Source organism: Bos grunniens, chromosome 9 (assembly GCF_055505025.1).
Source record: "Bos grunniens cultivar Pamir isolate PY7600 chromosome 9, Bosgru_T2T1.0, whole genome shotgun sequence".
NCBI classification, from domain to species: domain Eukaryota; kingdom Metazoa; phylum Chordata; class Mammalia; order Artiodactyla; family Bovidae; genus Bos; species Bos grunniens.
In genome coordinates, this window is record NC_141173.1 from 45,106,746 (window position 1) to 45,178,834 (window position 72,089).

The window sequence follows — 72,089 nt, forward strand, 5'->3', positions numbered from 1 at the left end:
GGCCAGAGAGGTGGGCGGACAGTGACCCAGCCTAGTCCCTAAAGGAATGCCAGGGAAGCAGCTGGTCCTGCCCAAAGGGGAGCCCACGGCCTCTGATTGTGCTTAGTATGGAGTTAATTAGTTTCCACAGGAAGAAAAATAAGCAGTTCCTTTTCGGAAATGTTTTTGGTCTTGCAGCGTCAGAACGAACAAGAGAATGCATCAAGGGTTAACTGGTAAATTATGTAGCATGGATTATGCATGCATTCAATGGAAAAGTGAAGGAGGACGTCAGGATAGACTGGAATAGCTGGAGGAGTGAGAGCTGCCACTCGGCTCAGTACAATGGGTACAGTTTGGGAAGGTCCCATACGAGGATTTTGTAAAGTTCAATTTGTATAAGTGACTCTCTGTCAAACATTGCTTTAGCTAACAGGGGATATAAAAGAAAAAAACCAGAGTCCCTTGTCTTCACGCACTCCCTCTCTTTCCTGAGCAGTTATGCAAAGTAATTTACGGAACACACCACTCAACTTGGGAATAAAGTAAATGTAGTGTATTAATAATAAAACACTCCAAGTATCAGTGGAGGAAGAGACTGGTGGAAACTAAGATGAAGAAATTACCTTAGATAGAAGTAATCATGTGAGGATACATTTTTCTTTTTCTTTTTTTTGCAGTTAAAAAATGCTTTACAACAAGAATTGGTAAATAGGTGTTTATAAGTAAACTGGTATTTATAAGAAAAGCCTCAGAATGGCTTTTATATTTTTACATGGTTTTAAAACATCAAATGAACAATATTTTGTGAAAAATGGAAAAATTACATGAAATTCAAATGTCAGTGTCCGTAAAGTTATATTTGAACACAGCTGCAGCCATCTGTTTAAATATTATCTATGACTTCTTCTGTGCCAAGATGGCACAGCTCAGGAGTGTGGCCAAAGCTGTGTGTGGCACTCTCATTGCTTTGTGCCACCACGCCATGTGCTCTAAATCACAGAGGTGGTTATGAACCCAGCGGTATTTGGGTGCCATGTGGGTCACCTACATGCATGAAAAAACATTTTCAAAGATGAAGTGCATAAAATCTTATTGAGGATTAGCATTAATAAATGAACATTTGCAACTAATCTCAATGATAGGAAGCACTAACTTTAAACCCCATTTAAGGAAATGTCAGCCCCTCTTTCCAAAAGAATTTCATTTGTATTAGTGGGCCTGTGTTGCAAAAAAGTTGTACTCAATTATTCTTATACTTGAGTTTTGCCCCCCAATATTGTGAAAATTAGCTTTTTCCCTTGCTATAGAAGTATCTCTGTGAGATCCTTGTTTTGCCTCCTGGGCCACAAAGCCCAGAGTATTTACTATTTGGTCCGCAGAGAAAGTTTGTCAATGTCGGCTCTATGATAAGGATTTACTTGAGATATCCTTTAGGATTTATTGTGTTATTTTCTTTCCTAATATCTCACATGGCCATTACAGCTTTATGCCTCTGCTGCTGCTGCTAAGTCGCTTCTGTTGTGTCTGACTCTGTGTGACCCCATAGATGGCAGCCCACCAGGCTCCTCTGTCCCTGGGATTCTCCAGGCAAGAATACTGGAGTGGGTTGCCATTTCCTTCTCCAACAGCTTTATGAGGTGCTCATTTATTTTATGCAGGGATTTTTAAAAGTTGAGTGAAGTTAAGATGTCCTGTCACAGTCCTGTTAATTTTAGGAATGTACATTGAATCATCACAGCCATTGCTTGGGAGTAAAATAATGCAGTGTTTTGAAGATGATGGAGATGTCTGGTATAGTAAACCTGTCTTAGAGGAGGGGGTAGACTCATATACCTGGGAAGCAAAGGGACTTCTGTGAGAGGAAGAATCAGAAACACAACCCCTGCTTCTAGAGATTCAAGGTCTGGGACACCTGGTGTGGTGGGTCCGTACTGGTGTTGAAGTTCAGCATTTGGCTTGACTGAATATGGATGTTCATTTAACCCAGTGGTATTATGAGTTAAATTATATTCCCGCCAAAAGAATGCAAAAGTTGGGATGCTTGTTTGGAGCAGCCCTACAGAACTCATTTACCCCCAGCCTCCCTAACACAGAGGATATACTTTGGAGATAGTATCTGACAGTAAACTGAAGAGCTTAGCAGTGAAGACCTGAGTGAGTCCTGGCCCAGGGCTGGACATTCCTGACTCAGTGGACAAGAATGACCAGTCTCAGCATGTAGGACCAATGAGCAAAGTACCCAGAGCCTTTGTGTGACACTGAGGGGCAACCTTGGCCAGGACCTCATCAGACTCCAGGTTTCTGCACTAGTTTGGCCCTGAAGACGCCCCTGGACTTCTTGCTAATTTGCTGAGTACTGCTCAAGAGGGACTTACCAGATAGCTGGTTAGCAGAGCTGGTTAAATTTTAAAAGAAGTGATAAAAAAGAGATATTACCACCTTTGTATTTTAGTGTGGGAAATAGCTTATCCAGTTAAATTCATGAGAGGAGTCAGCCACACACAGGTTCTGAGACTGCAACTCACAGGCCACTGAGGAGTAGTAACAAACAACTAAACAAAAACATGTAGGTATCTGTCCTTTGATGCAGTCCAGATTTATCCCACCACAACATGGATTCGTTATGGGCTTTTAGTTAACTTATACAAAGGTGATCTTCAGCAAAAGATTTCATTTTAATGAGTTTTGCTAAGAAATGCAATATTATTAACAGAAATGTATTCACAAGGGAAAAGCGTTTCAAAGCCTATTCATAATTCATAACATTTATTTGCCAATTGAGTTTATTTTACTAGAGCTTATTAAATTTCTCCTGAGCACTGTTGGTATTGACAAGCAATAAATAAGGCTATTTAATATTTCTCAACATTTTACCCTCAAACTTGAGTTTCTCAGCATTGGATAAAGAAATATTTCTTGGTGGGTCTGCAGTAAATATGAACGTGGGGAGCTCCCTCCACTCTGTCTGCTCAGGAAGAGACTTTCAGGCTAGAAAAGAGTGGGCACCTCCATATCTGGAATGAATTTGAAGATCCCAGAATGCCTTTTCAATTAGCCATGATGTTACCTACATTATACTCATATTCACGAATAAATTTTCATTTGAGCTTCTCTTGAATGTCACTCTGGGTTGGACAATTCAACCATCCATCGATTTTCAAATTTCTTATGCATATTTGGACATATTCTGGGAAGCCTGCCTGTTTGAAGACCTAACATAGCAAGACATACTAGCAGCATCTTTGAAAGCACAAAGCCAGAGCCAGGATGAATGTGCCCCCAAATACGTTGCTGGCCACACAGGACCATCTATATTATATTTAGGAAAATAAGCAACCTTGGGGCCAGCACTAGCTCTGACTCCATCAGGCCTGCTGTCATCACGAAATAAAAGTGTTGAGCGCATACTTGCTTCTGCTGAGGCAAGATGGAGCCTCGAACTATCTGGTTTCAGGTAATGGTTTACCTGAGTACCTGAGTCTGTCACTAATAAATGTTTCCCTCTCTGGTTTTCCTTCCACTCCTCCTCCTGCCTTTTGCAGTATGACTAACTGAAGTGAAACCCAGGGGAAAGGGAACAGCCATGGAGAGGGCCCTGACTCAAGGTGATGCATAGCAGGAGCAACGGAAGTCTCATGACATCAGTCCTGTGCGATGCAGAGGTCAAGGTGTATGCCCTATGTGGGCTGGAAGTGAACAGCTTAAACGAATGAAACTAGACATTCTGGCTCATAGTGGGGAGGCGGGGCTACAGAGGGGGCAGGCCTCCTGGAGATGAAGATGGTCCATCTCTGGGTTTCGGCCTTGCTCAAGAAGCTGTTGAGTGTATCTCTTTACAACTCAGGCTTCTGTGTCTCGTCTGTAAATAGAAGGGTTTGTGCTCAGAGTTTTCCAGAGGGTCTTATGTGTGAGAATGTGAGTGTGTGAATGTAAGCATGTTTAAGAGGGTGTGTGTGTTGGGGAAGGAGGAGGAAGAGAATGGTATGAACAGAGCAGTAGGTTCAAGCTTATTTTTCTAAAAATCATAGTCAGCTTGTCTAGACTTCAGGCCATATGCTTGGTGTTGGCAAGTGATGTTACAGCTGGAGTCTGAGGGCCATCAGCAGGCTGAACTTCTTTCTCAGGGACCCAAGTCTTTCCATTAAGGTTTTCAGCTGATTCAATGAGGCTATTTAGTTGAGTCTATGCTGTAATCTCACAAAGTAAGTAGTATTAGCACCATTGTATAGATGAGGAAACCGAGGCTTAGAGAATGTATTAGGTTTTTCTGGAGCATGCGTGCGTGCGTGCTAAGTCTTTAGAGAAACAGAATAACAGGATGTGTTGGCGTGTGTGTGTATACAACTCTATCTTTCCCTATCTGTCTACCTATCAATCAAGACATGCATTTTAAAGAATTGGCTCACACAGTTGTGGGGACCGGCCAGTCCAAATTCTGCAGGGCAGACTGGCTAGCTGAGAAACAGGAGATTTGATGTTGCAGCTAGAGTCTGAGGGCCACCTGGAGGCCGAATTTTTTCTTTCTCAAGGAATCTGTCTTGTTCTTAAGGCTTTCAAGTGATTGGAGGAGGTCCTCTCACATTATGGAAGATAATCTTCTTTACTCAGTGTCTACTGATTCACATGTTAATCGGACCTAGAAAATACCTTCAGAGCAGCATTGAGACTGATGTTGACTAAATATCTGGGGACTGTGGCCTAGCCAAGTGGACCCGTAAAATTAGCCATCATAGAGAAGTGAAGCAAGCCCATGCCATCAGCTGTAAAAAGGGGCCGAGATTTGACTCCGAGTCTGTCCTCAGAGCCCATGGCTGTCACCTTTACCTTTCTCACCTATGCCAGTTGCCTGCTTGGCCGTGTGCAGACGGTCCACACTCTCTGCTCCTAGATGTCTCAGCAGTAAAATGACCACACAATTTCTGCTCTGCTCACTTCCTAAGAGAGCAGTGGCCACTGGGGGTAATGTGTCCCAAACCTCTCAGCATGATACGAGTAAATGTCAGTTTAGTGCCATATAGTAAATGGCACTAAAAATCTAGGATCTTTCTTCCCTGTGCTCCCCATTTAAAAGAATTTCTTTCGGAAAGTAAATCAGCATAACCCTTTTTGGAGACCAGTTTGAAATTTTCTCTCAATATAAAAATGTGAATCCTCTATAATCTTACAGTCCCACTTCTAGGAATCTTATTTTACAAATGACTAAAGACAAAGTTATAAAGATTCTATTATAACATTGCTTAAAAGGCAAAAAAAAAAAAAATGTGAAAACAATATGAACTGCTCTATCATAAGGGAATGCATAACAAAATGATAATAAATCCATCCTGTGAATAGCCATATGGTTATTGAAAAGAATAAGATTGCTATACAGGAGACCTTGGAAAGATGTCCAGGATATATTGTTAAGTGATGAGAACAATATGTCAAATAATATGCTGGATGGTCCTTTATTATAAGAAATAAAAACTATGTATGTGTATATGTTGATAAACATAGAAAATGCCAATATATACATGTGAAGTTGGCCCCCCTGAGGAGTGAGATTAGAGAGAGAGAAGAGAGAATTGTCTCTGTACATTCTGTGTGTATTTCTACATTCTCTGAATGTGTTGTGATTTTTTAATTTATTTAGGTATTTGTTACTAAATTTTTCAAGAAGTCATATGAAGATTTAAACATAAAATTTAACCTTAGTCTATTTTCTTTATTGTTAAGTTGACTGTTCCCTCCACCCTGTACTATGGGGCTACACTAATTTACATAGCTTTGCTAAAGCATTATTTAGGAAGGGAGTCACCAGATGAGACCACCTTGACATTATAGGGACATTGGGGAAGACATCTCCTAACCTGTTCTCTTGACCACCAGACATGATGATGCCCACAGGAAGTGTTTCTGACAAGTCTTGTCGTTACCATGTCTGACAATACCCAGACTGTTAGATGCTTGGAGACAGAGGTGTGAATGTCAATGACAGCTCACTGGGAATGAGCCAGATTTTCTCTGGCTTTCTGTATTTGAAGAGCAGTTTATGCAGACCTGGAGAGCAGTGATTTAGCTAGAAATGATGCGCTCTCAGGAGAAAAGATCTTTCAATTAAAAAAAAAGTAATAATTTATCTTCCCTTTGTAAAGGAGGGCTGCCGGGACGGTATTTTCATCTACTATTAATATATAAAGAGATAATGAATTCCAGGCAGATGCTGTTTCTCTGCTCCCACCTATTGCTCTGAAGAGCTTTTAGAACTTTCCACCCAACCAGAGTAGATCTTTGAGTTATTAATATCAAGGTGGCATTAGCTATCAATTTTAGGTTTTCTGAGGGCGGTGACTGAGGTATCTGATCTTTATCTCAGAATCCCTCAGCAGCACTTGGCATCTGTGTGGTGGGCACTCATGGGAGCAGAACTCACCCTCTGCAGTTTGCTCTCTCCAGAAAATAGTTGCAACTCCCATTTGACCCTGATGTTACCTTGCTGAAGTTCTTCAGTGCTTTCTTCTGGCTCTGAGCATCAGGTTCAGAGCTCACACCACGTCCTACCAGGCCTTTCGTGCTGGGCTGACGGTCAGCCAGTTGTACTGGTTCCACCACCCAGGTTGTTGACAGTCATCTTCCCTTCTGACCTGCCAGGCCTGTGCCTTTGCAAATTGCTAAATGTTTATAATACCCTGTCCCTGCCTACCTCTCTGCCTCATTGCCTGCTCCTCACCCCTGTAGTTACGTTCTGACTTTCTCTGGTTTCCTTGAATGTGTTGGTTCCAGGAAACCTCTGTCTCAACTCATTCTGTGTCTTCTGCTGGGGAATCTTTTCAGTGTCTTTGTCACTAATTCTTTTTCATTCTTCTGATCTCATATTGGAACGTCTAGTCTGTAGGGATCTTCCCTGAATCCTCACCCCCAGACAAAGTATACTCTCAGAGTGCTCTACAGTTTCCTTTAAGCATTAATCACAACTTTAATCAAATAATTATTTGGGTAATTGTTTGTGATAGACTCCATGAGGTCAGCAAACTCTTGTTCTCCCAGTACCAATGTTTGCCACACAGAAGATTCTTAATAAATATTTGGAGTGAAAGAATGGATGGAGTGAAAGAATAAATAAAAGTTTAGGTCAAAGAAATGTGAATCATCAGCATCTTTTTTCTAGAGCTATTCAGACTCTACAAATAAACCTTGTTGAATAAGAAGAGCTTTAATTTAAGTGCTTCCTGCATACTAATTTCATCCATGTTTGAAATGCAGTCTCTCAGTTTTCTTAGCTCTATTGCAGCTGGGCAGAGCTAATTGAACTACGTAGGGCCACTGGTTTAATTTTTCCCTTTTCTCTCTCCTTTTATTTATTTATTTGTTTTTAGTATTTCCTTTGCCACTACTTCCTAATTATATCTCTAATTTCCAGATCAGGGTTAAGTAATGTTAAATTTCATCTGCATATGAGAAGTCTATGAGAACTAACCTGGAAACAGAAATAAAAGGCAGAGCTTATGGAACTTAAGTTCTGTAGCCTGACTTATTTTAGACCCTAGCATTTGAGTATGTGCTAATTTGTCAGTTTTGTTTATCTAGATCAGTTATATTTTTCTTTCTTTATTTGCAGTAAAAAAATCTTTCCCACCTGAAGGAATCATTTTGAGTAACATGATTTTGAGTAAAAATCATTTTGAGTAATATTATAACAAATTGAAGTTGGCCACACACATCCTGAATGCCATTGCCAGGATTTCTTATTTTCTAAAAAAATTTGGTTTCAATTATGATAGTTGTGTGTGTCAGTGTATGTGTGTGTGTGTGTGTGCGTGTGCTCAGATGTGTCTGATTCTTTGTGACCCCATGGACTGTAGCCTGCCAGGCTCCTCTGTTCATGGAATTTTCCAAGCAAGAATACTGGAGCAGGTTGCCGTTTCCTGCTGAAGGGGATCTTCCCGACCCAAGAATTGAAACCATGTCTCCTACATTGGCAGGTGGATTCTTTACCACTGTGCCATCTGGGAAACATCAAATAGCCATTTTCATGAATGATCCCTATGCTGCATATCCCTACCAACCATCAGTCTTTTTATTCTACATGAATAGTCAAGAGAAATCTCTGCATTAAACCTTAAAATACCATTGCAAACACCCAACTAAAACTCCTAAACCAAACCAAACAACACATAGTAATTTTTTCTCAGAATGGAAAACACATTTTTCTCTAGGTATTATCAATACTCATTTTTAAATAATGTATTCATTTCCCAAGGTTCTTAAGCTGAAATGACTCTCCCCAATGCCTATAAACTTTTGAATGATTAGATAAAATCAAACTCCTAGGCAGATTATAATGTAAGCATATGAAGGAAAAAGAATAATGGTGAGCAAGAGAGAAGAACATTTTTGTTAGAATGACAAAAAAGGATGATATTAAAAAATATGAAAGATTAGAAAATCTCCCAAATGGTACAGTTTAGGCTCTGGTGAAAGCCAATTTGAGATTCCCAGAGCCCTGACAGGGGCAGATGATACAAGCCAGTTTAGTTAGAAGGAGATACTCTGGTTAATTCCAAAATAGACCTCAGTCCCTCCAGTCCCCTCTCCCTAGAGAGCACAGGTTTCCCCACCTGGGGTGCATTCCCATGGTTAGTTAATCATTAGACTCCAACTGTTCCCCAAGTCAACGTGTAGAAGGACAGGAAACCCAAAAGATGAGGTTCGGTAGCAGCGATTAATTCTTTGTTTTTCAAATTGGCCTATAGTTAATTTACAATGCTGTGTTATTTTCAGGTGTACATTAAAGTGAATCGGTTATATCCAACTCTTTAAGATTCTTTTCCCATATATGCCATTACAGAATATTGAGTAGAGTTCCCTGTGCTGTGCAGTAGGTCCTTATTAGTTATCTATTCTATGTGTAGTAGTGTGTATTTGTCAATCTCAATCTCCTGATTTATCCCTCCTCCCCTTCCCCTTCTGGTAACCACAAATTTGTTTTCCTCAAACATGACTCTACTTCTATATTGTAAATAAGTTCATTTGTGCTATTTTTTTAGATTCCACATATAAGTAATATCATATGATATTTGTCTTTCTCTGTTTGACTTACTTCACTCAGCATGACAATTTCTAGGTCCATTCATGTTTCTGCAAATGGCATTATTTTGTTATTTTTAATGGTTGAGTAATATTCCACTGTATATATGTACCACATCTTCTTTATCCATTCCTCTGTCAATGCACATTTAGGTTGCCTCCACATACTTGCTGTTGTTAATAGTAAGTAGCAGTTAATTCTGGAGAAGGCAATGGCACTCCACTCCCGTACTCTTGCCTGGAAAATCCCATGGACAGAGGAGCCTGGTGGGCTGCAGTCCGTGGGGTCGCTGAGAGTCGGACACGACTGAGCGACTTCACTTTGACTTTTCACTTTCATGCATTGGAGGAGGAAATGGCAACCCACTCCAGTGTTCTTGCCTAGAGAATCCCATGGACAGAGGAGCCTGGTAGGCTGCTGTCTATGGGGTCGCACAGAGTCGGACACGACTGAAGTGATTTAGCAGCAGCAGCAGCAGCAGCAACAGCAGCAGCAGTTAATTCTTGATGGCAATGCTTCACTTAATAGAGTCAGAAAATGTAATGGACTTTTTTTTTTAGTGCTCCTGGGACATTTTCCTATAGGAATCTGTATCCGGAAAGGCTTTAAGTGAGACACACCTGTGAAGCAGTTCTTTTTCATTCTTATTATTGAGGAGCAGGAGGGAAGAAGGTAACCTCTTCTTTGGTCCACATAGCCTCAGTTAGGAAGGAAGGAATCTCCTCAGGGCCTCAAGCCATGGAAGTCTCCCACTGTGCTCCCTCCCAAAATGGGCAGAAAGTCAATTATGGAACTTCTACCTTGTCAACTGAAGGAGCAGGCTGAGAACAAAAGACTTCAGCTCAAATTTTGCAAACTTTTTGTAAAAAAATTCTACAAAAACAGAACTTGTGACTTGTCTAAATTCAGTTGTAAAACAGGGCTTGAGGTTGACTCTCAAAAGCTTAGGTAGTGACAGCAAAATTTCTAGCATTCTCATATTGCTAGATTATTGATGTGAATAACCATACTGGGGCCTTCTATTGGCATAGGGAATGCGTGATTTCATTTTTAAGCTATCACAATCACAGTAGAAACTTGGCTTTTGTTGTTTCCATGTTGATTTGTTGAAGAGGTAATGTAGACGGTAGATGGGAAAGGGTAAATATTTCCAAGTGAAGATTAATAGCCCCCAGATTGCTATTGTTATGAAAGCTAATAAAATAATGTAATTTAAAGTTTCTAAATGAATCTCTATTTATTTTCAATCAGTCCAGGATAGAAGGGTTAAAGAAGGGCTCCTGGTAGGCCAGGATTAAGAATTGCTATCAGACATCAGGCACAGTGGTGTTTCATGACCAATCTCCACATATCAAGGCATTTTGCACTGAAAACTTAAAATAAGAATGCTTGCCAATAGAGCTTACAGCAAAATACATTTTTATGTTTTCCTGCTTTCAAAGTTTTAATCCAACCATCAGCATCAGAATGCTTTTTGTTGTAACTAAAGAAAAATCAACTGAAAGTGACCTAAAAGAACATATATATTTTAGGTAACAAGGCATTTAAAATTTCAGTGGTTCCAGTCTTATTTAATTTAGTGTTCATATGATGTCATCAAGATTCTAGTGTCTCTCCATCTCTCCTCTATAACAAGTTGGTTTGTCTTTTACCTGAATTTCCTCATGGCCCCAAAATGGCTGCCATCATTCCAACCCTCAAATCCAAATAGAAAGATCCAGAAATAGCAATGAGTCTGTTTCCTTTTGTGTGTCTCTCTTTGTATCGATAAAGAACACTCCCCCTGAGCTTCCAGCATATTTTATACCTCACCGTTGGAAGGACGGAGGCACAGGGAGGAATAGTAGTTTAGTGGGCAATAAAAAACATTTGTCACAAAGTTGGAGTTTGACATACTAAACACAGGGAGGAAAGCTTTCCTAGGAGAGAGGGTAGTCTCACGTGCTTGATTACTGAAAATATTTTGACTTCAACCTTTCCCCACTTTCACAAAGGGATGAAGCAATCTCTTGTTTGTTGACAGAACATGGGTTTTAGATGTGATCTTAGGTGATTCCCAAGTAGGGTCAGTGTTAGTGTTTCTTCTGAAGTTTCCTCATCTTAATAACTTTCCCCTTTTGTAAGAAGAGTTCAGTGTTGTAAAGACCTGGAGAACACATCTACTATGTCTTTCCCTTCTTAAACTTAGGGAATGATATGAGTAAGAATCAGAGATCTATTCTCTATTCGCTGACATCTCTCTGAAGCAAAATGAATAATACTCAAGAAGTTTATCAAAGTCTCTCAGTGAGTAGAGAGGATAGCAGGGAAATGAATTTTGGGGACCGTGGCATATGAAGATTTCTCTAGGATCTGAGGATGCACAGATTGCAGTCTCCTTAAGTAACTTATTTCAGAGTCTAGCTATTCCCACTATCCCCTCACACTGCAAATCTTCCAGGTTCCCTGTTTTGTTTTGTTTTTCCCCTGTAAAGGGGATATTCATGGGTTTCTATGTGCTATGTAATAATCTCAGTTCTTGAGAAATGACTAAGAAAGGCAAAAAGAAAATTGACTGTGAGAAAATAAAAAAGTGGGGAGACAGGGAAGACAAAAAAAAAAAAAAGAGATGACTTGGATATTTCAGAATTGAAAAAGAGGAGTTTAGTAAGCAAAAGAAAATTGAGGAACAAACAAAAAAGTCTACTTCTCTATCTTTGAAAATATTATCTATAGTTCTAGGGTAGAAGTCAAATGACAAAGAGTGGAAATGGAGCATAGGATATGCTCTGTATTTTCTAGGTTTTTATTTGAAAGAAAACATTCAGATACTCAGCACACACGTGGTGGTGACATTAAAGCCATTTCATTTTGTGCCTTCTCTTTTTTTCAACCTTAGATTCCCTAGTTCCCCACACAGTTTTATTTTTAAGGCTTTTGTGCAAGACAAAATGACCAGAGAAGAACTGTTTTTTAAAAAAGGGTTTGAAGTTTGTTTGCTTAACAAAGTGTTTGCAGTCATAATTAGGTTGCATATTAAAGTTCAAAACCATCTCATGTTGGAAGTGACTGAAAATTGTTACCATCTGATGGCTTTGTGGGTAGAGCTTTCAGAAACGACACTTGCACGCACTAAGGGATAAAAACACAGTTTCTGGGCATTGCCCTCGGGAGACTTCAAGGATCTGGGCAACACTCAGACGGCAAACTTCCCATAATGGTATCACGGGTCTTAAATCTGACCATTGTGACACTAGGCCTTGATCTGTTGGAGTCATCCCAGTTTGATTCAGTCTCTTTGCTATTCTTATCTCTGGAGTTCTCGCTTCTTGTCTCCGGACCACTCATCTATCTGTGGGAACAGAGAAACCATGCTGAGTTGTATTTCCTGAATAAAGTTCTGTAACTCTCACCATGGGAAATCCATTACGAAGTCAGGTTTTCTGGGGAAGAGAGAGAGTGACAAAGAGAAGGAAGAGAGAGAGAGACTGATTTAGGGTGCCCAGGGTGAGTCAGCTCCTCATCTGTTGTGTTGAAAGACAAAACTGTCTTTAATTTAACCAGTACTCACTTCCATCTTCACTGTAATATGAAGCCTATTTGGGAACAGAAAGAGAAGTTTTATATGACAGATTTCAAACATCTTGCCCCAGGCAAAAGCCTCACTATTTCTGAGAGGGAAATCTCTTTCCCAGTCCCCCCACCTGAATCTTTTCACTCAGAAGGAAATGAAACAATGGAAGTTTGTCTGTTCTAAGGATAAGCACAAGGCAAGAATTAGGTCCTAATAAACCCCATGATGGGGCGTAATTATGCATGAGGTAGTACAGATGACCATGCTGTTTGGAGCCATCACAGGCATTGTGTTGGCTGAATGCAGTCTATATGTGGGTTTGGTCTAAATCTGGAAACCCAGGTTTGTATCAGATCTAAACATGAGAACAGATTTTTTTTTTCCCCTTAAGTAACCTCCATATTAGACTCATAATTTAACTTGGGTCAACTTGAAGATGAATTTTAGCTATTATCTCATTTGTCTTTAATATGGATGCCGGTTCCCTTTAACTTCTTTTATGATATTCCCCCTGACAGGAAATGCTTGCAAGTATACCCATTCTGCTTTATAAAATAAACACACTAAAAAAGTGGGGTCAGAGTTTGGCAGGAAGCCAACGTAATGACAAAAGAAGCAACTAAGTCATTGGCTTTGTGATTCAAAACAGAACAATTTTAAACAAAATAAGAATAAAAAATATAGGCTTCAATTTATAGTGAGCAGACAGGTTCATTTTGAGGGGTGGATTGGGGTGTAGAGTCGTATGTGCAGAGGGAGGACAAAACTAAACAGAATTATTTGTAAAACTTTTCTAAAAGTTAATTTTGGAAGATTTACTTGAAATCTGCATCAAAACCAGGTGCTGTCAGCAAACTTTAACAAATGAATGCTGTCTTTCCCCCTCCTTACCCTACAATAGCAATGATTAGAAAACAGCATAGAGTGTACTGGGACGACCCAGAGGGATGGTATGGGGAGGGAGGAGGGAGGAGGGTTCAGGATGGGGAACACATGTATGCCTGTGGCGGATTCACTTCTATATATGGCAGAACCAATACAATATTGTAAAGTTAAAAAAAAAAAAAAAGAAAACAGCAAAGAGTAGACGTTAGTCATCATGGCACTCTTCTGCTCATGGGGCCCCACATTCAGAGAATAGAATTCTATTCAGAGAATAGAATCATTTTGGACCAATCACACTACTTTCTGAAGCTGGGTCTTTTGCATTGCAGGCAGATTCTTTACCGACTGAGCTACAAGGGAAGCCCCCTACTTTTGCAAAGTAACCCTTTATTCATAAGCATCTAAGAATCACTGGAATCTAGTAGTACAGAAATAACACAGCCACAGGGAGAAACCCTGAATCCAGCATTAGTTATAAGATAATGTCCCTTAATTCAGTGAAGTTTTAAAATGGCAATTGGGATTGGCCATCTTCTTAAGCAAACTTATTTACTTAATACATTTGAAGCTTTTGAGAGTTTACTGCCTTTGAATATCCCTTACTTGAAAAATAAGTGTATTATATACAAATAAAAAAAGGTCTCAAAGGTTTCAAAAGGAATGGTCTTAGTGATAGTCTACGAAAAGATTAATAAATTTAAAAACCAGGTTAAACAGAATGGATATAAGGATGAGTTGTTACCTTTGGAAATATGTGTCTGAGACCCATGAAAAATTCACTTATTGAAACCTCAGATATCTATATATTCTGTTCTTAACACTCATCCACTATTCCCTTTGGATAAATTCTACCTGTTGCATCTGAGGATATTAGAACTGAGATATCCAGACAAGCTCCTCATTGAGTGACTCTTCCATCTGAAAGTTCTGGAAGAGGAATGAGTTACATGGCCGATGAGTAAAGGGAACCTACATAGACCCAAATCTTTAAATTCAGAATCAAGAAGGAAAACTCCAACTATGAATGACAGGCTTCCCTGGTGGCTCAGACGGTAAAGTGCCTGCCTGCAATGTGTGAGACCCTGGTTTGATCCTTGGGTCAGGAAGATCCCCTGGAGAAGGAAATGGCAACCCACTCCAGTACTCTTGCCTGGAATATCCCATGGACAGAGGAGCCTGGTAGACTAAAGTCCATGGGGTCGCAAAGAATCAAACACAACTGAGTGACTTCACTTCACTTATGAATGACTGCTACAGCACAATAAAATGATCATTGTGATTAACCCAAGTGAAAAATCAGTTGTAATTATGTAATTAGTTGATCACATGAGGGGAGCAGGGTATGATATTAGCAAGGAACAACACAGTATTTTCCTCGTGGATATGGATATGGCCTTTTCACTATTTCTTCACCTTGTGTACTAGTCCCAGCTATGTTCTATTTCTGGCTCCTTCAGCCTGGAGAAGGAGATGAAGTGAAGTAAATTAAAAGGGAAAATACATCTTATTTGGCCATTGTTGTTGCAACATGACTTCGAGGCTATCCGTGCAGCAGGAGCCCAGTTATGGGTCCTTTCTCTCACAGGGTGCTGACCTAGGCCCTTGGGATGGACTCACTCAGCCTCCTCCTATATTGCTTCCAGTAGGAAGGGTTATACAGATGAAAATTGCATTTTCCAGACCCCCTTGTGCAGGTAGAGGCCTAGAGTGAATTTATTTCAGTCAGATGGATTCATTCACCAGGAGATTTGGGTTTCCCAGGTAGCTCAGTGGTAAATAATCTGCCTGCCACTGCAGCAGACACAGGTTCAATCTCTGGGTCAGAAAGATCCACTGGAGAGGGGAATGGCAACCTATTCCAATATCCTTGCCTGGAAAATCCCACGGATAGAGAAGCCTGGCAGGCTATTGTCCAGGAGGTCATGAAGAGCTGGCCACGACTGAGTGACTAACATTTCCTTTCTTCTACTTACTGTGACTGATTTTCCAGATTGGGGGCTAATGTCCTGCTTGGAGGGTTGACTGGGGAGGAGGTGGCGGGTGGCCAGTTGGGCAGTCAGCAAGATGAGATTTTTTACAACAGCACCGAAGTAAAATCACTACCTGGCACAAGCTTTTACCAAAACTCTAGCTGTTAAAACAGCGTTTATTCTCCATGCTCATTCCTGTTCCAAACACTGCATTTAAAAAATTATTTGCTGTGTTTTTTCATATTCGTGTATATTTTTCCCTAAAAAGGCTAATGGTAAAATACCAGATCGAAACTAAGGAAAGAAATCTTTGAAATTTACTAGTCATTCAAAAAGTAATATGACTGCATTTAAAAAAAAAAAAAAAACTCAAAAAAAAAAAACAAAATAAAACACCAAAAAGCAAAAACCAATAAAACCAGAAAACATAACCTAGAAATATTTGTCTTTTTAAAAACGGATAGAATAACAACTAGTTCACATGTGTGTGCCTGGATTTCCTAAAGTAGAGAAGCAATGGTTGGCTTAGCCAATTAAACAATTAAATTCCCTTCCAATTCTGATACCATATTGCTCTCTATGAGACAGCAGAACCAAAATGGCCAAACATCAGTTAGTTTCAGGAAATACTGCTCAAAGATCTCAGATAGCCTAAAAACTAAACAAAATGCCCAGATGAATTGAATGTCCACACAAAATCCTATATACAAATGTTTCAGTTCACTTTAGTCATACAATTGTGTCTGACTCCTTGCAACCCCATGGACTGCAGCATGCCACGCTTCCCCGTCCATTACCAACTCCCAGAGCTTGCTCAAACTCATGTACATTGAGTTGGTGATGTCATCCAACCATCCCATTCTCTGTTGTCCCCTTCTCCTCCTGCCTTCAATCTTTCCCAGCATCAGGGTCTTTTCCAATGAGTCAGTTCTTCGCATCAGGTGGCCAAAATATTGGAGTTTCAGCTTCAGCATCAGTCCTTAAATGAATATTCAGGACTACTTTCCTTTAGGATTGCCTGTTGGATCTCCTTGCAGTCCAAGGAACTCTTAAGAGTCTTCTCCAACACCGTAGTTCAAAAGCATCAGTTCTTCCGCACTCTACTTTCTTTATGGTCCAACTCACATCCATACATGACTACTGGAAAAACCATAGCTTTAATTATACGGACCTTTATTGGCAAAGTAATGTCTCGGCTTTTTAATATGCTGTCTATACTGGTCATAGTTTTTCTTCCAAGGAGCAAGTTTCATTTTAATTTCATGGCTTCAGTCACCATCTTCAGTGATTTTGGCGTCCAAGAAGATAGAGTCTGTCACTATTTCCATTGTTTCCTCATCTGTTTGCCATGAAGTGATGGGACCAGATGCCATGATCTTCATTTTTTGAATATTGTTTTAAGCCAGCTTTTTCACTCTCCTCTTTCACTTTTATCAAGAGGCTCTTTAGTTCTTCTTAACTTTCTGCCATAAGGGTGGTATCATCTGCATATCTGAGGTTATTGATATTTCTCCTGGCAATCTTGATTACAGCTTGTGCTTCATCCAGCCTAGCATTTCACTTGATGTACTCTGCATATAAGGTAAATAAGCAGGGTAACAATACATAGCCTTGTCATACTCCTTTCCCAACCAATCCATTTTTCCGTGTTCAGTTCTAGCTGTTGCTTCTTGGCCTGCATACAGATTTCTCAGGAGGCAGGTAAGGTGGTCTGGTATTTCCATCTCATTAAGAATTTGCCACAGTTTGTTATGATCCACATAGCCAAAGGCTTTAGTATAGTCAATAAAGCAGAAGTAGATATTTTTCTGGGGCTCTCTCTTTTTCTATGATCTAACAGATGTTGGCAGTTTGATCTCTGGCTCCTCTGCCTTTTCTAAATCCAGCTAGAACAACTGAAAATTGTATAAACATACAAATGTTTATAGTAGCTTTATTCATGATTGACAAAACTTGGAAGCAACCAAGATTGTCTATCAGTAAGTGAATGGATAAATAAATTATGGTCCATCCAGACAATGGAATATTATTCAGCACTAAAAAGAAATGAGCTATTAAACTTTGAAAATACATGGAGGAAACTTAAATGCATATTACTAAGTGAAAGAAGCCAATTTGAAAAGGCTACCTTCTGTATAATTCACACATGTGACATTCTGAAAAGGCAAAACTATAATAAAAAGATCAGTGGTTGCCACGGGTTAAGGGTTAGGAGTTATGAGGAGGATGAACAGGCAGAGCACAGAGGATTCTGGGGCAGTGAAACTATTCTGTAGAATACTACAAAGGTGGCCACATGCCACTGTACGTTTGTCATGATTTCACCAAGAGTGAACAATCATGTACACGATCGACTATGGGCAATAACGATGTGTCAGTGTAGAGTCATTGATTATAACGAATGCACCACTAGGGTGGAGGGTATTTTACTTGTGTAAGGACAGGGATGGATGAGAACACTTTATCCTTTCTACACAATTTTGTTGTGAACCTAAAACTCCTCTTAAAAAATAAGATAATTTGAGAAACAAACAAAACAGCTAAACCACTATTAGCCCAAGTTTCTTGAGAAATAATTATATATTAGGCAAAATAAATTGTTGTTTAAGGTAAGGCTATTCATATACCACAAAAGGCAACATGCCTTGACCATCTTTTGCCAAATGTTTTCATGAAACTTGGGTGAAAGAAATCAAGGAAGCAAGATGTTAACTGAATCCAAGCCCAACTTAATAACTCCCAACAATGTCTCCCAGACTGGCAGGGTAGAGATGAACCATTGGCTGGCATCCAGAGGTCTTAGGTCAAGAAGTAACAATCACCCTGTTGCATTTTCCAAGAAATACAAGTTGAACTTTGAACATGACTATTTCCTGAGGAACAATTAGTCAAATGTGAGTTCTTAGTTTATAATGCTCAGGATGAAAAAAAAAATGATGGAACAGGGAATAATTTCTTTCAAGAGCCATGTGGAATTGTCCCATTATCCATATCCAAAGAATGTCCATATCCACTCTTTCAGGAAGTGAATTCTTTTGGTGTAGGATTCAGTAGATTTGGTAATATGGGACGTTAGTCTCTGTCTCTAATTCTGCTGAAAGATCTTAATGCAGATGTAATGGAAGATAAATTGCTTGTTTCCTGCCCATTTCTATCCATTTAAATGAGAATTCTGAGCATGAAAAACAGTGTTTTGAGAGTAATCAATTCAAGAGTAATCAATATTCAAAGTATTTATTAAGTGTATAGCATCATGAGGCCATCTAGTGGCGAACCCACAAGAGAAATGCCTCAAAAGTCCCACAGAAAATAGAAATTTTCCATAAAGTGAAGAACTATAAGAGCTTCTTGATGAAAGTGAAAGAGGAGAGTGAAAAAGTTGGCTTAAAACTCAACATTCAGAAAACTAAGATCATGGCATCTGGTTCCACCACTTCATGGCAAATAGATGGGAAACAGTGTCAGACTTTATTTTTTGGGGCTCCAAAATCACTGCAGATGGTGACTGCAGCCATGAAATTAAAAGACACTTGCTCCTTGGAAGAAAAGTTATGACCAACCTAGATAGCATATTAAAAAGCAGAGACATTACTTTGCCAATAAAGGTCTGTCTAGCCAAAGCTATGGTTTTTCCAATAGTCATGCATGGATGTGAGAGTTAGACTATAAAGAAAGCTGAGCAGTGAAGAATGGATGCTTTTGAACTGTGGTGTTGGAGAACACTCTTGAGAGTCTGTTGGACTGCACAGAAATCAAACCAGGCAATCCTAAAGGAGATCAGTCCTGAATAATCATTGGAAGGACTGATGCTGAAGCTGAAACTCTAATACTTTGGCTACCTGATGTGAAGAACCGACTCATTGGAAAAGACCCTGATGCTGGGAGGTACTGGGGGCAGGAGGAGAAGGGGACGACAGAGGATGAGATGGCTGGATGGCATCACCAACGTGATAGACATGAGTTTGAGTAGGCTCTGGGAGTTGGTGATGGCCAGGGAAGCCTGGCGTGCAGCAGTCCATGGGGTCACAAAGAGTCAGACATGACTGACTGACTAAACTGAACTGAGCCCGTGAAATAATGGTCCCAATAAAGTAGGATGGTGACTTGGAGTTCTTTAATGAAAGCAGTGGGGCTTTATGTTCTATTACATTGCCTTAGATCCTTGAAGATCAAACCATGTCAGATTAATCATAATCATTGCATCAAAAGCTTTATGACCTCTTAATGGTTAGATATGTCCACTACAATAGGGTTTATCATCTCAGAGTAGAGGAATATAGCCTAGAGAGACAATGAGAAAGTTCTCTGGTGACTGAACTTTCTCTGTTGATTTTTTTCCATCAGTAAAATGGTTGCCTTGGAAGTGAATTGGGAGTCCTGGGCAGGTAGCAAGCACCATTAAAAAAGAAAGAAACTAATAGTAGAAATCAGAAAAATTGATCATCCTATTTCATAAATGACTTACAGGAGTTTCTTTCTACATTCTTAAATTCCCAACAGCAGCCAGCAGAAGAGATGCATGTGTGTGCGTGTATGTCACACGTCATATATACAAGTTGCTTTATAAGACTAAATAAAAGTGTAATAAAATTAGCCTAGGCCTTAAACTTGTTTCTTCTAAGCTTTAGATATAGTTTCTGTAATTCAAAACTTTAATTTTTTTCTTTGTTCTGTTGAAAGCAACCCTATTATTTAAATACATTGGAAGACATCTCTTTAATTATTTCTTCTGGATAACAAGTCACAAGCTTCACATCTTACATTCTTCTCTGATAAACATGTTTTTCAGATAAAATCCCGTGACAATAGATCCCTTTAAAAGAAAACATTTTTTATAGTAAAGCTGTTTATATGACCTGACAGACATTGGTCTATGATAATAGTGCTTTGGGGAAAGTAACTAAAGCATTTTCTCCATAATAAACTCAACAAATATTTTTATTAGTCTCCCTCTATGCGCCTGCTAGTCTGTATAATAAAATTAACTAATTGTTGGCAGTTGGCACTGGGAAGAAAGATTGAAAACTTATTGCAACATAGACCTTAACAGACTTTATGTCTTGCCATTAAGTAGTAAGAACTTTTCAACTTTCTTTCACCTTCCCTATATCAGGGATTCTAACCCTCCCTGTAAGGAAATACTACTATTATTAATAAATCCATAAACCTACCAAAACAAAGCAGTGAATACATACACCAAAAATTTTTTTTCAAAAAGAGGATTTGGGGGCCAGCATTAGGAAAAATACAATGGGAGAGCTGTCTGAAAATGAAACCTCCCATTCTCATCTTTCCTACCCTCTGTTTGTTTCCCTAGTATGGAAATTTACTCAGTCGTATCCGACTTTTTGCCACCCCATGGACTATACAGTTCATGAACTTCTTCAGGCCAGAATACTAGAGTGGGTAGCTGTGCCCTTCTCCAGGGGATCTTCCCAACCCAGGGATTGAACCCAGTTCTCCCACATTGCAGGCAGATTCTTTACCAGCTGAGCCACCAGGGAAGCCTATTCCTGGCATTGATTCCTTTTCTCTTCAGGTCTTTTCCTTTTCTCTCTTTTTCAGTCCAGAAGACTGAATATTATTTTCAGCAATATATCCATTATCCTAAATTTACCCTCATGAAATGATTTGTCAAGTTCACTAGTTTGTTTTAATAGAATTTTACCTGCCTTCCATTAAGCTTGTCTTTTTCCCCCTGATTTTCATCTCTGCTGACTCTGTAGCCAATGTATTCAGTGATCTTCAACTCTTTCACTTTCTAAAGGCAATCTTGGATCCACCCAATTCTCTGAGTACTGAATCCAGAAATAAGTGGGTCTTGTGTATATTGTGTGCATTATGTTGTGCATTGCTTTCCCTGGTGTCTCAGATGGTAAAGTGGCTGCCTGCAATGTGGGAGACCTGGGTTCGATCCCTGGGTTGGGAAGATCCTCTGGAGAAGGAAATGGCAACCCACTCTAGTACTCTTGCTTGGAAAATTCCATGGATGGAGGAGCCTGGTAGGCTACAGCCCAGGCGTCGCAGAGTCGGACACGACTGAGTGACTTCACTTTTCTGTATATTAGTTTCCAATGCTCTTAGAGTTATAGGGTTCTCAGAGAAGCCTAGTTACTTTCAAGTGATCCAAGGGACCAAGTCATTCTGAGCTTAGTTCAGAATAATTTGTTTCACTAGGTTAATCTTGGTTCTGACCCTGCCTTTTCTAGCACGTTCCTCCAATTGGCCAGGGGCCAGGGCTGGGCTTGAGCTCCTGGAATCTTTTAAGAGAGGAATTAATTAATCTGGCTGGAGATTAAACCAAACTGGAGATGGTAAAGTTCTTCAAATTTTGCAACCACTGCCTGGGGGAATTGCAGGGGTGCAGTGGGCATCTTTTTTTCATCTTCCTAAAAAGGGAAATTAAAATATATGCAAAATTTTTTGCATTTTCTGAGAAAAAATTTAAGGGAAAACACATATAGCACAATTTGGCTTTCCCTAAACTAGTCAAATCAGTTGTATCTTTAGTAACTGTAAAGATGTAACTTGCACACTAGTCAATTTTCTAGTTATACTGACTTTTAAGTGTCTGTAGTTTTAGTTACAAAGGGAATTGCAGTGAATCACTTTTTAAGGTGTCTACAATGATTATAGGTTTTGCCTATTAAGGAGAACCAAAGAACAGAAGAATCCATCAATAGTAGAATAAAATAATGAAGCAATCATCAAATCTTAATGTCCCCTACAGCATCAAACTGATATTTATTTTCAGAAAAGATTCTGAGAAATTAAAAGTACAGGAGGAAAACATTCAGCACATATTTGCTGAGTATCTGTTTTCTATCCTGAGTTTTTTCAATAAACACCATTAAAACATTCTCATTTATTGTTTTCACTTTTGAACACGCCAATGTACTTTAAAAGTTTTTCCTTCTATTGATTTCTTTTTTATTGAGGCAACAGTTTATAACATCAGAAGTTTCATTTGTTCAACATTACAGTTCTACTTCTAAATACACTATAGTTGTCTCACCACCAAAAACTGAGTTTTAATCCGGCACACTACAGTGCAACCCCTTTACCCGTTTCCCACTCCTACTCCTCGCCCCATCCCTCCCCCTCTAGCAACCAGTACTCTGTTCTCTTTATCTACGTGTCTATTTTTGGTTTATTCATTTGTGTTGTTTCTTTGTGTTTTATATTCCACTCAAGAGTGAAATCATAAGATATTTGTCCCTCTCCATCTGACTTATTTCATTTAGCGTGATACCCTCAAGGTTGTTGCAAATGGAAATTTTCCCCTACGTTTCCTAAGCATTTGTATTTATCAGTCTTCTCATTAATATTTTTGTCTTTGATGTCACACATTGAAAAGTTTTCCTCTCCTAAGACTATATAGTCACTTACATTTTATTCTAGTATAATTATGATCTTATTTTTTGCATTTTAATATTTAAACCATCTGGGATTCATTTTGGTGCCTTGTACATTGTAGTAATTTAACTTAATATTTTTCCACATAGTTAGCTAGTAGTCTTAATCAGAAATTAGGTAGTCCATTTTTTTCTTTTATGATTTGAGATGTTAGCTTATCATGTGCTAATATTTATATCTTTTGAAAAAGCACAAGCTGGAATCAAGATTGCCAGGAGAAATATCCATAACCTCAGATATGCAGATGACACCACCCTTATGGCAGAAGTGTAGAGGAACTAAAAAGCCTCTTGATGAAGGTGAAAGAGGAGAGTGAAAAAGTTGGCTTAAAGCTCAACATTCAGAAAACGAAGATCATGGCGTCTGGTCCCATCACTTCATGGGAAATAGATGGGGAAACAGTGGAAACAGTGTCAGACTTTATTTTTTGGGGCTCCAAAATCACTGCAGAGGGTGACTGCAGCCATGAAATTAAAAGATGCTTACTCCTTGGAAGGAAAGTTATGACCAACCTAGATAGCATATTCAAAAGCAGAGATATTACTTTGCCAACAAAGGTCCATCTAGTTAAGGCTATGGTTTTTCCTGTGGTCATGTATGGATGTGAGAGTTGGACTGTGAAGAAGGCTGAGTGCCGAAGAATTGATGCTTTTGAACTGTGGTGTTGGAGAAGACTCTTGAGAGTCCCTTGGACTGCAAGGAGGTCCAACCAGTCCATTCTGAAGGAGATCAGCCCTGGGATTTCTTTGGAAGGAATGATGCTAAAGCTGAAACTCCAGTACTTTGGCCACCTTATGTAAAGAGTTGACTCATTGGAAAAGCCTCTGATGCTGGGAGGGACTGGGGGCAGGAGGAGAAGGGGACGACAGAGGATGAGATGGCTGGATGGCATCACGGACTCAATGGACGTGAGTCTGAGTGAACTCCGGGAGTTGGTGATGGACAGGGAGGCCTGGTGTGCTGTGATTCATGGGGTCGCAAAGAGTCGGACACGACTGAGCGATTGAACTGAACTGAATTCTTTACAGTATTTATATTCTCTTTCATAGTTTATTTTTGACATTTGCATTAAGTTTAATAAGTATTATCTAAGTTTGTTCTAAAACTTCTGAGATGTGGATTTGATCACTGGGATGGGAAGATTCCCTGGAGTATGTAGGAACTGTCAACCAACTCCAGTATAATTGCTTGGAAAATTCCATGGACAGAGGAGCCTAGCAGACTATAGTCCATGAGGTCACAAATAGTCAGACATGACTGAACAAACACATGTGCATGCTAAAACATCTAGGTCAGCTGATGTATATTTTCAGTTAAAAATATTAGAAAGGATAAATGATTTCTTTTCTCTCTTTATCCTATGTGTCAAAGAACAGGCCTTTGTGCTATTTTTATACATTAGAAGCAGTAGGGATAAGTATGGAATTTGTAGACTTATTGTTGTAGGAATGAGGACAATGATAGCTGAAAATTTTTCTCTTTTAGGAAACTAAAAGTAGAATAAAATAGTATTTGTTTATTTCCCTATATGAAATTTGTGTGATTTTTCTTTCCTTTCGAAATTCAAAATGTTGACCTAGTTAAGTCATTTCATTAATTTTGCATCATACTTTATAAACTTTTAAATTCTAAGGATCTTAATTCTGAGTCTCCCAACAGTTTGGTGGTGGTGCTGCTGCTAAGTCGCTTCAGTCGTGTCCGACTCTGTGCGACCCCATGGACTGCAGCCTACCAGGCTTCTCCATCCATGGGATTCTCCAGGCAAGAACACTGGAGTGGGTTGCCATTTCCTTCTCCAATGCATGAAAGTGGAAAGTGAAAGGGAAGTCGCTCAGTTGTGTCTGACTCTTAGCAACCCCATGGACTGCAGCCTACCAGGCTCCTCCATCCATGGGATTTTCTGGGCAACAGTAGTGGAGTGGGGTGCCATTGCCTTCTCCCTTTGAGATTATGTTCTAATATTTTTTTTACATATCCTGTCCTGTTTGCAATGTGTTAATGCTCTGAGCTTCAAGCAACTTAAAGTCAAGTTTATGTTTCAGATCTGTATATTTCCAGATCCTCAGTACAGTGCTGGGCCAGAGAAGATGATGAATAAAAGTGTATTGTATTATATTGCAATAAACTTACTCAAAGTAAGAAAAATGTAAAATTATTACAAAATAATTTCCTGTGGCAACAGTAATTATATCTGGAAAAGATCAGTTTCCATTCTAGTCTCAAAGGCAATGCCAAAGAATGTTCAAACTACCATACAGTTGCACTCATTTCACATGATAGCAAGGTAATGTTCAAAATCCTTCCAGCTAGTCTTCACTAGTACATGAACTGAGAACTTCCAGATGTACAAGATGGATTTTAAAAAGGCAGAGAAATCAGAGATCAAATTGCCAATACATGCTGGATCACAGAAAAAGCAAGGGAATTCCAAAGAATATGTACTTCTTCTTCCTTGACTATACTAAAGCCTTTGATTGTGTGTATCACAACAAACTGTGGGAAATTCTTAAAGAGATGGGAATACTGGACCACCTTACCTGTTTCCTGAAAAACCTGTATTCTGGTCAAGAAGCAACAGTTAGAGCCAGACATGAGACAAAAGTCTGGTCCAAAATTGGGAAAGGAGTGTGACAGGTTGTACATCGTCACCCTGCTTATTTAATTTATATGCAGAGTACATCGTATGAAATCCAGGCTGGATGAATCACAGACTGGAATCAAGGTTCCCAGGAAAAACATCAACAACCTCAGATATGCAGATGATACCACTCTAATGGCAGAAAGTGAAGAGAAACTAAAGAGCCTCTTGATGAAGATGAAAGAGGAGAGTGAAAAGTTTGGCTTGAAATTCAGTATTAAAAAAACTAAGATCATGGCATCTGGTCCCATTACTTCATGGCAAATAGAAGGAGAATAAGTGGAAACAGCAATGGATTTGATTTTCTTGGGCTACAAAATCAGTGCAGATGGTGACCGCAGCCATGAAATTAAAAGATACTTACTCCTTGGAAGAAAAGCTATGCCTGACCTAGACAGCATATTAAAAAGCAGAGACATTACTTTGCCAACCAAGATCTGTCTAGTCAAAGCTATGGTTTTTCCAGTGGTCATGTACGAATGTGAGAGTTGGACCATAAAGATGGGTGAGCACAGAAGAATTGATGCTTTCAAACTGTGATGCTGGAGAAGACTCTTGAGAGTCCCTCAGACTACAAGATTTTTTATTTTTTTATTTTTAAACTTTACATAATTGTATTAGTTTTGCCAAATATCAAAATTAATCCACCACAGGTATACATGTGTTCCCCATCCTGAACCCTCCTCCCTCCTCCCTCCCCATACCATCCCTCTGGGTCGTCCCAGTGCACTAGCCCCAAGCATCCAGTATCGTGCATCGAACCTGGACTGGCATCTCGTTTCATACATGATATTTTACATGTTTCAATGCCATTCTCCAAAATCTCCCCACCCTCTCCCTCTCCCACAGAGTCCATAAGACTGTTCTATACATCAGTGTCTCTTTTGCTGTCTCGTACACAGGGTTATTGTTACCGTCTTTCTAAATTCCATATATATGCGTTAGTATACTGTATTGGTGTTTTTCCTTCTGGCTTACTTCACTCTGTATAATAGGTTCCAGTTTCATCCACCTCATTAGAACTGCTTCAAAGGTATTCTTTTTAAGGGCTGAGTAATACTCCATTGTGTATATGTACCACTGCTTTCTTATCCATTCATCTGCTGATGGACATCTAGGTTGCTTCCATGTCCTGGCTATTATAAACAGTGCTGCGATGAACATTGGGGTACACGTGTCTCTTTCCATTCTGGTTTCCTCAGTGTGTATGCCCAGCAGTGGGATTGCTGGATCATAAGGCAGTTCTATTTCCAGTTTTTTAAGGAATCTCCACACTGTTCTCCATAGTGGCTGTACTAGTTTGCATTCCCACCAACAGTGTAAGAGGGTTCCCTTTCTCCACACCCTCTCCAGCATTTATTGCTTGTAGACTTTTGGATCACAGCCATTCTGACTGGCGTGAAATGGTACCTCATAGTGGTTTTGATTTGCATTTCTCTGATAATGAGTGATGTTGAACATCTTTTCATGTGTTTGTTAGCCATCTGTATGTCTTCTTTGGAGAAATGTCTATTTAGTTCTTTGGCTCATTTTTTGATTGGGTCATTTATTTTTCTGGAGTTGAGCTGTAGGAGTTGCTTGTATATTTTTGAGATTAGCTGTTTGTCAGTTGCTTCATTTGCTATTATTTTCTCCCATTCTGAAGGCTGTCTTTTCACCTTGCTAATAGTTTCCTTTGATGTGCAGAAGCTTTTAAGGTTAATTAGGTCCCATTTGTTTATTTTTGCTTTTATTTCCAATATTCTGGGAGGTGGGTCATAGAGGATCCTGCTGTGATGTATGTCAGAGAGTGTTTTGCCTATGTTCTCCTCTAGGAGTTTTATAGTTTCTGGTCTTACGTTGAGATCTTTAATCCATTTTGAGTTTATTTTTGTGTATGGTGTTAGAAAGTGGTCTAGTTTCATTCTTTTACAAGTGGTTGACCAGATTTCCCAGCACCACTTGTTAAAGAGATTGTCTTTAATCCATTGTGTATTCTTGCCTCCTCTGTCAAAGATAAGGTGTCCATATGTGTGTGGATTTATCTCTGGGCTTTCTATTTTGTTCCATTGATCTATATTTCTGTCTTTGTGCCAGTACCATACTGTCTTGATAACTGTGGCTTTGTAGTAGAGCCTGAAGTCAGGCAGGTTGATTCCTCCAGTTCCATTCTTCTTTCTCAGGATTGCTTTGGCTATTCGAGGTTTTTTGTATTTCCATACAAATTGTGAAATTATTTGTTCTAGCTCTGTGAAGAATACTGTTGGTAGCTTGATAGGGATTGCATTGAATCTATAAATTGCTTTGGGTAGTATACTCATTTTCACTATATTGATTCTTCCAATCCATGAACATGGTATATTTCTCCATCTATTAGTGTCCTCTTTGATTTCTTTCACCAGTGTTTTATAGTTTTCTATATATAGGTCTTTAGTTTCTTTAGGTAGATATATTCCTAAGTATTTTATTCTTTCTGTTGCAATGGTGAATGGAATTGTTTCCTTAATTTCTCTTTCTGTTTTCTCATTATTAGTGTACAGGAATGCAAGGGATTTCTGTGTGTTGATTTTATATCCTGCAACTTTACTATAGTCATTGATTAGTTCTAGTAATTTTCTGGTGGAGTCTTTAGGGTTTTCTATGTAGAGGATCATGTCATCTGCAAACAGTGAGAGTTTTACTTCTTCTTTTCCATTTACTTCTTCTTTTTATTTTTCTGCTCTGATTGCTGTGGCCAAAACTTCCAAAACTATGTTGAACAGTAATGGTGAAAGTGGGCACCCTTGTCTTGTTCCAAACCAATCAATCCTAAAGGAAATCAGTCCTGAAGATTCACTGGAAGGACTGATGCTAAAGCTGAAGCTCCAATACTTTGGCCACCTGATGCAAAGGCCAATTCATTGGAAAAGACTCTGATCCTGGGAAAGACTGAGGGCAGCAGGGGAGGGGGACAACAGAGGATGAGATGATTGAATGGCATCATCGACTCAATGGACATGAGTTTGAGCAAACTCCAGAAAATAATGAAAGACAGGGAAGCCTAAAGAGCTGCAGTCCATGGGATTGCAAAGAATTGGATAAAACTTAGTGACTTAGCAACATAAAATGACTGATGTAGACCATAGTATTAGCTCTGGAGTCTTTCTAGAAATTATGATATTACATATAAAAATTTTAGACCAGAACTTTTAATGTTATCCTGTAACTTTAAAATCAAGCAAGCCCAGCCCAGCCCCATCCCAGCACCCCGACACTCCATTGTAGTGGTGGTTGAAAGGTAATAAAGTATTGAAACAGTGACTAGTATTTGCTGAGCATTTTAGGCAGAAGCACCACATCAAAGGCTCACATACATTATCTCATTTCACTTTCTCTACAAATTTGTTAGGCCTTGTATTTGCTGATGATGGGACTAAAGTGCAGAGAATCAAAAGTCCCTTCTAATCTTCAATAATTGTTACATCCCTCAATAGTAAGTAGCAGAGTTGAGACTTGAGGCCAGATCTGGTTAATTCCAAAGTCTGTGATCTCACCATTAAACTGAACTGAATGGCTTTTTCTTTTTTCAATTGTCTCACTGTTCATGTCCAATGACACTGTAAAGTTCTTGGCTCCATATACATAATGTTTTTCCTTTTTTTTTTTTTTTTTTCAGTTTCCAGGACTCTGATCTGGCTCCATAGAACCTGAATATTTAGAATTAGAGGCCATGAAAACAGGAGGCTTACCTTGGCTCTAAAACTAAAAAGTCAATGTTATCACCTTTATTTTCTTTATATTTGCTTTTATCCACATCATTACATGCCTATTGTTTGAAGTGGCCAAAAAGAAGCAGAAGTGGGGCATGGTCCCTGTCCGTAAGAGAGTTACAGTCTGGTTACATAGGACAGTATGTGAAGATAGAGACATCACCCCACATTGTTTCTTTTTAAGCTGTTCACCCATGTAATAGCTTGGTGTGATGTTTCAAGTTGCTCTTCAAGATTCTTAGAAGATAAGGAGATTCTAATGCTGAAATGGTTGTTCCTAATCATTCTTTATTCCAATCCCCTCAAGACCAAATCTTGGCCCATTGCAAGGGAATTTAGTTTCCTAGATTGCCCTCCTAGGTTCTCCAAAGCTAGGATATTATGAGATGCTATGTGCGTGGTGAGAAATCTGAGCTTTCAGTCTTACGTTAGATCATAATGCCTTGGAAGGGAAGTGGATCATGGTGAGTTTTTTTTCTCTGTCTTATTTGTTGGTGACAAAGCTGCCTTAAGGAATGGCAGGGATAGCAGAGATTATGACAAAGATGAGCAGAACAGTATGGCATATTAATTAAGGAGCTGAGCTTCAGATTCAGAATGTTCTGGTCCCAAGTCCCTTCTCCATCAGTTATCAGCTCTATGACCTTAGACAAGTTTCTTAAAATCCTCTAAGCCTCATTGTTCTCACAGTTTACATTGAGTAAATACTTAAATGATAGTTATAAATTTTAATATGAATTCACAGACTGTCTTGGAATATTTTATTTTTCCACTTAGCATTAATTTTTCCTTCTTTTGATAACAGTGATGTTGATTTTCTTACCTGTCCCTTGGTGTAATTGCCAAAGTGCTCAGTTCTCATTAAAAAGAGATGGACATACGGCTGGAGCTAAGCCAATTAGACTCTCTTTTGGGGACTTTGAACCTTGAATTGACACTCTCAAGAGACTGTCCTTGGGTGTCTGCTGTCTGGATCACCAGAGCTGCAACAATTGCTGTCTCCTTTAAAATTTAGTACTTTGATGACCTAATGTCCTTCTATGAAAATCCTCTTCTGCAAAAAGTTGGCCAGGCTTCATGTTGTTTACAACCAAAGAATCCTGCCTGCTAACACCTAGCCAATGTTTTCTACTCTTGTGTGAGTGATTTCTTTATCCTTGATTTACTCCAAAAAACCATTTTATCAATTACTGTGGTTCTAAGCATTCCTCTTGAAAGTCATTTAATAGCCATCCTAGTCTTGTATATTATCTAATACTTCATTTTGAAGTGCACTCATTTCCTCCAAAATGTTTCTGAGCAAATCTAAACCCCATAACATCTGTGGTTGCCCCATTCATTACTGAGAATCATGAATCTGTCTTCTCCATGGCTTGGTGTACCTCTGCTGCTGCCCTATCTGTTCTCCAGACTGAACATGCCCAGGGTTTTCATCTGCTCTCATAAGGTTTCATTTCCAAACCTTTTATTATGTTGGTTTCCCTCCTCTGAACTCCTTCCAGTTAGCTGGGAAGCAAGCACTCTCCACTAATACCATGTTATCATGGAGACCATGGAGGTCACATGCTGTCCAAGAGGTAACCATGTAACCCCACAGGCATGGATTTTTTCTTCGTGCCGGAGGTAGCTGTGAATCTCTTGGGTCTCCTGCCCAGGCATACCCTGAGCATGCAACAAGTGCGAAGGGGTTAGCAGGCAGGTACCCACGTGTTCAGGGAGAGTCACTACTTATTCGAGCAGCACTAATCAGTTCAACTTTTTTTGTGGCCACTTTGAACTGCAGCCTTCTTCCTAAATCAAAACACCAAACCTGGGTGATAGCTAACAATTACTGAGTTCTTATGATGAACTAGGGATTGTGCCAAATGCTTAATGTTTATGAACTCATTTAGCCCTTACAATAACCCTTTACATTAGGTGATGATTACACTTCACAGTTAAGGAAACTGAATTACACTGGCCTCAGCTTAGGAAACAATACAGAGAGTACTTGAGCCCCTGGATTTGACTGTGAAGCCCCCTTAACTACAGCCTTTAAATGTTTCAGTGTTTAAGAGGAACAAGCTAGCAAATGTTGGACAAAATATTAGAAGGGGCATGTACTTTCTTTTAAGGCAGAGTTTTATAATTCATATAGCATGGAAAAATGATTTCATAGAAAAAGTGTGAAAAATAACATGCATATTTCCTTTTCTGGAGATTAAAAATGACTATGGAGTATTGATGGCTTTTAAAAATCCTGATATGTAGAAACCTGTTAACCCACATTCATTTTCTACATTTATTTTAATAGAGAACTCCCCTGCTTCACTAAAGAATTCAAAAACATAGGCTTAACTGCTAGCTAGGGTTCTACACTAAGCTATGCATCAGTATCAGTTCAGTTCAGTTGCTCAGTCGTGTCTGACTCTTTGCGACCCCATGAACCGCAGCATGCCAGGCCTCCCTGTCCATCACCAACTCCCGGAATTTACCCAAATTCATGTCCATTGAGTCGGTGATGCCATCTAACCATCTTATCCTCTGTCGACCCCTTCTCCTCATGCCTAGGGTCTTTTCAAATGAGTCAGCTCTTCGCATCAGGTGGCCAAAATACTGGAGTTTCAGCTTCAACATCAGCCCTTCCGATTTCCCTTAGGATGGACTGGTTGGATCTTCTTGCAGTCCAAGGGACTCTCAAGAGTCTTCTCCAACACCACAGTTCAAAAGCATTAATTCTTCGGCGCTCAGCCCTCCTTGTAGCCCAACTCTCACATCCATACATGACCACTGGAAAAACCATAGCCTTGACTAGACAGACCTTTGTTGACAAAATAATGTCTCTGCTTTTTAATACGCTGTCTAGGTTGGTCATAACTTTCCTTCCAAGGAGTAAACATCTTTTAATTCATGGCTGCAATCACCATCTGCAGTGATTTTGGAGCCCCAAAAAATAAAGTCAGCCACTGTTTTCACTGTTTCTCTATCTATTTGCCATGAAGTGATGGGACTGACTGCCATGATCTTCGTTTTCTGAATATTGAGCTTTAAGCCAACTTTTTCACTCTCCTCTTTCACTTTCCTCAAGAGGCTTTTTAGTTCCTCTTCAATTTCTGCCATAAGGGTGGTGTCATCTGCATATCTGAGGTTATTGATATTTCTCCTGGCAATCTTGAATCCAGCTTGTGCTTCATCCAGCCCAGCATTTCTCATGATGTATTTTGCATATATGTTAAATAAGCTATACATAGAGGACCTTTACTTATCATAACATTGCAATATCTTAATATTTCAATTTTATAGCAGAAGAAATAAAATCTCAGAGAGATTTACCTCTTCAAATGTTGTGTATGGGTAAATTACCAAGGAAAGGTTTTCTACTAATTCTCTTATGAATTTAATGTCCTTGCTCTGCTTGCATGCTTAAAATATTTCTTTCCCCACCTAAGACCTCAAATGAAGAAAATTCAGTGTTAATGGTTGTTTTTGGCTTATCTTTTTGGATGTCTTGGTCATGTGATGATAGCATGATGAAAAAGAAAGAACATCAGTTTGGTGTCTGGAAATTTTAGGCTAGATAAATTATTGAAACTATCAAAGTGTTCTTTAAAGTGATTGTACTATTTTTCATTTCTGATTACCAAGCCTGAGAACTCTTCTTTCATATTCTCACCTACATGCTATTGTTAATCTTTAAATTTTTGGTATTCTAGTAAGTGTGTGGGTATCTCATCATGATTTTAATTTGCATTTTCCATGTAACTAATGTTGTTTTGTTACTTTTTTTTTTTTTTTTGCAGATTCTTAGAAGTCCTTTATTTTCACAACTTAGATTCTAGCAGCATTGCCTATATCTCTCATCTCCCCTTACACCTCTCGTCCATTTTTTTTTCTCACAAATTGCTTTAAAATGAAGCAGATTAGCTATCTTTTTGTCTCTGTACTTTACCATCCAATACCCTTTGGGTTTTAGATTTTCTTTTTTTTTTTTTAATTTTATTTTATTTTTAAACTTCACAATATTGTATTGGTTTTGCCAAATATCGAAATGAATCTGCCACAGGTATACATGTGTTCCCCATCCTGAACCCTCCTCCCTCCTCCCTCCCCATACCATCCCTCTGGGTCGTCCCAGTGCACCAGCCCCAAGCATCCAGTATCCTGCATGGAACCTGGACTGGCAACTCGTTCCATATATGATATTATACGTATTTCAATGCCATTCTCCCAAATCATCCCACCCTCTCCCTCTCCCACAGAGTCCAAAAGACTGTTCTATACATCAGTGTCTTTTTTACTGTCTCATATACAGGGTTATTGTTACCATCTTTCTAAATTCCATATATATGTGTTAGTATACTGTATTGGTGTTTTTCTTTCTGGCTTACTTCACTCTGTATAATAGGTTCCAGTTTCATCCACCTCATTAGAACTGCTTCAAATGTATTCTTTTTAAGGGCTGAGTAATACTCCATTGTGTATATGTACCACTGCTTTCTTATCCATTCATCTGCTGATGGGCATCTAGGTTGATTCCATGTCCTGGCTATTATAAACAGTGCTGCGATGAACATTGGGGTACACGTGTCTCTTTTAATTCTGGTTTCCTCAGTGTGTATGCCCAGCAGTGGGATTGCTGGATCATAAGGCAGTTCTATTTCCAGTTTTTTAAGGAATCTCCACACTGTTCTCCATAGTGGCTGTACTAGTTTGCATTCCCACCAACAGTGTAAGAGGGTTCCCTTTTCTCCACACCCTCTCCAGCATTTATTGCTTGTAGACTTTTGGATCACAGCCATTCTGACAGGCGTGAAATGGTACCTCATAGTGGTTTTGATTTGCATTTCTCTGATAATGAGTGATGTTGAGCATCTTTTCATGTGTTTGTTAGCCATCTATATGTCTTATTTGGAGAAGTGTCTATTTAGTTCTTTGGCCCGTTTTTTGATTGGGTCATTTATTTTTCTGGAGTTGAGCTGTAGGAGTTGCTTGTATATTTTTGAGATTAGTTGTTTGTCAGTTGCTTCATTTGCTATTTGTTTAGTTACTTTTCATGTTCTTATTTGATATAGATTCAAATTTTTTGCCCTTTAAAAATATCAGATTGATAGTCTTATTGCTGAATTGTGAGATTTCTTTATATATTTTCGATAGTAGACCTATTTCAAATGTATGTTTACAAATACTTTCTCTTAGCCTGTGACATATTGGCTACTTAAGGGCTTCCAATACACATTTAAACTTATTACTGTCTACTTTCAATTCACATACAGCATAGGACTCAAAACTAAATAGTTCAATTTCCCCACTTTAGGGTTATTGTCATACATTTTATTATCACTTTCTATAAACCTAACAATTCACTGTTACTACTTTTGTTTAGATAGTCAATTATCTTTTAGTGAAGTTTCAAACTAAGAAAATATGTTTCTATTTATTCATATTTTTACCATTTCCAAGGCTCTTCATTTATTTCTGTATATCCAAATTACCATTTGACGTGATTTACTTTTCCTGAAGACCTTTCTTTAACATTTTTTATGGAGAAGTTCTCCTAATAACATTCTCCCAGATTTTCTGAAAAATTGAGATGTAATTGACATGTAACATCATTACAATTTTTTTCTTGTGATGAAAAATGTTAAGATTTGCTTTCTTAGCAACTTTCAAATATTCAATACTGTATTATTAACTAGAGTCATCACTATACATTTTGTCCTTATGACATTTATTTTTCTAACCAGATTTATTTTTCTAACTGGAAGTTTGTAACTTTTGAACACCTTTACCCACGTTACCCACCTCCCACCCATTTCTGCTGCCAAGTCGCTTCAGTCGTGTCCGACTCTGTGTGACCCCAGAGACGGCAGCCCACCAGGCTCCCCCGTCCCTGGGATTCTCCAGGCAAGAACACTGGAGTGGGTTGCCATTGCCTTCTCCTCCCATTTCTAGTAATCACTAATCTATTCTCTACATCTATGCACTTGCTGTTGTTTCTTTTTTAGATTCTACATAAAAGTGAGATCATACAGATACAGTATTTGTCCTTTTCTGACTGACTTATTTCACTTAGCATAATGCCCTCAAGTTCTATCTTCACATTGTTGTGAATCAAAGATTTTCTTCTTTTTCATGGCTAAATATTATATTTACATTTATATATATTTGTGTGTGTAAGTTTCCCAGGTGGTGCTAGTGGTAAAGAGCCCACCTGCCAACGCTTGACACATAAGAGACCAGAGATGTGGGTTCAGTCCCGGAGTCGGGAGATCGCTGGAGAAGGAAATGGCAACCCACTCAAGTGTTCTTGCCTGGAGAATCCCATGGACAGGAGCCTGGTGGGTTACAGTCCACAGGGTCTCAAAGAGTTGGACATAACTGAGGTGAGTTAGCACAGCTCAGCACATGTGTGTGTGCATGTGTGACATTTTCTTTCTCCATTTATATGGATAAAACTTTTTAAGTTGGTGTTTTTGTTTTCTTCAAATAGCTACCTAGAAATAGAATTGCTAAATTACATATGGTTCTACTTTTAATTTTTTGAGGAAACTTCATATTGCTTTCCATAGTGGCTACGCCAATTTACCTTCCCACCAACACTGCACAAGGGTTCCCTTTTCTCCATATTCTCTTCAATGCCTGTCATTTCCTATCTTATTGTAGATTTCATTGTGGCTTTGATTTGCATTTCCCTGATGATTAGTCATGTTGAACACTTTTTCATGTACCTGGGAGCCATTTGTATGTTTTCCTTGAAAAATTGTCTATTCAGATCCTCTGCCCATTTTAAAATTGGAATGTCTATAATTTTTGCTATTGAGTTGTATGCATTCTTTATATATTTTAGATATTAACTCTTTATTAGATACAAGATTTGCAAATATTTTCTCCTGTTTTCTAGGTTACCTTTGCATTTCACTGATGGTTTCTTTTGCTATGCAGAAGTTTTTTAGTTGGACATATTTCTACATGTTTATTTTTGCTTTTGTTGCTTTTGCTTTGTTGTCAAATCCAAAATATCATGCCATGATCTGTGTCAAGGAGTTGCCACCTATTTTTCTTTATGAGTTTTATGGTTTCAGTTCTTATGTTCAAGTCTTTAATTCATTTTGAATTAGTTTTTGTGTATGGTGTAAGAGAGTGGTCCACTTTCATTCTTCTGCCTATGGCTGTACAGTTTTCCTAATACCATTTATTGAAGAGTTGGTCCTGTCCCCATTGTATATTTTTGGTTCCTTTGTGGTAAATTAACTGATCATATTGAGTTGGTTTATTTCTGGGTTCCCTATTCTGTCTTGTTGATCTATGTGTCTGTTTTTATGCTAGTACTACACTATTTTCTTTATTATAGCTTTGTATAGATTGAAATCAGGAAGCATGATACCGCCACATTTTTTTTTTAATGTAGATGTTAAAGTCCTAACTAAAATTTCTGTAAGGAGAAAGTGGAGTAAAGGGATTTTTTTTTTTTTTTGCACTCATTTATTCATTCATTCAACAAATATGTTGGTAATGCTTACCTGTTACTAGGTTCTGTTTCTACTTTATTATGCCCTGAAATATACCAGTAAAGAAGACAGGAAATTCTTCATCCTTGTGGCACTTTGATTCTGGTGGGAGAGTGGGGGTAGACAGACAATAAACAGAAAAATCTTTAAATAATAAAGTTAATGCAGATGGTGGTAAGCACTGTGAAGAAAATCGGGGGAGATGGTTGCAATTTTATGTAGGTAATTCAGTGAAGGCCTCTATGAGGAAATGATGTTTGGGCAGGCTCTGAACAGTGGAAGAAAGACAGACCTGTAAAGATCTAAGCAGAGGGAAACCTAAAAGACAAAGGCCCTAAAGTAGAATTACTTTAATGTGTTTAAGGAAAAACAAGCAAACCAGTGTAGCTGGAACACAGTGAACAAGGAGAATGAAAGGTGATGAGGTCTGAGATGAAAACACAGGCCAGAACATTTAGAACTAATATCATTGGCAAGAAGTTTGTGTTTTAATCTAAGTGTGAAAGGGATGCTATTAGTGGGTTTGGAGCAAAAGAGTGACATTATCAGATTTACATTTAAGAAAGTTAATCTGGCTATTGTATGATAAATAGATTCTAAAGAATGGCAGGTAGGCGAGGAGAACTTTGCAATAAATTATTCCAGAAAATTGAATTTCTTTGCATGTAAAGCCAACAGGCATTTGAAAAAGAAAAGGGGAAGAAGGTGGGTCCAGGAAGGGAATACTGAGCAATTAGTCAGAAGGCTAGAATTAATGAAGAAAAGTATCTACTGAGAAGTAGTAAATAGTAAGATTCCTGGTGTCAGGATATCTGGGAGACGTTTTAAAACAAGGCTATCTACTTGTTAAATTTAAGTTGTCTGAGGTTCAGTGATGTAAACTTTTCTACTGTTTCTAGCCTCAGTAAAAATTTTCTGTACTTACTGTTCTTGTATTGATGGTACTTTGAACATAGAAAATCTAGACTTTTGTAAGCATAGGAAAAGGAGAACATACAGAATTTGGCAAGATAACTCACAAGAGGACCTAACTCATTGGATTTGGAAGTACAAATCCATCAGTGATGAGAAAAAAAAAAAGAGAAATTACTATAAGATTCTCAGGAGAAATTGGGATAAAATTGGGGTTTTTCAGGCCATAAGTAATAGTGAAAGTGAAGTCGCTCAGTTGTGTCTGACTCTTTGTGACCCCATGGACTGTAGCCTATCAGGCTCCTCCGTCCATGGGATTTTCCAGGCAAGAATGCTGGAGTGGATTGCCATTTCCTTCTCCAGGGGATCTTCCTGACCCAGGAATTGAACCCAGGTCTCCCACATTGTGGGCAGACACTTTACCATCAGAGCCATAATGGTGGTCTGAGCCAATTCCTCTTAAGCCTGAAGGGTAGAGTGACCTAGCTGATTCCAGGTCTGACATGTAAGTAAAGAAGAGGTAGAGTACAATTTTATGGTAAGACTGTGTCAATAGCATAAACCTTTAGGTTTATCGTTTCCAATCACATGTTTTTACCAGCAGTTTTTTTTAAATTAATCATTAATTTACATACTCATTGGACAAATATGTACTCAACATCTATCATGTGCCAGACATCATGTTAAGGGACCTAGGATACTGCACTAAATAGCATAGCAAGTATAGCACAGCACACCAGTTGAACTTGACTCCATGCGAGCCTCTACTCCATGTATGTTTCTGGTCTAATTGAGAGGCAGGTTATTTAGCCCAATGAGACACAGGAACACCCGTGATAGGGCATTTGAGGGGAAAAAAGTTACTGTCCTTTATGAGGAGAGCCAGTAGCTGCTTTTAAAACTTTTACTGTTATCAGTATCACCGACTATTCTTTATCTTTTCCTTAATTTTCTGATTTCCCTTACAGTGTCTTGTGTGAACTGAATGTTTAAAATAATTTCTTTATATGGTCAGAATCCTCTGTAATCTACCCTGACACACAACTTGCAATGACAAAGCGTTTGGTGTATGATTAAATTATTTCCAGGGAAGGTCAAAATCAGTTCTAGAACAGAATATTTTCTAAACAGGTTTTCCCTGGTGACTCAGATGGTAAAGGATCTGCCTGCAATGCAGGAAAACCAGATTTGATCCCTGGGTTGGGAAGATCCCCTGGAGAAGTAATGGCACCCCACTCCAGTATTCTTGCCTGGCAAAGTCCATGGACAGAGGAGCCTGGCAGGAAACAGCCCATGACATCACAGAGTTGAACATGATTGAGTGACTAACACACACACACATACTTTTTCTAAACATTTTGGGAATTTGGCAGTAGCTATTAAAATTGAATAGACACATAACCTGTAACTCAGAAATTCTACTCTCAGTATATACCCAACAGATTTTGAGAGATATATAAATAGATAGATATTGATATCAATATATACATATACAAATATAAAACATTACAAGTGTGTTCATAGTAGTGCTGCCATAATAACTGAAAGCTAGAAATAATATGCATCAGCAGTAAAATGGATAATTAAATTATGTGAATTTCAAACAATTAAAATATATACAGCAATGGAAATTAAAAGAGTACATGCAATAATATGGCTCAAACTAACAAGCATAATCTTCAGTGAAAGACGCCAGAAACAAAGAATATTGCTAGTATTATTTCTTTTATTTCCAGAGTGGAAACAAAAATGTAAGTTAGTCTATGGTACTTCTCTGCCCCCAACCCCAAGAAGTAGCTCTCACTTCTACTCAGAGAAAGATCCAAAGCCCTTGTGCAGTCCTATAAGACCTTTGCCCCTGTTATCTCTCTGTCCTTATCTCTTACTTAGAGTCTCTGCTCTAGATACACTGATTTCCTTGGTATTCTGTGAAAACAGCAGGCACACTCATAACTCACATATTTCATAATCACTGTTCCCTCTGCCTGGAATGCTCTTCCCAGATATCCATAAACCTTATTCCATTACTTTCTTCTGGTCTTCAGTTAGTGGAGAAGATGTCTCCTTCTCCATGAGATTTACCTGAACAGGCTGACTTACTCTGAAGACCTGTTTGATGATAAGCAAAAAAAAACTAGGAGAGAAGAGAGATATGGTTCCTCTTTTTAGGGAATTAGACTCTACTGATCCTCCCGGACTTTTAATAGATAGTTACAATGAAGTATAATAAATGTTGTGATTGAATTTAAAAATACAATTCTAAGCTCAGAAGAAAGGCAAGATTAGGACTGATAGGTGTGAGGGTAAATTGTTTGTAGATGGGCATTTATGAGATCACAGAGAATGGGAAGAGAAGAGGACTGAGATAGTACACAGCTCAGTTCAGTTCAGTCGCTCAGTCGTGTCCGACTCTTTGCGGCCCCATGAATCACAGCACACCAGGCCTCCCTGTCCATCACCAACTCCCGGAGTTCACTCAGACTCATGTCCATTGAGTCAGTGATGCCATCCAGCCATCTCATCCTCTGTCGTCCCCTTCTCCTCCTGCCCCCAATCCCTCCCAGCATCAGAGTCTTCCAATGAGTCAACTCTTTGCATGAGGTGTCCAAAGTACTGGAGTTTCAGCTTTAGCAGCATTCCTTCCGAAGAAATCCCAGGGCTGATCTCCTTCAGAATGGACTGGTTGGATCTCCTTGCAGTCCAAGGGACTCTCAAGAGTCTTCTCCAACACCACAGTTCAAAAGCATCGATTCTTTGGTGCTCAGCTTTCTTCACAGTCTAACTCTCACATCCATACATGACTACTAGAAAAACCATAGCCTTGACTAGACAGACCTTTGTTGACAATGTAATGTCTCTGCTTTTCAATATGCTATCTAGATTGGTCATAACTTTCCTTCCAAGGATTGTCTTTTAATTTCATGGCTGCAGTCACCATCTGCAGTGATTTTGGAGCCACCCAAAATAAAGTCTGACACTGTTTCCACTGTTTCCCCATCTATTTCCCATGAAGTGATGGGACCGGATGCCATGATCTTTGTTTCCTGAATGTTGAGCTTTAAGCCAACTTTTTCAGTCTCCTCTTTCACTTTCATCAAGAGGCTTTTTAGTTCCTCTTCACTTTCTGCCATAAGACTGATATCATCTGCATATCTGAGGTTATTGATATTTCTCCCAGCAATCTTGATTCCAGCTTGTGCTTCTTCCAGCCCAGCGTTTCTCATGATGTACTCTGCATATAAGTTAAATAAGCAGGGTGACAATATACAGCCTTGACATTCTCCTTTTCCTATTTGGAACCAGTCTGTTGTTCCATGTCCAATTCTAACTGTTGCTTCCTGACCTGCATACAGATTTCTCAAGAGGCAGGTCAGGTGTTCTGGTATTCCCATCTCTTGAAGAATTTTCCACAGTTTATTGTGATCCACACAGTCAAAGGCTTTGGCATAGTCAATAAAGCAGAAATAGATGTTTTTCTAGAACTCTCTTGTTTTTTCGATGATCCAGCAGGTGTTGGCAATTTGGTCTCTGGTTCCTCTGCCTTTTCTAAAACCAGCTTGAACAACTGGAAGTTCACGGTTCACATATTGCTGAAGCCTCGCTTGGAGAATTTTGAGCATTACAAATTACTATTGAGGATAGTACACAACGGAATAGTAAAAGATGTAATTGAAAATTCAGACTGGAAACTTAACCAGGAAGCCATTATATATACAATTTCAGGAAGAAAGGGGATGGTCTGAATTTAGGTATTAGAGTTGGTAATTAGGTCACTAATTACCTTTATATATAGAATTTCAAGAGAGAGTTAAAGAAATAAAGTGGCATTGGATAGGGGCCTGAATGACAGTTGGAGATGTGGAATTAGTGGGTGTAAACTATATAAATTATTCTTTCAAGAAGCTTACCAAGAAGGAAGGAAAAAGTTGGGATAAATAAAAGGGAATTTAACTTTTGTACAAAGCAATGGTACAAAGAGAGGAAAAAAAGAAAGTTTGAGAAAACTAAACTTTTATGTGATTGAAAGGGAGTTTGCATCCTTAAAGGAAGTTCCCTAGGATTATAGGGAAGTAGGATAGCTGACCAAGAAGCAACAGTTAGAACCAGACATGGAACAACAGACTGGTTCTAAATAGGGAAAGGAGTACATCAAGGCTGCATATTGTCACCCTGCCTATTTAACTTATATGCAGAGTACATCATGAGAAATGCTGGACTGGATGAAGCACAAGCTGGAATGAAGATTGCCAGGAGAAAAATAAATAACATCAAATATGCAGATGACACCACCCCTATGGCAGAAAGTGAATAACTAAACAGCCTCTTGATGAAAGTAAAAGAAGAGCATGAAAAAGCTGGCTTAAAACAACATTCAAAAAATGAAGATCATGGCATCCAGTCCCACCACTTCATGGCAAATAGATGGGCAAACAATGGAAACAGTGACAGACTTTATTTGCTTGGGCTCCAAAATCACTGAAGACGTTGGCTGCAGACATGAAATTTAAAGATGCTTACTCCTTGGAAGAAAAGCTACAACCAACCTAGAGAGCACATTAAAAAGCAGAGACATTACCAACCAATATCCATCTAGTCAAAGCTATGGTTTTTCCTGTAGTCATGTACAAATGTGAGAGTTGGACTCTAAAGAAAACTGAGCACCGAAGAATTGATGCTTTTGAACTGTGATGTTGGAGAAGACTCTTGAGAGTCCCTTGGACTGCAAGGAGATCAAACCAATCAATACTAAAGGAAATCAGTCCTGAATATTCATTGGAAGGAGTGATGCTGAAACTGAAGCTCCAATACTCTGGCCACCTGATGTGACGATGATGTGACTCATGGGAAAAGACCTTGATGCTGGGAAAGATTGAGGGCAGGAGGAGAAGGGGACGACAGAGGATTAGATGGTTGGATGGCATTACCAATGGACATGCGTTTGAGAAAACTCTGGGACTTGATGATGGACAGGGAGGCCTGGCATGCTACAATCCATGAGGTCACAAACAGTAGGATATGACTGAGTGACTGAACTGAACTGAAGATAGCTGGAGAAAAATTGGCAATTGAGACAGTAGATAGGTGTATCTCAGGAAAGTAAAACCAGCCTGAGTAGAAAAGCATAGGATTTGATGACTGTACCTAATTACCATCTTGAATTATACAAAGAAAAAGATAAGAATAAGGAATGACTGCGTTTAGGGAACCAAGAGGTATTTTCAGAGTATGTCTTCCTTCAACATAATATTAATAACAGTGAATAACATTCCTTTTGGTTATGGCTGGTGTTTGGAGTTGGGGTGCATATAAGAAGTGTAAGCTTCATTTTCCAGAGTGGTCACATTCACTGTTCAATGTTTTAGCAACTTTAATCATATGATCTCTTTGGCTTTATCCACCAAGTCTAAGATGTCTAATTCTTTTAATATATATTAACTGGGAAAGCACTATAGTTCCATAATAATTTAAACTTTATTTCTTTGAGTCTTATCTCATACTATTTCATCTGGATTGAGGTATAGTAATATAGCTTCCTTAGTACAAGGCAATGATTTTATTTTCTCTCCTATTTGAATAAGCCATTTAAGGAGACCTAGGGCAACCCACTCCAGTGTTCTTGCCTGGAGAATCCCAGGGATGGAGGAGCCTGGTGGGCTGCCATCTATGGGGTCACACAGAGTTGGACACGACTGAAGTGACTTAGCAGCAGTAGCAGCAGCAGCATTTTGTGAGTCTTTGCAGCCATAGCAGCATGATGCTTCTAAGAATAGTTGACAAGACCTCTGAACTTCCCTCCTAAGTAGAAATTGATAATCAGAGACAGAAATTGACACACTCTGTTGCAGTGACAGAGTAATTCTTAAATTCAACTGATATCAATACTTTCTTTACCCCCACTTACTTCTGGCCCTTTAAGACTTGTATTAACTTGGTTTGAATTAGGGGCAAAATTTGACTTTATTTGCTGAGCTCACCAAATTTATGTTCAAAGTGTGTCTTAGTATTATTGGAAGAGGGGAAGCAAATTACACTCAAACTTCCTTTTGAGTTTTCCAGCCATGACCTTAGAAATCATGGAGAAAACCATAAAACTGAATATTACTTGTCATTATATATTATTACCTGTTATTAAAGGCCGTTTATTATTTTATATGATGTGTGATGATTAATGAGATTTCCCCTTATAAAATTAAAAAGCAGACCTGCATTTTTGGTAATTCCATTCTTGCATTTGGTACTGTTTTCATATCTTGGATTTAATAAATACATTAAAATTTTAGAATCAAGTTAGGAATTAGAAGGCAAGCTATCAAAATTTTTATTTAACTCCTAACTATTAAAGCTAGACACAGAATGGTGAAAAGAAAACCCTTATAGGTGAATAAATATGTAATAAAAATATCTCTATCACGTGTATTACATATTCCAGGAGTAAATTTTAGCCCTGCCCACTGCAGATAGATTCAAAGGATTAGATCTGGTAGACAGAGTACCTGAAGAACTATGGATGGAGGTTAATAACATTTTACAGGAGGCAATGACCAAAACCATCCCCAAGAAAATGAAATTCTTAAGAAGGCAAAGTGATTGTTTAAGAACACTTTACAAATAGTTAAGGAATGAAGAGAAGTAAAAGTCAAGAAAGTCAAGGGAGAAAGGGAAAGATATACCCAGCTGAATGCAGAGTTCCAGAGAATAGCAAGGAGAGATAAAAAGGCCTTCTTAAATGAACAGTGCAAAGAAATAGAGGAAAACAATGGAATGGGAAAGGCTAGAGATCTCTTCAAGGAAATCAGAGCTATCAAGGGAATATTTAATGCAAGGATGGGCACGATAAAGGACAGAAAGAGTAAGGATCTAACAGAAGTACAAGATATTAAGAGGAGGTGGCAAGAATACACAGAAGAACTATACAAAAAAGGTCGTAATGGCCCAGATAACCTTGATGGTGTGGTTACTCACCTAGAGATAGACATCCTTCAGTGTGAAGTCAAGTGGGCCTTAGGAAGCATTACTATGAACAAAGCTAGCGAAGGTTTCCAGTTGAGCTACTTAAAATCCTAAGAGATGATGCTGTGAAAGTGCTAAGTTCAATGTGTCAGCAAATTTACAAATTCAGCAGTGACCACAGGACTGGAAAAGGTCAATTTTCATTCCTATCTCAAAGAAGGGAAATACCAAAGAATGTTCAGACTACCACACAATTGTGCTTATTTCACACAATAGCAAGGTAACGCTCAAAATTCTTCAAGCTAGGCTTCAGTAATATGTAAACCGAGAACTTCCAGATGTACAAGGTAGATTTAGAAGAGGCAGAGGAACCAGCGAACAAATTGCCAACATCTATTGTATCATATAAAAAGCAAGAGAATTCCAGAAAAACATCTACTTCTGCTTCATTGACTATGCTAAAGCCTTTGACTGTGGTGGTGGTGGTTTAGTCGCTAGGTCGTGTCCGACTCTCATGACTCCATGGACTGTAGCCCACCAGGTTCCTCAGTCCATGAGATTCTCCAAGCAAGAATACTGGAGTGGGTTGCCATTTCCTTCTCCAGGGGTTCTTCCTGACCCAGGGATCAAACCCGGGTCTCCTGCACTTCAGGCAGATTCTTTACCAACTAAGCCACCAGATAACAACAAACTGTGGAAAATTCTTAAAGAGATGGGAATACTAGACCACCTTACCTGTCTCCTGAGAAATCTGTATGCAGGTCCGTTAGAACCAGACATGGAACAACAGATCAGTTCCAAATTGGGAAAGGAGTATGACAAGGTTGTATATTGTCACCCTGCTTATTTAACTTATATACATGCAGAGTACATCATGCAAAATGCTAGACTGGATGAATCACACTGGAATCAAGGTTCTAAGGAGAAATATCAACAACTTCAGATATGCAGGTGATACCACTCTAATAACAGAAAGTAAAGAGGAACTAAAGAGCCTCTTGATGAGGATGAAAGAGGAGAGTAAAAAAACTGGCTTAAAACTCAACATTCAAAAAACTAAGATCATGGCATACACCCCATCACTTCAAGGCAAATGGAAGGAGAAAAAGTGGAAGCAGGGACAGATTTGATTTCCTTGGGCTTCAACATTACTGCAGATGGTGACTGCAGCCATGAAATTAAGATACTTGCTCCTTGGAAGAAAAGCTATGACAAACCTAGACAGCATATTAAAAAGCAGAAACATCACTTTTCCCACAAAGGTTCTTATGGCCAAAGCCATAGTTTTTCCAGTAGTCATGTATGGATGTGAGAATTGGACCATAAAGAAGGCTGAGCAATTGAAATATTGATGCTTTTGAATTGTGATGCTATAGAAGCCTCTTGAGAGTCCCTTGGACTGCAAGGAGATCAAACCAACCAATCCTAAAAGAAATCAACCCTGAATATTTACTTGAAGGATTGATGCTGAAGTTCCAATACTTGGCCATCTGAGGTGGAGAGCTGACTCATTGGAAAAGACACTGATGGTGGGAAAGATCGAGTGGAGGAGGAGAAGGGGGCAACAGAGTACAAGATGGTTGGATGGCATCACTGACTCAATGGACATGAGTTTGAGCAAACTCAGGGAGATGGTGAAAGGACAGGGAAGCCTCGTGTGCTGCAGTTTATGGGGTGTTAAAGAGTTGGATATGACTTTAGTGACTAAATAACAATAACAACACTGTAGACAGCATTGCTAGCTAGTGCTCTGTGATTCCACAAGAGTAATGGGAAGACTTCTATTTATCCTGCCACCACATAGCTAGGGTTCTGCTGTGGATTGATCCAAGATGTTTCTCTCTATAGGTTAGTTGGATGGGGCAGATTCAGGTTTTTAACACAGGTGGACTTAATTCCTCTTGTCCACTGCAGTTGTCCCACAGGGTAAAGGAAAACTGTCATCAGACAATGATGAGAGTGACCGGTACTGAGGCTCAGGAAATGGGTGAGAGTTGAGCTGTCCTTGAAGACCTTCTCAGCTCCCATGTGGCTCCAGAGCTCTAGCCAATGGATGGCCATTGAGGTGCATATATGTAAGTTTCCTTCAAGAAAATTCTCATATTCCTGCTTGTTATGGGTTGAATTGTGTCCACTCCCTCACCACCCCCCAGTTCATAAGTTGAAATCTAACCCCTAGTACCTCAGAATATGATCTTATTTGGAGATAGAGTCTTTACAGAGAGAACCAAGTTCAACTGAGGTTATTAGGGTGGATTTTAATCCACTATGACTGGTGTCCTGGACACAGAGACACATGTAGAGGGAGGATGACACACAGGAAAAGATGAACAATCTATAAGTCAGGGGAAAAGACTGGGAACAGCTTTTCTCTCACAGCTTTTAGAAGGAACCCACCCTACTGACCTTCAATTTCTGATTTATAGCCTCCAGAACTACAAGAGAATGCATTTCTGTTGTTTAACCCAGTCTGTAGTAATGTGTTATGGTAGGTAATAAACAGCTCTTTTAGACATTTTTGTTTCTTTGACCCCCTCTCAGTAAGCCTCCTTTTTCCCTGGTTTGTCCATCACCCAACTTCTCTTTCACAAGTCATGTCTGATGGGAGACTTTCTCTTCCTCTCAAGCCTTCATTTCAAATTGTTTCTGTGCTAAGAGCCCACTGTTTCTCCCCTAAAGATTTACACTCCTGCAACTCAACATTCAGGAAGCAAATTCCTTTTTCCTCTGCTTTTTGTGCTCATATCTTTTCTTTGAACCAAACTAGATGACTAAATGAGAGGACTTTTGGCAAGGATGTAAAGTAAAATTCCAAGGAAAAAACTTCCTTAATTAATAGTTATAACATCATCATGCTACCTATATGGAGATATGGTTTTATCAATACTGTTGCCCCAGAATAACCTCTGTGTTCCCTGGCTCCAAAGTAGTGTCTCTTTAAATTCAGAGAAATGAAGTAAAACAATGAAGTAGGAGGATTGAAAGTTAAAGAATTGCCCAGACTTGTAAGACTTGGATGTCTTTAGTGGAAGCAATTTTGTCTACCTATGATGGCAGGATAGCTACAGGCAGGGAAACAATCTTTGGTATCTTGCTCCGTGGTCACTGCTGGTTCCCAATGCACAGCCAAGGGGTTTTAGGCTTGTGGATACAAGAAGAAGTGTTTACATGATGGAGAAGGAAAGGCCAAGATGAGTCTCTCTTAACCTCTTGAACAAATGGACAAAGATGAAAACAGAATCAAGAAAGTCAGGAATCATGGTCAGTTGTAAAACATTTAATACAGTGGCTTGTGGTGAGTACTCAATAAATGTCAGTTGGTATTATTACTACATTTCATTAATTCTGAGATGTACTTAAATTTTTTTTTTTCTGGAGCATTTTGTGGTAATACTGGGAATCATGTCCTATCACCTGAAAATACTTTCAGTATGCATTTCTAAATTGCTTTTTAAATATTAACCACTCACGATGACATTCTAATTGTTTCAATTTTTCAATTTTCTCAATCTGAAAAGAATTTCCACAGACTCCCTTCACCATATCTACTCACATACCCACCATCTGCACCATATTCTTGGCCTCCTGCCTGTTACAGTCATCAAATTCACCATTCTCTCTGTATGTGTGTGTCAGTCACTCAGTCATGTCAGACTCTATGTGACCCAATGGACTGAAATTCTCCAGGCAAGAATACTGGAATGGGTTGCCTTCTCCAGGTGATCTTCCAAACCCAGGAATTGAACCCGGATCTTCTGCATTGCAGGCAGACTCTTTACCATCTGAGCCATCATGTTCCCCCTCAAATCCAGTCCCCCAGTTTTGCTCTATTTTCCATTTCTTCTCACCCTTTCACAGGATATCCTCCAGAAATCTGCTGCTTCCTTTATTGCATCATTCAATATTACCTCCCACCAAATAGTTCCATCAACATGCTATTCTTTCTTGCAATTTTAATTTTAAACTTTCTGTTTCCCTACTCTTCCTTCTGACTGGGCTCATTTCTCTCTCCTTTTGCATCAGAACTCCTTGGAAAAGTTAAAACTTACACATTCCCTCCTCCCCCATGGTTTTAACAGCTTTTGAAATCAGAGCACCCATAAAATGAATACTTGCAATCATTTATGTGAGTCTAGCAATGATTAGTAAGAGCAGGGCAAACTTGTAGCTGCTTCTGCTGGCCTTGTGAGATTGGGAGACTCTAGTTGAACCACATGGCTCAGATAATGGGCTTTAGAGACTGAGTGGATTCAGATCCTGGTTCTCCTAATTATTAGCTGTGTGATCACGGGCAAATTTTTTTATATCTCTTAAGGCTCACTTTACTCAACTATATAATAGGAAAATAATAAAATTACCTGAGGATTAAATTTGTTATGAAAATTAAATTAGATAATGTTTGTTAAGTGTTTAGCAAAGTGCCTATTACATGGAACTCAATAGAGTTGTTTTCATCCTCATTCATCCTCATCCTCATGATAATATATCATCTTATGTGCACATGAAAACACATGGACGATAATGGGCCATTTTGGAATGATCGATAGAGGGTTTAATTCACATTATATAACAAGCAGGGCAACGTTTCACTGTTTGCCCCATCCTCTTTTGGTGAAAATACCTGCCATTCAGTTGTGACATAATCATAGTGTTAACAACCTAGAAATGAACACCAGAATATTGTAAAAGGCAAAGTCTATATTTTATCCTAAGCAATCTATTGAAAATTAAAATGTGATTATCTGTCAAAACAATGGTTTGCCTCTTTTAATTCCTGCTCTGTTTTTTGTCAGAATGTTTTAATTATTGTTTTCTTTCCTCTTTTCTTGTTTCTATTGATTTGTTGCCAGTTTAATTGTGCCACTAGGACCTCCCAGTTCTCAATGAGTTGCCCTCAGGGAATTATGTCTGCTTCATTGTTTTAAAGTAAACCAGATCTCCAAATACCTACAAAACAAAATCAGAATTTGAAGGGATTATTTTTGAATGAGGAAAAAGCTAGGAGGAATAAATAATAAGATACAATATTTAAGGTATAAAAAGTTTAAAAGGGAGAGCCACAGTTAGTAACTTTAGATCTAAAAGAATGATTATTATTAATAACTGTACTATAGGTGTATCCATTTAAAGCAGGGGAGCAATGAAATAACAGATTTTAAAAAGCCTTTTTGTTTTGGGTCACAAGCCAAATTATTTTTTCTACTTGTATTAGAAGAGCAGTATTTGGATGAGTACAGTGTTCAGATAGATGACAACAAAAAATCAAGTGCACCCATCAGTGAATTAGTGTGCTCAGTTGATTCTTAGTTTACTGAAAATTTTCAGTTGTCTTTAGGGTGCATGTTTAGGAGAAAGAATTTTTAAATGTCAGTAAAAGGTGAAGAAGACATCAATTATCGTTTTTATGATTGACCTAGTAAGTAAAGAAAAGAAAAGAAAAGAGGTGTTCGAGTCATAAATGGCCAAGTCTATGTGAAAACACCATGGATGATCACAGTATTGTTTCTATGTGAGTACTGGCTCCACCATCATGTGGACCTTGAGCAAATTACTTGACTTTCCCCTTTGCTATTAGAAAATGGGGATAATTTTAGAACCTTCCTTACAGGGTTGATGTGAAAATTAGGTGATAATGCCTATAAAGCATATAAGTTTTCAGTCCCTATTAATTGCTGTTATAATAGTACTATGAAGCTAAGATTCAATGCAGACCCTCCTCAATGAATACACACATAAACACCTCCCCTTCAGAAGAAACAAAAACTAGTGTACAGAGCATTGCAGAGTGACCTGGCTGCAAGCATTGGCTGGGATTTGGTGTCTTGGTCTGAGTGTGTTCTCTTGTTTTGTCCCATGGACAAAATGGCATCCTGGAGACACTGCCATTGCTCAGTTGGGATAAGACCATGGGCTAGATACAAGTGTCATACCAATAATAATCTCAGTGGGTTGGTTTCTGTGGGTTTTTTTTTTTTAATAGAAATTTAACTTGATGAGTATATTGAGGCAGTGGTATAATATAGTATTTTTATATGATTTTCACCATGACCCATAGTCAAAATAGTACTGATTTTATGAGGTATCTGCTCTTTCCCCTCTTCTCTTCCCATCTTGCCTGTCCTATTCTATTTCATTTTTTAGAAAAATACAGGTATACTTCATTTTACTGCACTTTACTTTGTTGGGGCTTTGCAGATACTGCATTTTTTAAAAACTGAAATTTTTGGCAATCTTGATGAGCACTATTTCCCCAACAGCATTTGAAAAATTGCTCACTTCATCTCTGTGTCACATATTGGTGAATCTCACAATACTTCAAACTTTTTCATTAGTATTATACTTGTTATGGAGACTGTGATCAGTGATTTTTAATGGAACAATTGTAATTATTTTGGAGGTGCCACAAACTGTGCCTATATAAAACAGCAAATTTAATTTTAAAATGCTGTGTGTGTTTTGACTATGCCACTGACCTACTATTCTCCCATATATTTCCCTCTTCTTGGACCTCCCTATACTCTGGAGACAATAATAATGAAATTAGGCCAATTAATAACCCTACAATGGCCTCTAAGTGAAAAGATAGTTCATGCATTTCTCAGTTAAAATCAAAAGCTAGAAATGATTAAGCTTCGTGAGGAAGACATGTCTAAAGCTGAGACAGATTGAAAGCTAGGCCTCTTGCACCTAACAGTTAGCCAAGCTGTGACTGCAAAGGAAAAGTTCTTGAAAAAAATGAAAAGTGCTAGTCCAGTGACATGAAAGATAAGAAAAAAGAACAGCTTTGTTGCTGATATGGAGATTAGAGGTCTGGATAGAAGATCGAACTAGCCACCAATTCCCTTAAGCCAAAGCATATTCCAGAGCAAAGCCCTACATCTCTTCAATTATGTGAAGGCTGAAAGAGGTAAGGAAGGTGCAGAAGAAAAATCTGAAGCCAACAGAGTTTGGTTCATGAGATTTAAGGAAAGAAGCCATCTCTATAACAGAAAGTGCAAGGTGAAGGAGCAAGTGCTAATGTAGAAGCTGCAGCAAGTTTTCCAGAAGACCTAGCGAAGATAATTAAGTAAGGTGGTTAAACTAAAAAACAGATTTTCAGTGTAGATGTAACAGCCTTATTTTGGAAGAAGATGCTATGTAGGACTTTCATACTAGAGAAGAGAAGTCAGTGTTTGGCTTCAAAGTTTAAAAGGACAATCTGACTCTCTTGTTAGGGTTAACGCATTTGGTGGCTTTAAATTGAAACCAGTGCTTAACATGGTTTACTGAGTGATTTTTTAAGCTCACTGTTACTTCTCAGAAAAAAAAAAAAAGTATTCCTTTTAAAATATTACTGCTTATTAAAAATGTACCCAAACACCCAAGAGCTCTGATGGAGATTCATTTTTTTCATGCCTGCTAACACAACATCCATTCTGCAGCCCGTGGATCACAGAGTAATTTCTACTTTCAAGTCTTATTACTCAAGAAATAAATTTCATAAGGCTATAGTTATGTTAGATAGTGATTCCTCTGATGGGTCTGAGCAAAATAAACTGAAAATCTTCTGGAAAGAGTTCACCATTCTAGATGTCATTAAGAATATTCATTATTCATGGGAAGAGGTCAAAATATCAACAATAACAGGAATTTGGAAGAAGTTGATTTCCAACCCTCTTGGATGACTTTGAAGGGTATCAAGACTTCAGTGGAGGAAGTAATTGTATATGTGCTGGAAAGAGCAAGAGAAATAGGCTTAGAAGTGGGACCTGAACATATAATTGAATTGCTGTGATCTTAAAAGATGCTTACTCCTTGGAAGGAAAATTATGACCAATCTGGATAGCATATCAAAAAGCAGAGACATTACTTTGCCAACAAAGGTCCATTTAGTCAAGAATATGGTTTTTCCAGTAGTCATGTATGGATGTGAGAGTTGGACTATAAAGAAAGCTGAGCGCTGAATAATTGATGGCTTTTGAACTGTGGTGTTGGAGAAGACTCTTGAGAGTCCCTTGGACTGCAAAGAGATCCAACCAGTCCATCCTAAAGGAAATCAGTCCTGGGTGTTCTTTGGAAGGATTGATGCTGAAGCTGAAACTCCAATACTTTGGCCACCTGATGCGAAGAGCTAATTCATTGGAAAAGACCCTGATGCTGGGAAAGATTGAGGGCAGGAGGAGAAGGGGACAACAAAGGATGAGATGGTTGGATGGCATCACCGACTCAATGGACGTGCGTCTGAGTGAACTCCAGGAGTTGGCGATGGACAGGGAGGCCTGGTGTGCTGCAGTGCATGGTGTCGCAAAGAGTCAGACATGACTGAGTGACTGAACTGAACATGATAAAACATGAATGCATGAGAAGTTGTTTCTTATGGATGAGCAAAGAAAGTGTTTTCTTGAGATGAAATCTAGTCTTGGTGAAATGCTGTGAAGATTGTTGAAATGACAACAAAGATTTGGAACAGTACATAAATTTAGTTGATAAAGCAGTGGCAGAGTTTTAAAGAACTGACTAATTTTGAAAGTTCTACTATGGTTGAAATGCTATCAAACAGCATTGCATGTTACCGAGAAATAATTCATGAAAGGAAGAATTAATCAAAGAGAGAAATCTCATTGTCATTTTTTTTAGGGAAATTGCCACTGCCCCAACCTTCAGCAACCACCATGCTGGTCAGTCAGTAGCCATCAACATCTAGGCAAAGTCATTATCCAGCAGAAAGATTGTGATTCACTCAATGTTCAGATGATGGTTAGTAGTTTTTAGCAGCAAAGTATTTTTTAAATTATGTACATTTTTCAGACATAATGTCATTTCACACATCATAGGCTATCAGTTCAGTTCAGTTCAGTCGCTCAGTCATGTCCGACTCTTTGCGACCCCATGAATCACAGCATGCCAGGCCTCCCTGTCCATCACCAACTTCTGGAGTTCATGCAAACTTATGTCCATCGAGTTGGTGATGCCATCCAGCCATCTCATCTTCTGTTGTCCCCTTTTCCTCCTGCCCCCAATCCCTCCCAGCATCAGAGTTTTTTCCAATGAGTCAACTCTTCCCATGAGGTGGCCAAAGTACTGGAGTTTCAGCTTCAGCATCAATCCTTCCAAAGAACACCCAGGACTGATCTCCTTCAGAATGGACTGGTTGGATCTCCTTGCAGTCCAAGGGACTCTCAAGAATCTTCTCCAACACCACAGTTCAAAAGCATCAATTCTTCGGTGCTCAGCTTTCTTCACAGTCCAACTCTCACATCCATACATGACCATTGGAAAAACCATAGCCTTGACCAGACGGACCTTTGTTGGCAAAGTAATGTCTCTGCTTTTCAATAGGCTATAGTATAGTATAAATGTAACTTTCCTATGCATTGGGAAACCAAAAAGAAATGAGTGACTCACTTCATTGTGATATTCACTTTATTGCAGTGATCTGAAACCAAACTCACCATATCTTCAATATGTGCCTGTTTTTGGTTTCACCAAATTGATTTCACCTCCCTGCCCCAACCCCACTAAAGGATCTCAACCTTAAGTTTGAAAAACATACTATAATGAACACTATTCTCTACTGATTTCCTCAGGTCATCTTTGTTCCTTTATTTATTTTTTCAGCAGCTTTGTAATTCCATCTCTAGATGAAATTGTTGCTTTATATGATGTTGTTTGGTCGCTAAGTCATGTCCAACTCTTTTGTGACCCCATGGCCTGTAGCCCTCCAAGCTCCTATGTCCATGGTCTTTCCCAGGCAAGAATACTGGAGTAGGTTGCCACTTCCTTCTCCAGGAGATCTTCCTGACCCAAGGATCAAACTCACGTCTTCTGCATTGCAGGTGGGTTCTTTACCACTGAGCCACCAGGGAAGCCCACTATTATATAATAGAAGAATTTTATTGTCAGGAATGAGTTTCTAAGCTGGGTGAAAATTTTGTTATGTATAGGTTTTCAGAGCATGTTGAAATGTAACCTCAGAAGCACAGAATTTGAACATAGTGAGGGCCTTTTTAAAGTTGAGGGTCAGGCCATACCATACTGATGCTTCCCCAGAGGATTTCACAATATCTCAGATGCCGGCTTGTACTTCCTGTATCTGAGGAGAGTCACTGGTATGAAACGCCTTTAGATGACTGACCTGGGGCTCTTCACGTCCTCCTTCAACCCCTTTGAGTCTGCATAGCCTCTATTACTGCTCCTTGCAGTGTTCTATGAAAGTTACTTGAGAAGGAGGAGGTGGGAGGAGAGGCTGGAATCTGCTGATTATAGCAGCATCTCATGGCCAGAGATGTTCAAACCTGCAAGATAAAGAAGTCTTGAATGTTCCTCAGTGCTGACAAATATCATACCAATAGGATTGGTTGAGAAGCTGGCATTAGGGCATCAACTTCAGTGCAGCTTATGTGTGAAGATGGTTAAAACCCAGAGAGATATCTCTGTCTCTTCACATAATCCTATATACCATTTTTGTACATCATATCTCTTTAGTGAGATTGTAACTCCTGAAAGTAGTAATACGTCTATGTTTTGTCTCCCTCCATAGAGGCATGTGCACTGTTCATATTCAGTCCTCATGGGTTGAAGAAACAATATGCTAAATATTTTCCAGTCTGCTATTCAATTTAGCTGTAATGTAAAATTCTCCCCCCTCCCCGCCTCCAGAACCTGGGCTAATTAAACTAGATTTTAAAAATGTTCAAAAGAAATGTAGAAAAGCTGACAGCTTATGGATGTGCATGATTAGTTGGTTATTTGGAGGAATAGGGGTGTTTGAAGTCTTTCTGATGACATGAATAGAATGTGTGAAACTTGTAAGCATTCAAACCATTCATAAACCTTTAAATATCTTGGCAATTTCATTATCAAAATTACAGAGGTGTTGAGGGAAACTTCTATCATAACTGAATGCTTTTTATAATAAGAGTATTACATATGTATAGCCAGGAATAACAGGAAAAAATATTTTCCTTTTGAAAAGAAAAAATATGAAAGATAGCACAGTTAATATAAATATGGCCAAAAACTACAGATCTTAAAATAGGTCTTATCTATCATTAGTGATGAGAGAAACTTAACAACAAGCAGGGCAAATTCTTCACCAGACTTTTGTTCTTTCCTTAGCAGTATCAAAGTGACTACAATAGAAGAATGGATTAGGATGCAAGCTCCCTTTTCAAAATATTTGAATAGTTTTCAAAAAGGGCCAGTTTGCAAATGTAGTTCAGGAAGGAAGTAAAGTTGCCCCTGAGCTTAAACTTTATATGCCAAATTGCAGTAAAGATCATGTTTTATGATAGAGTTAACATAAATACATGAACCACAGGGGTTCTCGGGAAAGGACCAGGGAATGAAGATGTGACTGCAGGAACAGATCCTCCAGTTTTATTTTCCTCATTTGGTTGAGTCCACTTATCTCTAATGATTCTTTAAATAAAAGGGAAGTAACTCCTTTCCTTTAGTTTCCTCTGAACTAAAGAGAAAAATGTAAGGCTTTGGAAAAGACCTCTAGTCTGTGGGTTTCATTTAAAGCAAAACAAGAGCAGACTCTAGCTATAATTTCATAAAGGACAATGGTAGTCATACCACCCAAAGAATGGGTGACTCACCAATTGTACAGGTACAACATACACTAGAAAATATTGATGAGCTAGGGCCAACTGCAGGTTAAAGATGGAACCTTACTCACAGCACAAATGCTGTCAACTGCCTTGTGGTTTGAAGAGTGATTCAGAAGAGCTTTAGATGAAAGACAAAGCGGCCATTGGAATACTGGCAAACTAGAAGCCTGAGCTCCTTGGGAACTTTGGGCTTGCCAGGTGGTCACTTTGGCATTTTAGGGAATGGGTGAGAGTGTGTATATAAAATCTGTGAATGTAGCTACCAGAATAATAAGAGGTTTCCAGAGTTCATTCATCCATCAAACACAAGCTGAGTCCCTACTCTGGAGATTATATTTGTTTAATTGATGGGCAAAGGCAGAAGCCCAGATCCTTATTGGCTATCTTTAAATGCCTGAAGTTTGGAGCGCTCTTCTTCCCCGTTCTCTTTCCCCAACTTCCTTGTTCTCCAATTAATCCCTCTCCAACTCTCCACGCCAGCTTCTAACTCCAACTCATGATTCAGTTTTCAGCTTCAATGTGACTTCCATAGAAAAGCTTCCACACCCCTCCACCCCATCCTTCCCCAAAATTTGGCTGGATTCTTCTGGTACAGTATGTCATTACTTTCCTTCCCAACACTTACCACAGCATCAAATAAATCTGTGTAATGATTCATTTAAAGTCTGCCTTCTCCACTGGGCAGAAAGTTCCATGAAGGCAAGGACCAGCCTGTCCTATTCCCTGTGTCCTAATGGCCTGGACAATCGCAGAGCAAGATTAAGACACTTAGAGAACCTGCTGCCTCCTAGACCATTCTTTGGCAAGTAAGAGACAGGAGACATTTTATTTTTGCATATGCCATGATGTTTTAAATCAAAGCGATGGCTAATTTTCACGTGTGCATGTAATATTGGATAGGAAGAGAGATGAAAAGCTTTATCTTAATGTAGAATCTGTATTTTTTGTATAGGTGCTGTCACTGAAACTAACCACCTGTGTGGAAATTCAGAGAACTACTTTTGGATTTTAGGATCTTTCTGATTGTTAAATTCTGGACACACAGCTATTGCTTTGCTACAAATCTACCTGGGAACTAGTGTGGCTACCAAGTTATCTGTCTCCTCATGTGGTAATTTGCCCAGATTCACATAAGTAGTCAGTGGGAGAGTTGAGATTCCAACTCAGGTCTGACTGATTCCCAGGTCTACCATCGTCTTTCATAGCAGGCAGGAGGAGTGGCAGAGGGGAGGGGAAAAAAAGGAGAGGAGAGAAAGTGGAGTCACGGTTTCTACCTTTGTGAGATTGGTTTGTATGTCTAAGTCTGGACTGTAAATGTACACCGCAAGATCTGGGTTCCTGATCATTATACTTTCATTCACTCATTCATACAGTTGATACTTACTGAGCGTGTATGGGTGATAGGCATTGAGCCACTGAGGTAAAGAAACTCCAGCTCGTGGCCTTGAACAACTCAAGGTCCAGGGCTGGTGGCTCACAGAACTGCAAGATGGCAGTCCAACCTGGTCACTGCCATGACAGAAGTAAGAACGGAGCCCTGAAGGGACACGGTCCTAGTACTCTGGGTCTCCACAAGTAAATTTGAGAGTAATAATTCTTTATTTTAGAACAATTATACGTTCTTTAGGGAAAAAAAATAAAATATATCATTTTTGAGATGTCCCTTGAATGTACTCAACTAGAGAAATACTGCTTTATGTTCATAGGACAGGCACATATGCTGCATGTCTACATTGAGATTCTTGTATTAGAAAATGCACCCATACAAAAAATCCTTCTGTACCAAAGAGAAGCATTTAAACAGATTCTGCATTAAGATAAGGGTTTTCGTCTCTCTTCCTATCCAATATTATATTCGCACGTGAAAATTTGCCACTGCTTTGATTTAAAACATCATGGCATATGCAAAAATAAAATTTCTCCTGTCTCTTACTTGCCACGGAATGGTTTTAAATGTGTTCTCTGATCTACCTTCTCAATCATGTGCTCTCTACTGCAAGTCCCATCTCAACAGATGGCACCTCCATCCTTTCAGTTGCTTAGGGATCTTTAACTCCTTTTCCTCAAGCCCTTCATTCACCTGATAGGAAATTTCATTCAGTATGCTAAAAAGATTTCCTGAATCTACTCTCATCCTGACCATCTCGGTAGGTGCTGCCATCATCCCTTGCTCAGATAGTAACAGCCTCCTCACTGATCACCCTGCTTCTGCCCTTGCCCACTCACTCGCTCTAGTGTATTCTCCACGCCAGCAGTCAGAATGGTGCTTTTACAACTCTCCAGTGGCTTTCTGTTTCATCCAGGGTACAAAACAAAGAATCCAGACAGGTCATGAAAGCCCTAAAGGATCATTCCTGTCACCTTTCTGGCCGCAGCCCTAACTCCCTCTTTCTCCATATCTAGCCATATCTCTATGGCCACATCTTGATTTTGTTTTGTCTGTCATGCTCCTGCCAAACCAGTGACTCTCAATGGTGATTTTTTTTTCCCCTCCCACTACGGGTCTTTTGACTATTTCGGTTGTTACAACTGGGACATTTTTGATATTTTTGGTTGTTGCATTTTGACATTTTTGGTTGTTAGGGGTGTATATTATTTGCATCTAGTGGGCACAAGCCAGGGAGGCTGCTGACCATCCTGTAATGCACTGGGCAGCCCCTACCACAAAGAATTATCTAGCCCATAGTATCAATAGGACTGAGGTTGAGAAGCTGGCTTATCCACATGTCTAACTGCTTCATCCTCTTTAGCTCTGGACTCAGATGTCACTCTTTCAATGAGTTTTTTTTCTGATCATCCTATTTAAATGTACTCCCAATATACTCCTGATCCCCTTTATTCTACTTAACATTTTCCTTTTCATGACCCTTGTCACAGGCTCACATACTCTGTGATTTGCTTTTGCTTATTGCTTATCTTCTGGGAGAAGACAATGGCACCCCACTCCAGTACTCTTACCTGGAAAATCCCATGGATGGAGGAACCTTGTGGGCTGCAGTCCATGGGGTCGCTAAGAGTCGGACACGGCTGAGTGACTTCACTTTCACTTTTCGCTTTCAAGCATTGGAGAAGGAAATGGCAACCCACTCCAGTGTTCTTGCCTGGAGAATCCCAGGGACAGAGGAGTCTGGTGGGCTGCCTTCTATGGGGTCAGAGAGTCAGACACGACTGAAGCAACTTAGCAGCAGCAGCAGCATTGCTTATCTTCTAGCTGACCAGTTGAATTATAAACATTAAAGCAAGTGTACTTGTCAGCCTTGTTTCCTAATGTAGCCCAGAGGAGTTCCCAGCAAAAGCAAACCCTCAATATATTTTGCTTCATAAACACATTTAATGCTCATGCATGAAAGACTAGTAGTAGAACTTTGATAAAGTAGGAACTTTGTGACCCTCACTTGCAGCTCAATATCCTCCTTAGGAGTACTTTAAAAGGAAATAATCATCTCATCAGAACTATCAGTTTGTATCATCTATTGAGGAACAGTTTGAAATTCTGGGTTTAAGGGTTTGGTAACCTTTTATTCTGTATTTTTTACTTCAAGTATTGATATTATTGAAATACTTTTGAAATAATTAGAATAATATCACCAAGAAGCTCTGTGTTTTGTTTTTCTCCAGGGATAAATGAAAGATGTCCATTCAGGAGGTTTCCTTTCTTTGTAACTATCAGAAACATTTACTTAGCAATTTCATAATTTGTCGCCTTTCATTGACTAAATAATGCTCAAAAAATGGGCAGTAGAGAATATTATTTTTTAGACCCAAAATAAAGAGAAAGATCTTTTATCTTCCCAATGCTATTTTTCAGGCATTAATACAAATTTAGATTTTAGTGTTTGGTCCCTCTCAGCTTGAAATATTTCCAGACGTAATGAATTGGTTATTTCCTCTAAAAGTTCAATAGCCGTGATTCCCAGGTCTTTATACTAGTTTACATTTGATTTTTTTCTTATTTTCACTCTGTGCTGAGTTTGCTTTTATTGGAAGATGGTTTTTACTAAATAGATACCAGTTGAGTATAATTTTTGGCCCTCAGGGGTCTATATAGCCTGCTGTTTTTTCTAGAGCAATATTTGTCTCTCTGGAGAGAAAAGGTTCAAAAAATATTGCTTATTCTCACAATTTTGCAAATGTTTGCCTTCAGATCTCATAATTGCCCTCCTCCCAACCTGTTTCTATTCACAACACAATGTGAAGGTTGCTCATTACACAAGGAGTCTGGAAGTCCAGTACAAGGAAACTACACATTTTCAAGTAAATTACAGGTTTTTACAGATGATAGAAATTTGTTGTCTGGGCACACACTCTGGTTCTTTTCCTTCCTTCCAAACATGTAATACTGATTTTCTGTTTAAAGGGTGTTCACTCTGTGTATGTCTCTCTTAAACCAAATGAAACAAAAACCTGGGAATCATTGTTGCCTTTGTTCTGATGGCACAGTAAGGTCAGTTGCGACACGAGGGAGGGAAACTGGCAAACAGCTTTTGACTTTTAAGTACAGTTTTCAGAATAAATCTTCAGGCAAATGCTCTGGAGACATCTCCACAAATGCCTTGTGATCTTCAGCTGGACTGTCAAGTTATTTTTCCCTTTCCCCCTCCACTTTTAAACATCAGCAGCTCTATTGCTTTTGTACAAAATAAACAGGCAGTGTTTTTGCTGGAGGTATGGGTGGGTAGGGTATAGAATCAGTAATTGCAGATGATTTCCATTATGATTTCTCTTTTCTACATTAAATAAACACCTTGGCAGGCAAAGTCTCTTTTTACTTTCATGATTTGAATGTATCTAAATGAATTGTTAACTTTATAGGGGCTCCCAACAGTTCCAGGAGATAACGATGAAAAATTTTAATCTTAAGATTTGTCTTCATTTTTTTTACCTTCTTTCTTTTATAAAGTAAATTTATTCTTGACCAGGATTGGTAAGAACAGTTATTTTCAAATATTGAAATGATTTAAAATTTTCATTATCTGAAAATCATAGGCCTGGGAGATAAGTCCCAGACTTCCTATGGTCAACTTTATTTGCAGAAGAAAATAGAGCTAAAGTTTCACATGGATGATTAAGAAGTGGATAGTTAGAATGTATATGCATTATACAGACATATGGATGCCTTCCTCAAACTAATAATAACCAGTATTTTCTTAAGTTGTCTCTTTGAAGACAAATTACTCACTTGATACATGCGCTAAAGTATTTTTACATCTTCTACATAATAGAATGCCATGCATACATTAGTAATACATGTATAATCCAGTGCCCCATGCACATGCAATTAAATTTGTTCTTAAGAGATTCTAAATGTTCAATTTTTCTGAAATAAACTGCAATTTAAATCATGCAAAATGAGCATTCAACAATAATAAAAAGACATAAAACACATCAGATTATCATTCTAGAAGGACTCTAGTATACCAATACAAACGTCCAGTTGAGGATAGTACACACAGTGGCAATTGTATAATTGAGTGAGCATGAGGCTGAGATATCCAAGGAAAAGTTTTTGCCAGGCTGAAGACAAGAACCAAGTGGAAGACACTCAGCTATTTGTCATAACCAGTGACCTTAAAGGAAAAAACGTGATCGTAGGTTCGTTTCCCCAAATGCTACACTATCTTGATGATTCATAGGGGGAAGTACAAGTTTTAAAAATGGCTTATGTTCAGGAACAAAAATCAGGTCTCTTTTCTGTTCCTATGGTGATATATTCCAGAAATTAAGAGTTGGTTCTCTGTCTGATCTGTCCACAGATGCATGGTTTCTTTCTTTAACCAGCTGTAGCTAATTGCATGAGGGCCGCCTCTTGTGCTGAACATGAAAAGGAAACCTGTAATTTATTGCAATAGACCATACCATTTCTGCTGTACAACTGCCTTTTCTGTCATGTCAATGAGTGTATTTCTTATGGTATATTGGCAGCTCAGAGACTGGAAAACAGCATTAGATGGAGAGAGAGAGGAGAGAAAAGGGTTTTAGAATCCCTTCAAGTACTTTACACAGAACTCAATAAAAGAATAAACTAGAAACAGAAATTCCCTTTGCAATCTGCCAGGGGGAAATTTTTGTCTGCTATTGTTTACACGCAACTCTTTGAATCAACTACATTGACTTAAGAAGATACAAATACGGGTGACATGCAGCTTACTATTAGTTTCTATTGAGCAACCCTCCTCACGTGCCTGGAGGAGTGGTCGGGGAGACCTTCACTGTAGTTAGAGCGCGGTACCCAATGTATCCTCCATACCCCTCATGGTTTCAAAGGGCTCAAAAGTTCAGTCAGGTATAACATAGGCACAAAATAACTGGGCCTGATATTTATGAACCAGATCTGTCCACCAAGGTGTTTACTAGAAATTTAGTTCCTAATGAACTAGACTCTGCCCTGCCTTAAGGCCCACTTGTAAATGCTTGTCAAAGTGGTGCCCTTCTTTTGTTGAGTGGAAATTCAAATTAAAAGACATGCTATTTTGCAGGAGTGGAAACAAACAAGTTGAGAAAGTGCCGTGTATGTTTTCCAGTTGACTCACAGCCCCCTCAATAGTTCTTTTGTGTGAGGGTGGCAAGTTTTCCCCTGAAGCTCTGACAAGTGTCAAGAAGGGAGCCCTGCGGATGCTGATTCCCAGACAGTGGGCATGGAAACTCCACAAGGGTCTCCAAACATAGCTGTTCTCATTATGTTGGTTGCACATAGTACCTGTTGTCACACAATTTGGTTGATTGAAACCCCTGTCCCATCATGTCAATAGTTTGGGGAAGATTCCAGTTAATCACAGAGTCCCTAAGGGCCATCTATCTGCCCATCTTCCTATGACTGGCTCTCCAGATGCTCGCTGGAATTGTTTCCAATCTGGGTTACTTTTCAGTACCATTTGAATCAATTAAAAATACCCAGTTTTGCTTGTATGGCTTCAGAAGCAAATCCTGCTACATGTTTTTTCCTGTACATTGTTAGGCAATGTAGCACTAAGGAAACTGGTAAATTATGTATGTGTAAGCTATTAAGACTGGAGAAGGGAATGGCAAACCACTTCAGTATTCTTGCCTTGAGAACCCCACGAACAGTATGAACAGGCAAAACGATAGGATACTGAAAGAGGAACTTCCCAGGTCAGCAAGTGCCCAATATGCTACTGGAGATCAGTTGGAGAAATAATTCCAGAAAGAATGAAGGGATGGGGCCAAAGCAAAAACAATACCCAGTTGTGGATGTGACTGGTGATAGAAGTAAGGTCCGATGCCGTAAAGAGCAATATTGCATAGGAACCAATCACGATGGTGTGATCACTCACCTAGAGCCAGACATCCTGGAGGTGAAGTCAAGTGGGCCTTAGAAAGCATCACTACGAACAAAGCTAGGGAGGTGATGGAATTCCAGTTGAGCTATTTCAAATCCTGAAAGATGACCCTGTGAAAGTGCTGCACTCAATATGCCAGCAAATTTGGAAAACTCAGCAGTGGCCACAGGACTGGAAAAGGTCAGTTTTCATTCGAATCCCAAAGAAAGGCAATGACAAAGAATGCTCAAACTACTGCACAATTGCACTCATCTCACATGCTAGTAAAGTAATGCTCAAAATTCTGCAAGCCAGGCTTCAGCAGTATGTGAACCATGAACTTCCAGATGTTCAAGCTGGTTTTAGAAATGGCAGAGGAACCAGAGATCAAATTGCCAACATCCACTGGATCATTGAAAAAGCAAGAGAGTTCCAGAAAAACATCTATTTCTGCTTTATTGACTATGCCAAAGCCTTTGACTGTGTGGATCACAACAAACTGTGGAAAATTCTTCAAGAGATGGGAATACCAGAACACCTGACCTGCCTCTTGAGAAACCTATATGCAGGTCAGGAAGCAACAGTTAGAACTGGACATGGAAAAACAGACTGGTTCCAAATAGGAAAAGGAGTAAGTCAAGGCTGTATATTGTCACCCTGCTTATTTAACTTCTATGCAGAGTACATCAGGAGAAATGCTGGGCTGGAAGAAACACAAGCTGGAATCAAGATTGCTGGGAGAAATATCAATAACCTCAGATATGCAGATGACACCACCCTTATGGCAGAAAGTGAAGAGGAACTAAAGAGCCTCTTGATGAAAGTGAAAGAGGAGAGTGAAAAGTTGGCTTAAAGCTCAACATTCAGAAAACAAAGATCATGACATCTGGTCCCATCACTTCATGGGAAATAGATGGGGAAACAGTGGAAACAGTGTCAGACTTTATATTTCTGGGCTCCAAAATCACTGCAGATGGTGATTGCAGCCATTAAATTAAAAGACGCTTACTCCTTGGAAGAAAAGTTATGACCAACCTAGATAGCATATTGAAAAGCAGAGACATTACTTTGCCAACAAAGGTCCGTCTAGTCAAGGCTATGGTTTTTCCAGTGGTCATGTGTGGATGTGAGAGTTGGACTGTGAAGAAAGCTGAGTGCCGAAGAATTGATGTTTTTGAGCTGTGGTGTTGGAGAAGACTCTTGAGAGTCCCTTGGACTGCAAGGAAATCCAACCAGTCCATGCTAAAGGAGATCAGTCCTGGGTGTTCATTGGAAGGACTGATGCTAAAGCTGAAACTCCAATACTTTGGCCACCTCATGTGAAGAGTTGACTTGTGGGAAAAGACCCTGATGCTGTGAGGGATTGGAGGCAGGAGGAGAAGGGGACAACAGAGGATGAGATGGCTGGATGGCATCACCGACTTGATGGACATGAGTTTGAGTAAACTCCGGGAGTTGGTGATGGACATGGAGGCCTGGCGTGCTGCGATTCATGGGTTTGCAAAGAATAGGACACGACTGAGCAACTGAACTGGAACTGGAAGCTATTAAGAAATAACTGAACAACATATTAGAGTGTGTTTAAGAGAAAAATGCCATTGAACTGTACATACATAATATGAATCAAATATGCATGTGTATATACAAGGATGTATATATACCTATATATATGCATACATTACATTGCAGTAGTCAGTGATGGTTAATCAGATGAATGTTTGCTAACTGGAAAAATATAATATGATTGTGTACATCCCAATTCACATGATACCTATTTTTCATTCTTTGTGGAAATAAGGAATAGAGAAGGGACTTTTCAAAAACCTCAAAAAGTGAATAGTGACCAGTTTTCCAACCACAGCTCTCACAAACAAACTTCTGTTTTTGATTTCCTATACTACTTTTCCATAGGGAAGTTGTCCTTTCCATTCCACAGGAGGGAAAAGAAACCCAGAGCCATCTTACAAAATTACACAACTTGTTCTATGACAGTATAAACCTTTAAGTTATAGAAAGTCTAGAATTGTTTTAATATTACTAAATTCTTTTCATTTTCAAGCTCTTTTGGCTAGAAACCCAATGTTTCTGCACTAGAAAAGTTAGAGAAAGAATACACTATACTACATGATTCTTAAAATCTGCACTATAAGTTTAAAAATATTTAATTTTATCAACGCTTTGAAAATTAACACCACAAACTTTTCAAATATACTCTCAGAGAGGCTTTTCAGGAATTGGTTTTAACACAAGACTTCAAAAATTTGAACTATACTTGATTAAATTGTACTTAATTTAAGAATGTATTTAGTTGTTAAGATTACTAATGGAATTTGTTAGTTTTCAGGGTTTGTGAAAATGCATTATATTCTTAATGTTGGGCTTCTTGAAATGATTGTTTAGTCCAGAACTAAATATAGTTCTTCTGAGGTAGATTAATCCATGAATATCCATTCATTCTCAAGGCTGAAACAAACAAAAAATTATACCTTGATATGAAGAAGTTTCAGTTTTATTTGGAAGCCAGGAGTGGCCAACCCAAATGCATATGAGTGCAGAATAAAGTTCTATGTTCTGAGGTATAAGATTTAGTTGCTGTGGGTCAGCAGCAGAACAGAAATTTACCTAGGAATGCTGTCATCAAGGAAAGTTTCACAATGGATTGGAGTATTACAGCCCCTAATACTGCCTGGAAGTTAGGTGACCTTTGAGTCAGATTGGTTTCCTGAAGGCAGTATGCATCCTATCAACTGTTGCTTTGTGAGAATTTGTCAAAGGACTAATGACTATATAATTGGGAGAGAGAAAAAGTAGAAAGAAACAAGAGAATTGAAGAGACATTTGTTGAGCCCTCATATAACCAGACACTTGGCTGGAAGCTCTGCTTATATGTATTATGCCCTTAATGTTCACAATGATCCAGTTCATGCTCAGTCGCTCAGTCATGTCCGACTCTTTGAGACCCCATTGACTGTAACCCCCTAGGCTCCTCTGTCCATGGAATTTTTCAGGCAAGGATACTGGAGTGGGATGCCGTTTCCTCCTCCAATGGATCTTCCCAGCCCAGAGATCAAACCTGCATCTCTTGTGTGACCGAATAAGATAGTTTATTACTCTTATTCTACAGATGAGGACACCAATGCTTGGGGTGACTTATGATATTGCTCATGGTCACAGCTAATAACTGTTAGAGTCAAGATTTGAACCTAAATAAGTTTCATTCCAAATTCCATACTCCTTCATCTATAGCTACTGCTCTTAGCCAAGTCAACTTGGCAGACTCTTTTTGCAAATTTTTATCCTTTGCAGTAGAGAAGAATTATTAAATATATAGCAAATGTAACTTAATTTCTTTAGTTTGGTCCAACTTTCTACATGAATTCATTCATAAAATCCTTAGACTAAAATCCTTCTTTAGTTGTGTGTTTTGATTTGGAGTTCTGAAAATATGGTATCTTTCCTATTAAAAAAAAAAGTCCTAATCTGTATTAAGCAAGAGATAATGAGAGTGTATATACAGAGAAGGCAATTTAATTACAGAAAATTGTGGGGAGAACATCCTGAAGAGAGAGGTGACTCAGCATCCAGGCTCAGCCTGGCTACTCTGTTTCTAAATGACCTAAACCTAAAAAAAGAGATGTTCACTCTCTTTATTTACTTTTAACTATCTCTGCTTGCTTCTTTTCTACACCATAAGACTGTACAGAAGTCATCAGACAAACTCAATCTGCCTCATATCCATGAGGAATTGTTACAGAATAGTAATAAAGTAATTTTGTTTATAATCTCAGAAAAAAATATTGCTGTAATCGATGTTGACTTTGACTGATGCTCTGATCTTAGTAAGATTAATCTCAGCAGATTTTGGTTTGAATTACAATATCAGTCCTTTGAGTTTTTGCTGCCTTCTAGTTTATGTGACAGAAATAAATATTTTCTGAATTTTATTTTACTGTTGGGTAGGAAGAATACCCCTCAAAATGCCATAGTAGCATCAGTTGGATACCAGGCAGTTGGATTAGGGTATCATATGAGTTGACACTGGGAGGGATTGAGGGCAGGAGGAGAAGGGGACAACAGAGGATGAGACGGCTGGATGGCATCACTGACTCGATGGACGTGAGTCTGAGTGAACTCCAGGAGTTGGTGATGGACAGGGAGGCCTGGCGTGCTGCGATTCATGGGGTCGCAAAGAGTTGGACACGACTGAGCGACTGATCTGATCTGATCTGATCTGATACAAATATACTATATATATGTGTGTGTGTTTGTATATATATACATAATAGGGTACTATATAAAATAGACTTCCTTGGTGGCTCAGATGGTAAAGAATCTGCCTGTAATGAAGGAGACCTGGGTTTGATCCCTGGGTTGGGAAGATACCCTTGAAAAAGTAATGGCAACCCAGTGGCAAGGGAATTCTTGCCTGGAGAATTCCCCAGATGGAGGAGCCTGGCGGGCTACAGCTCATGGGGTTGCAAAGAGTCAGACATGACTATGCCACTAACACATTATATTAATGTCATACAAATCTGGAAACCAGTCAGCCAATGGTCTCATTGGGCTGACACTTGAAGGCAAGGCTTCCTATCCTGAATGCAAATAAAATATCAGGCAAATTTATAGCTTGAGTTGACTACATGAGGATGAGTGAGGTACAAACATTCACACTTCTCCGTGAGTTATTTATCTTTAGGTGATTTTGGGGTGAGGGTCAGGCACAGCATATGTGAATACGGATTTACACATTTTAAGTTGGACGTAACTACCTTGCACCTGTTGGTGAATGACCTGGATAGATAAGGATCAGTGGCCACTGACAGTCACAGGTGGGAAATGTATGAGGAAGGTGGCACTTACAGGCACCAGGCAACCCTGCCCACATCAAAGTCCTGAGCGCACTTTGATTTCATAGCCCTTTCCATTGGCCTTTTATGTTTCTGTGACAGAGGTTTCTGTGGTTAAAATCAGATAGTGTATCTGCCAATCGCCCATTGAGGATCAGGTGCCCAGAACCATAAAGCAGTCTAAATAACACTGGAGTACCAGTGAGCTGCTTCTGTTTGTCAATGGTCCACACCAATGTCTCTCACCAAGATACTGTGTGTAAAAAAACTGTCAGAGCTATACTGATTTATGTTTGAAATAAGTCATAGTCATCTTTCAAGGAAAAAGTTTTTTTTTTCCTTGACATAACTGCTGTGTCTCCTTTTTTTCTCCCTCCCACACCCTTTGCAACACCATATTTTCCTTTGTGCTTGTGTGATGTACACCTCTGGCATGCTGGCTGAGTGTTTTCATGTGGTGGAGGAAACTCCCAGATTCCAAAATGGCCCTTCCTTGTAATTTTGACCCGTTATGAAGTGGTGTTCTTGCCAGACGTAAAACCAAGCAACATATGGAGGTGAAGAACACAGGCACTGGGTCAGAGTAAATGAATGCACTGATGACTAATCCAGCCTTTATTTTCGTCAAACACATTCCTTATTTCTGTTTAGGATACAAACTCAAACCTATGGCTGGAACTACTAGTTTTTCAAAGGAGAAGGCAAAGGTATTAGCTTTGGAGGCCAATTTTTACCATTGTTCTTGCAGTGAGAAAAAAACAATATTACATTTAAATTATAATATATTCTAAAAAGAAACAACTCCTAACCATTCACAAAACTTCATGGCCTCATCCAGTCATTTTCAAAGTTTATGTATCTTTCATTTCACCATATGATGGAAAAGTTTCCTATCATGATGAAAACAAAGTCTCACTTTTGAGGAAGGATAGTATGTAGTATATTATAAGATACATATTATAGTACACTATTCTGTGACTCAGTGTTAAAAAATCTGCCTGCCCAAGCAGATGTGTGTTCAGTCCCTGGGTTGGAAAGATCCCCTGGAAAAGGAAATGACAACCCTCTCTAGTATTCTTGCCTGGAAAATCCCATGGACATAGGAGCCTGGTGGGCTAAGTCCATGGTGTTGCAAAGAGTCGGACATGAGCTAGTGACAAAGCAACAATAACAGCAATTCTATTAATCACATATGTTAAAGGACTTCAAAATTAGAAGTTTTGGGAAGAAGATTTGATGTGCATATCTTTTCACCAAGAAAAATAGAAATCAGAAGTAACATCTAGTGTCCAAATGGCAAATGCATTTTGGTCCAATTTTCTGTTACTATATATCCCACCTAGACAATAGGTCCATGCAGCTGCAGACTACCAGCTGAAAGCTAACCAGTGCATGTGCTTTCCAGCCAGAAAGAGTTTCCAGAATGCTCATGCCATGCCGTACTAGACTGTCATATTCTGGAAAGTTCACTGGAGCCTGAGAAGGATATCTTCAAGCTTAGACTGTCACCAGGCTTTTTATTCAACTCAGTAACTAGAATGTGTTGAAGGGAGTCTGTGCGTGTGTGTGTCTGTGTGTGTGTATGTGTGTTAGGTGGGGGGGTGATATTGGTGCTAAGGTTTGCCTTAAATGGAAATGCTAGGTTAGAACACACACACACATTCCTGACATCCTTGATTCCTCTTGCATCAGACTTTGGTGGGACAAGGTATGTGATACTCTATACCAACCAAGGTAAATGGCAAGATTTTTCAAAGCTTTGAAGGAAACAGAGGAAAACAATACCATGTCAAGTAAAGAAATAATTATATAATTTGGATTTTCAACTGGTTAAAAAAACTCAAGTGATTATAAGCCCCCATCCTGTATGTTAACTTTTCTGAATCTGACCCCTACCTCACTTTCCAAATAATGGCCATACTGCCGTGTGTACACAGTATATACCCTGCATCCTTTCAAAGAACTAAGCTTCATTCTTCCTGTAGTGACAGTGCAATGGGGCAATAATTGTCAAGTGGAAGTTTGTGGTGCTTTGCTGCTAATTAGGATCACCTGGAGAGACTTTCTAAACTACACATGTCCACTCTCCTTTTAATCAGAGTAATGAATTTCCCTGCTCCTTTTTAATAAGATGTAGGAGAAGGCAATGGCACCCCACTCCAGTACTCTTGCCTGGAAAATCCCATGGACAGAGGAGCCTGGTGGGCTGCAGTCCATGGGGTCGCAAAGAGTTGGACACGACTGAGAGACTTCACTTTCACTTTTCATTTTCATGCACTGGAGAAGGAAATGGCAACCCACTCCAGTGTTCTTGCCTGGAGAATCCCAGGGACGATGGAGCCTGGTGGGTTGCTGTTTATGGGGTTGCACAGTCAGACACGACCGAATTGACTTAGCAGCAGCAGCAGTATCATACCCTACTACACAAAGTTCTCATCTTTATACATACTGCCTTATTTTTACTATTATGAATCAGAACAAGAAGACTTGTTTGGATAACCAATTTCAGGAGGGCCCTTTGTGGAGATTTCCAAAGAATCTTAGTAATATTTAAGAATTTGTCGAGAAGTGGCTATGCTTTCCTTTCTTTCATTTACTTGTTTTTGTTATTGTTGTAAGGTTCCTTGTAATAAGAACAGCCCCCAGAGACCAAGTTGTTGGCCCTTTGCTGCCTTTGAAGCCAATTCTTAGCTCCCTCCATCTTTTATGCTGTTGTTTTAAGACTTCTCCTTGGCACTTGCCATTTAAAATGTTTGAATTTTGCCTTTTGGGAGCTCTACCTTTTGTTCTTCCACAAAAAGTTTGATTAAATGAAGGCCTCATTCAAAGGCGACTGAAATTAGCCCTAAGTTTAAAAAATTCTAAGAAATAAAATCTTTTCTCGTGTCGGGAAACATTCTTCTTCCACCTGGTCCTCTGTCAATATCTCTAGCTACCCAGATGCTTTGTCACATGTCATTTCTCATCTGATATATCATATGTTTGTTTATTGGTTTATTGTACATTCCTCCCACTCACCCCACTGGAATGTAATCTCTGTGAAAACAAGGACTGTGTTTTTCTCTTTGTCTATTAAAATGGTATCTGGCACATTCTGAGTGTTCTCTAAGTACTTGTTGAATACTTGAACATTCAGCAAAGCAAGGACAAGTGTAAGAAATTGTTTTTCTCTCCTGAGAGAAAGACAAGGAATATCAGCTCTAGTGGCAAGTCTGTTGCTAGAGTAATAATTTAGTCTTTCAAATAATTTTAAGAATTATTAAAAACTATACAGCTCTAGAGAATTAGGCCTGATTTTCTAGTAAAGTAATCAAACTTCTGCCCCCAGATAACTATTGTCCTTTACTTGAAAAGATACATGTTCTTTCAAGAACATGTATCTTTTCAAGTAAAGCTCAGAATATTTGGGTAACATCTCTTTGAAATCACCTTAATGGCTATTTGTTAATCAAATTAACCCCACTGCTTAAAAAACATATTATTTAATTAATTTTTGAGTAGATAATATACTTACATGAATATTATTTAGATTATTTAGAATATTATTTAGATTCGAATATTATTTAGATTCCTATATTTAGGAGTGTTTCAGATACCTTTCTTTTATTGATTTCTAGTTCAATCCCATAGTAGTCAGAGAACATAATTTGTATCATTCAAATTCCTTTAAGTTTAGTTAGATTTGTTTTACAGCCTAACTATAATCTCTTTTAAAAATATTCTGCTTGCACTTCTAAAAAAAAGGTGTGCTCTTCTGCTAATAGTTAGTGTTCTACAACGTT